The 69,391-nt window shown below is 40.3% G+C and overlaps 2 protein-coding genes across 2 annotated transcripts; one reads left to right on the top strand and one right to left on the bottom strand.

The window, feature by feature from the left end:
* Positions 1–10,464: 10,464 nt before the first annotated feature.
* NCEH1 (neutral cholesterol ester hydrolase 1) lies at positions 10,465–69,123 on the top strand. Its single transcript, XM_047786614.1, has 5 exons — positions 10,465–10,770; positions 51,976–52,204; positions 54,762–54,831; positions 66,295–66,466; positions 68,342–69,123. The coding sequence occupies exons 1-5, from the start codon at positions 10,633–10,635 to the stop codon at positions 68,957–68,959; spliced, it is 1,227 nt and encodes a 408-aa protein (XP_047642570.1). The 5' UTR covers positions 10,465–10,632; the 3' UTR covers positions 68,960–69,123.
* Positions 29,281–29,678, bottom strand: LOC125130813 (60S ribosomal protein L36a-like). The gene has a single exon (XM_047786628.1). The coding sequence runs from the start codon at positions 29,660–29,662 to the stop codon at positions 29,342–29,344; it is 321 nt and encodes a 106-aa protein (XP_047642584.1). The 5' UTR covers positions 29,663–29,678; the 3' UTR covers positions 29,281–29,341.
* Positions 69,124–69,391: the final 268 nt, after the last annotated feature.

Below are 69,391 nucleotides of genomic sequence, written 5' to 3'. Positions count from 1 at the left end.
CTCAGTGGGTCAAGAACCTGACATAGTGTCCATGAGGAGGCAGGTTCAGTCCTTGGCCTTACTTAGTAGGTTAAAGGCCTGGTGTTGCCACAAGCTGCGGTGTAGTTCACAGATGCAGCTTGGATCCAGTGTTGTTGTGGCTGTGGCATAGGCCTGCAGCTGCAGCTCCAATTTGACCCCTAGCCTGGGAACTTCCATGTGATGCAGATGCAGCCATTAAAAAAAAAAAAAAGACATTATAACTAATGAAGAAAATTGAAAATTTCAAAGTGATAAAAAGAGAATAGATTATTTAAAGTTCTATTACACAAACACAAATGCATTTGAGGTTTGTGTGTATTTCCATCCAGTTGTTGTATTTGCATTTATTTTAAACATAATTGTCATAATATATATTCATTCATTTATAACTAAGCAGTTGTGGTATCCTATTTTGAAACTTATTTGAAAATTTTAAGGGCAAAGTATTCTATTTACATTTAGATATAATCTTACTTATTTTAATATGTAGAAGAAACATTTATATGCATTTATTTTAAAATAAATGTTTTATACAAGAAACCACTTGCATAGTTTCCAAGGGTTTTTTGATTTGTTTTGTTTTGTTTTTGCTTTTTTAGGGCCTCACTCATGGCATATGGAAGTTGGTCGAATCTGTAGCTGCCAGCCACCGGCCTACATCACAGCCACAGCAACATGGGATCCAAGCTGGGTCTGCGACCCATGACATAGCTTGTGGGCAACTCCAGATCCTTAACCCACTGAGCAAGGCCAGGGATGGAAATTGCATCCTCATGGATGCTAGCCAGGTTCGTAACTGCTGAGCCAAAACAGGAACTGCTAGACAGCCCTCGTTTTTGTCTTCCCTCCCACCCCAACAACAAAAAAATCAGCATCCATTCATGGACAAAAGTGCTTTTGAGGGAGCTGTGGGTTCCAGCATCACCCAAATGGAGGGACTCCAAATGGACCCAAATGGAGTCTTGCCCACTCCTGTGTCAGGTTTTATAGCAGTCCATACTTGCAGAGGAAAAGTTCGCACACTCTGCTGGACCAAGAGGAAAAAAGTGTTTAGACCCACTGAGATGAGTGTTTAGTAAAGACTGGAGGAAGTGACTTGCTACTTCAAATGTGAAGACAGCAGCACAAAAACTCCAAGGAACATGAAAAATCAAGGACACGATGCAACAACAAAAAAAATCACAATAATCTTCAGGTAACTGAACACAAAAACATGGAGATCTTGACTTACTGATTAAAGAATTCAAAATAACTATTTTAAGGAAACTCAATGAACTACAAGAAAATACAGAAAATTCAGCAAAATCAGGAAAATAATACATGAACAAATTGGATTTAACAAAGGAATAGAAATCATAAGAAAGAACCAAACAAATTCTGGAGCTGAAGAATCCAATGAATGGAATTAAAAGTGCACTAGAGAACATAAGAGCAGACTTGATCAAACAGAAGAAAGAATCAATAAGACTGAAATAGGGATTTCGGGGAAAAAAAAAAAGAAAGAAAAAGGAGTTCTCATTGTGGTTCAGCAGTAACAAACCAGACTAGTATCCATGAGGACAATGATTTGATCCCTGGCCTCAATCAGTGTGTTAAGGATCCGGAGTTGCCGTGAGCTGTGGTGTAGGTCACAGATACAGCTAGGATCCCACACTGCTGTGGCTGTGATGTAGGCCTGCAGCTATAGCTCTGATTTGACTTCTAGCCTGGGAACTTCCATGTGCTGCAGGTGTGGCCCTAAAAATAAAAAATAAAAAAAAATAGGGACTTTGGAATTATCTGGTCAGAAGAGGACAAAGAAAAAAATAATGAAAAAGAGGGAAGAAAGTCTCTGTGAGTTGTGGGATATCATTAAAAGGATCAATTTGTGATTATTGCTGATACAGAGGGAGAAGAGAGGGAGAAGGGTGTAGAAAGTTTATTTAGATAAATAACAGCTAAGAACTTCCCAAATTTGGGAAGAGATTTGGATATCCAAATTTATAAAGCTCATAGGTCTCTAAACAAAATCAAATGAAATAATTTTTTTAAATTCTATGGCTGTACCTGCGGCATATGGAAGTTCCTAGGCCAGAGACTGAATCTGAGCCATAGCTGCAGCCACAGCCACAACCCACTGTATCAGCCGGGCATCGAACCCATGCCTCTGCAGCAATCCAAGACACTGTGGTTGGATTTTTAACCCACTATACCACAGCAGGAACTCTGGATTCAAATTTATAAAAATAGTAACTTTCTGGGAATACAGACCTAACAAAAGTAAATACCCAATAGAATTAACCAGTGCTTTATTTTTCCAATATGATGATTTTTTTTGGGGGGGGGGGGCCATGCCTGCATGTGGAAGTTCCTGGGCTAGGGGTCAAATCAGAGTTGCAGCAGCCAGCCTATGCCACAGCCACAGCGATGCCAGATCCTTTAACTGACTGAGGACAGGGATCAAACCCATTTCCTCATGGATATTAATAAAGTTCTTAACTCCCTGAGCCATAACAGGAACTCCTTCAAGATGATTATTTAAAAACCAAGAGACAGGAGTTGCCGTCGTGGCACAGTGGTTAACGAATCTGACTAGGAACCATGAGGTTGCGGGTTCGGTCCCTGCCCTTGCTCAGTGGGTTAACCATCTGGTGTTGCCATGAGCTGTGGTGTAGGTTGCAGACGCGGCTCGGATCCCATGTTGCTGTGGCTCTGGTGTAGGCCGGTGGCTACAGCTCTGATTGGACCCCTAGCCTGGGAACCTCCTTATGCCGCGGGAGCGGCCCAAGAAATAGCAAAAAGACAAAAACAAAAAACCAAGAGACAGAGAAACCTAACTGAATACATAATTCATTTGATTTATTTTTGACATATCTAGTTGCTAAAATTAAAATGTCATCTTGATTACTTGGCCCAAGAACTTAGCCAGTGGATGTGTTTAATGGCTAATTATTACAAAGCATATTTTATCAAAATAAATCATTTATTCCTGAGAAGGGTAGACCAATTATCCTATCATTGATTTCAATTAAGTCAATGAAATGAGTTCTGATTATAAATCACCAACTCTGGTACCACTAATAGTTGTTAAGAACAGACTTGGAGTTCCTGCTGTGGTGCAGTGGCTTAAGGATCCAGTGTTGCCACAGTTGTGGCACAGGTCACAGCTGTGGCTCAGATTCAATCCCTAGTCCGAGAACTTCCATATGCCAAGGGTGTGGCCAAAAAAAAAGGACAGACTTGTTTGTATCATTGATAAGATCAGTTTCTCATAAGTTTCTCCCTAAAGGTATTATGCTCTTACCTCCACACCTTGATTATGCTTGCATGTGCCTGTCTGCCTTGTCTGTATATTTCTACTCACCTTTGAAGACTCTTTCTGCATCTCTACTATAGCACTTAGAAATTTTTCTTCTATTTATGTACGTGTTAATTATTTATTTTCTTTCCTACTAGACTGAGAACTTCCATGCAGGGATATTGTTCCATCCCCAAGGACAATATACTGTCCAATACTTAGTAGGTATCAGTAAATGTCTGCAAATTTTAGAAAATAAATGCCATCTGTGTCCAAAGATAATAAGCCAATTGTAGCATACTTAGATTATTTATATAAAATTAAATATTATCAAGTATCAATTCCTTTCCACATAGTTTCAGGCATAGACCATGAAAAAATATCTTGCTTTTTTTTTTTTTTGGCCTTTTTATATTTTCTTAGGCCATACCTGTGGCATATGGAGGATCCCAGGTTAGGGGTTTAATTGGAGCTGTAGCCACCGGCCTACGCCAGAGCCACAGCAAAGCGAGATCCGAGCCGCATCTGTGACCTACACCACAGCTCACAGCAACACTGGATCCTTAACCCACTGAGCGAGGCCAGGGATCGAACCTGAAACCTCATGGTTCTCGTGGTCGGATTTGTTAACCACTCAGCCACAACGGGAACTCCATATCTTGTTTTTGAATGCACACGTAAAGTAGAAGGAGCCACTTCCTATCAAGAACTATGAAATCATTTTCTCAGGGATTATAGGAATATATATATGCCTTAAATATGTTATCCACAGTTGTTTGCATCAGTCTTAAAATATGAAAAAAGAGAAATGGATGAGATACTTAACCAGAACCCTACTAAAAGACTAGTTTTTAAGCAGGCAAAACTTGATAATCTTTCTGAAACAAGATTCTGAAATAAAATCATTTTAGTATTTTCAGAAATATTGAAAATTACTTTAAAACAGGTTTCTTCAGTATACAGATATCCAATAACATAACTTTCCATCTAACTCATCCCCATCTTTACCCAGGGGTAGGTCATTAAGATGCCTTTTTGAGGAAGATAATACTTGTAACTGCTAATTGACCAGGTAGCTGCTGCAGAAGGTGCTTCTATGATAAGCTTCAAGGCCTAAATGTCTTATATGCTGAACATTATAAAATACTGTCACTCTAAGGAAATGATATTTAAGCAGATACAAATAATAAGGATGGGCTGACTAGGATGAAAGTGGATGGCAGAGAGTGCTAGGTAGAGGAAAGAGCACAGAACATGTATAAAGACCCTGACGCTGAAAAACTGTAGTAGCCCTGACTACTGAAAGGAAGCCAGTGTGACTGCAGCATAGAGGACAGGTGAGGAGGGCACTAGGAGAGTCAGAGTGGGCAGAAGCAGACCAGCAATTGTTGGAAGGCTTGGAAAGAACTTTGAATTTCTTTGAAAATATTATTCAAATTCAGCATGCACCAGCCTCTGCACCAGTGATTGGCTGGAACCCTAAGTGCCAACTCTCCACTTTCCATGGACCAATAACTGTGTCCAGTCATTGTAGCCCTATACACAGAGGGGACTACCATGTGAAGACAAGAGGCAGAGAATGGAGGCATCTACAGTCCAAGGAACTCCAAAGATTACCAGCAACCACAAAAGTTAGCACGAGTGAGGCAAGGAAGTATCTCTTAGAGCCTTCAGAAAGAGCATGGCCCTCTGACACCTTGATTTCAGACACCTGGCCTCTACAAGTTTGTGAAGACAAATTTCTATTGTTTTAAGCCGTTCAGTTTGTGGTACTTTGTTACAACAGCAATAGGAAACTGATACAGTTACAGAGGGCAAGATCCAGGAAACTGGGAGATGAGGCATAGGCGAGGTCCCTAAATAGTGTGTTTATGAAGAGAAGAGATAGCAATATGATGCTTCCAGTCCTGGAGCTGCTGTAGGCTGGTGCATGCTGGATTGTTTTTAATGAAGTCATAGATCTTTGGATGATGCCATATTAGGATGATTACAAGAAGAAGAAAAAACAAAACAAAACACTTGTTCTTTGAGTACAAGCCAAGGATTTCTGTCTTAAGTGAGTATAATATTGTCACAATTGGCAAGATCAAGGATGAGCTTCAAACCATTATCAGTAGAGGGGTTATGAAAATTAGGCACATACATAATAAATACAGTAATTCACAAACTCATTTTCTTCAACTTGTTATGTAGTGCATTTGACCTTAATTGGAACACTGCATTTTGATATATTGCTAAGGATGTTTCTGAATGTAATTCTTAGTATATCGCAGGACTGAACTCATCATCTCACCGCAACCTGATTTGCATCCAATATTTGTTATGTCAGTTGATGACATTACCCAAACTAGAAACCTTGAAGTCTTTTTTTTTTTTTTTTTTGCTTTTTAGGGCCACACCCAAGACATATGGAGGTTCCCAGGCTAGGGGTCCAATTGGAGCTACAGCTGCCAGCCTATACCACAGCCACAGCAACATCATATCTAGCCGCGTCTGTGACCTACACCACAGCTCACAGCAATGCCAGATCCTTAACTCAATGAGCAAGGCCAGGGATTGAACCTGCAACCTCATGGTTCCTAGTAGGATTTGTTTCCACTGCTCCACAATGGGAGCTCCTCGAAATCATTATTAACTCTATTCTCTCATCTTTCAAGAATCCAGTTAGGAAATGCCTTGAATTTAGATTTTCTCTCACTTTCACTATCCATCATTACTCAGTTTCCAGATCAGACGGTTCTCTTTCTGGCCACTTCTTGGCTCTTTTGTCAACTTGACCTCTTCCTTCTCCTAATAAGTAAATGTCAAGACCCTCCTGCCTGCTTTTCTTCCTCCTACCTCCTGCTCTCTCAGCATCTCACTCTTGTACTCTCAGGGCTTCAGTTATAGGATGAAAACTCCCATACTTACATCTCCAGCTTGGACCTCTCCTATGAGGTCCTGATTTGTATGCCTAGTAGGAGTTAACACCTTTCTTGTGGATCTGCTTATTCCTCACTCTTGCAGAACAGAGCTAATTGTGACTTCCTCCTCCCTGTATCTCCGAACTTTGTATATATGGGATAATAAAAAGTTTATCTGACTTTCTCTCTGACTGGAGTAGACATCTTTTTGTGGGAAAGCAACCATTTTCATTATGACAGCACCTGCCACAGTGCCTTATAGAAAGCAGAACTCAGGGTTTGTTGAGCTAAAGTTCTGCTTGTTCTGGGATGAAGAAGCCCACTTCACATGGCTTAGTATATGGCATGGGGGTAAATTATTGCAAGTAAGAAAGGTAAAGATTTTGTTAAACAATGATATTGCTATATCTTTTTTTTTTTTTTTTTTTGGCTGTCTTGTGTTCACATGGAGTTCCTGGGCCAGGGATCGAATCTGAGCCAAAGTTGTGACCTGTGTACAGCTGTGGCAACACCAGATCCTTAACCACTGCACCAGGCCACTGCACCAGGCCGGGGATTGAACCTGCATGTCTGCCACTTCAAAGACATCATCAATCCCATTGCACCACAGCAGAACTCCTAGTTAGGAGATTTTAATAAAAACTAATTTAAGATAATTCTATATAAATAGAGATGTCAATTACTTGACTTGAATCACAGCTTATTTCCTTAGAAGCAGAACATTTTACTGACTCCTATCCTTTTTCACCCTTCGCAATCTATGAATATGTCTGATCTCCCCTATCTCTAAAATGTATTCTAAATTTGCTTCTTCTCTCTGTCCCATTATTACACTGCCCCTTCAGGGCCACAATCATCTCTAACCTGGATTACTGAAAGAGGCTCCTGTTCTCTACACTGTGGTGGTCCTACACTGTGCTTCTTTTCCAGTACAGATCAGATCCTTTTGTTCTCCTGCTGCAAAGCCTCCAATGTCTTCCCACGCACCAGGATGTTCAAACTCCTTATCACAGCCCACACAGTCCTAGACAATCCACCCTCCTACACCCGTGCTATCTTTGTGACTGTGCCTGCAACACCACTCCTTACACAGGACTCTTGCCTGACCAGCAAACGCTGCTCTGTGACCACGTGACACCTCAGGACCTCTGTAATTGCAAGTAAGAAAGGTAAAGATTTTGTTAAACAATGATTGTTTAACAATATCTTTAGATTCCTACCCTCTAGATTCCTGCATGGCTCTCTCCTTAGTCATTCAGTTCTCCTTTCCAATGGCAGCTCCTTAAGGAGGTCCCCTTCATCACCCAATTGAAAGCAGCAACCAGCCTCAGGGTGTAATACCACCTTGTTCTATTTTCTTCCCAGTCCTAACCACGTGGCAGTAGAGTTGAGTGTTAAAGCATATGAGCACAGAGGCCAGACTCAATAGGCTCAGGTCCAGCTACATCTCCCACTACCTGGGTGCATTTCACCTCTGTTTTCAGAATAATAGAAGTACCTACTTTGTTGGAATTTCTGTAAAGACTAACTGGGTTAATACATTCAGAGTGTTCACCACAGAACCTGGCTTGTAGTAAGTGTTCTATGCATGTTGGTTATCCTTCATTTATTGTTAGGTTTTCCTTTCTGAACCTTCCTTACTCTCACCCCACCACCACCATTACCACTAGTCAGGTCAAATCAAGAGGAGCTGAGACCTCGCTACCTTGCCCCCACTCCTTTGTTTCTTAGTGTGGACCAGGTATGTTTGTTGAATTAGTAAAGTATTAGAAACAAGTGATAAAGGTGTTTAAATTTATCTCAAATTGTTTTGTTTTGTCTTTTTTCTTTTTCTAGGGCCGCTCCTGCAGCATATGGAGGTTCCCAGGTTAGGGGTCCTATCAGAGCTGTAGCCACCGGCCTACGCCAGAGCCACAGCAAAGCGAGATCTGAGCCGTGTCTGCAACCTACACCACAGCTGACAGCAACGCCTGATCCTTTAACCCACTGAGCAAGGCCAGGGATCTAACCCAAAACCTCATGGTTCCCAGTCAGATTCATTAACCACTGCGCCATGATGGGAACCCAATCAAGCTGGTTTCATTTTTAAAAGACTTGTAGATCTCCAGAAGAAGCACTGAAAATTATAGTGGTTTCTTTGTGTTTTTTCCTTCTTAGTTTCTATGTCTTAGTACACTGCTTAAGGGAAGCTGCATGGCACTTACTGGCAGCGATAAATATTGGTTCCATCACTTACAAACTAGAAGACCATGGACAAGCTGCTCTGGGCCTCAAAGGGCTCATCTGTAAACTGAGCTTGTTATTACTGGCTAAAGATATAAGGATAGGTCAGGCGTTGGGTTTTTTTTTGTTGTTTGTTTTGCCATCAGCTTTAAGATCGATGATTTTATGAATACAATCAAAATTCAGGATAAAAATATTAAAGTCTACAAAGTAAAACCTTGAATTATTTTACAGATTACCTGAAAGCAAATTGTGTTAATCAATCCAGGTGTCAGCTTAGTTGATAGCTCTGAGATTGTCTATAGTCACCTGTAGAGGTTAGCTTCCAATTCTAACCACATACATTCACTCACAAACATATACGTCTCTTTCTCTTTAGAGTTATAGGCTTAGCTAGTTATAAAAAAAAAAGAGATATAAAATTATGATCTCAAATTGAATGCTTGAAACATCATTGAAGGATACCCTTCATGTAAATGTTTTCTTCCTGGGAGTTCCTATCGTGGCTCAGCGAAAACAAAACTGACTAGGATCCATGAGGATACAGATTCTATCCCTGGCCTTGAGGGTTAAGGAACCAGAGTTGCCGTGAGCTGTGATGTAGGTCACAGAGGCGGTGTTGCTGTGGCTATGGTGTAAGCCAGAGGGTACAGCTCCGATTTGACTCCTAATCTGGGAACTTCCATATGCTATGGTGTGGCCTCAAAAGACGAAATAAAATTAATGTTTTCTGGAGTTCCCATCGTGGCTCAGTGGTTAACAAATCTGACTGGGAACCATGAGGTTGTGGGGTTGATCCCTGCCCTTGCTCAGTGGGTTAGGGATCTGGCATTGCTGTGAGCTGTGGTGTAGGTTGCAGACGTGACTCAGATCGCGTGTTGCTATGGCTCTGGTGTAGGCCGGTGGCTACAGCTCCGATGAGACCCCTAGCCTGGGAACCTCCATATGCCGCAGGAGTGGCCCAAGAAATGGCAAAAAGACAAAAAGTTAAAAAAAAATAAATAAAATAAAATTAATGTTTTCTTCCAAACTTTGAATGGGAAACCAACTTTCTCCCAATAATTTCTTCAGTCCCAAATTATTTCACTGATTTGAATTTAAATTTAAATTACTATATCACAGTGCAAAATTATAGGTACCAAGTGTTTTAAGGCCTTGATCAGTAAGTTTGGAGTTATTCTCTAACCACCTCCTTAAAACTGTTCTCCAGTTTTTTCCTTCTGGATCCTTACTTGTAATTCTGCTCATGAAGTTCTCTCACATTCTATATCCACCCTTCTCCCCTATCTTTAATAGGAAATCTGGATTCAAATTCTTTTTTGCTGCCATGGACCCACTGAAAGAATTTTTTCACATGTTATTTCCCCATTTATTTATATTAGTATAGACTCCTGAATATTTATTGTATTCACTTATTTATAATCTATTATTATTTATTTTGATGATAAAAATTACCCCAGCTTTAGCCATTGGGAGATCCTTCAAGCTGCCACAAGTGTCCATTTGACTAGTTCCCATCATTTTTTAGCACCTTCTTCTCTTCCAGAACAACATATTCATCCTATACTTTCCCTGTCCCAGCCCTGTAATCAGCCTTTTCTCCCAGGAGCCATGGCCAAGAGTCGTGATTCCTTCTATTAGAGAATAAGATCTGGAAACCAGGATTTGGGTGCTAGTTGTACAAGTGGCTTATAGCTTGAGCTATACAAATTTGTTATATTATTTTCCCCCACAAATCAGCTAGAGTTTACATTCCCTTGAAAATCTGTTTGTAGAAGACAGTGAATTTTTATTATCTTTCTCATATCGGACTCCATTTTGAGTCAGAATGGCCTGTGTGCTTTGGACAGACATAAACTCATCACACCGAAACTATTCTGGGCATGTTTCCCTTTGGGAATCTTCAGGAAGAAATCCTTGGTCACAGGCGTGCAGTACCGGCCTATGTCCTCCAGAGTCCGCTGTGCTACACCCAGCACAGCCCCAGAGCTTTCTCAAACCTGGATCCTCTACAATACTTTGCAAGGACACCGTAGAGGGGGCGCGTCAGCTTTCTCACTTCCTCCCGACACCGCCTCTGATAGGCTTCTGGGCAAATAAGAAACCAGTGAATGAGCTGCAGGCCTTTAGAAAAACTTGCCTCAGGCCCTTGAGTCGTATTGCCCTTTTCTCCTTGTCAGCCGGGCGGGACAGCCAAGCCGGTAGAGGATGAAGTCGTCTTGTGTCCTGCTTACCGCCCTGGTGGCGCTGGCCGCCTATTACGTCTATATCCCCCTGCCTAGCTCCGTGTCCGATCCCTGGAAGCTGAGGCTGCTGGACGCCGCTTTCCGGAGCGCACAGCAAGTGGTGAGACGCAGCACAGCGCTGATTCTCTCTCCCTCCTCTTAAGCAGTATTTAAAGGGGGAAACAGAATTTCCAGATTTGTCCCACGAGAATTTGTATTTTTCTAACGCGATGAGGCAGTTGCTTTTTAAGGTGGTTCAGGCCGGCATTTTCAGGGTGTCGCATTCCCCTCCTTGCTAGCAGCGGGCTGGATCTGTGTCTCTTCGTCTGTGTTGGGAACGGACAAGGTGAAGTTCTGGAATAGAATTTGACTCCTGTTTAATACTTCGTCTTTTCTAAATATCTATTCTTTCTAGGTTTGCAGCGCCAAAAACCAGTTTTACAGCATTTTATAAACCACCCCTTCCCCATTTCTGTTCACCCGTAGGGGTGGCGGACAGTGAGTTAAGTGTTTTAGGAAGGTTCTGGGAAAAACAGTCACTGGTTACTGGGAATGCAGCCACCTTAAAAGCCGACTTGGGCAAGGGAGATCTCCCAGCGTACTGGCAATGGAGCCCTCCATTACCAGGGGCAGCAGGCAAGGCTCCTCCAAACACCTGGGGAACAACACAGATCTAGCATTTCATGCGTGGCACTCATAAGCCCAGCCCAGGAAAGGAGGCTAAGAGGCCTGGCTGGCTGGCTGGAGGACAGATTTGTGGAGGTGGTAGCAGCAGGTGTTTGCATAATGCATTTGTTTTCTGCCTACCCTGAAACGTTTAGTTTATGTCCTTGACTGTAGAGGAGATAACCTTTGCCTGAGCCAGGATACCTTGGCTTACCCTGGCATGATCACATTTCTCTCTACTGTATCATGGGTGTGTATTTCTTTAACTCCATAGACAGGAAAATGTAACTTTCTGGTTTATTCTATGTCAGAGACATTGTTAGTGTCAGAAATCCAAAATCTAAACTACAATCTGTAGTCAAGGCTTAGCCCTATAACTGAACAGTATTTCTGAGCAGTCTACTCTATCTAAACTTTTAACCCTCCTCCAAAACCAAGTCTCCTCCCTTCCCCCAACCTTGGGCTTTGTTCTTAGATTATTTTTGTAAACTCCTTTCAAGAATGACAACTAGAGGAGTTCTCTTTGTGGCTCAGTGGTTAATGAATCTGATTAGGAACCATGAGGTTGTGGGTTGATCCCTGGCCTTGCTCAGTGGATTAAGGATCTGGCGTTGCCATGAGCTGTGGTGTAGGTCGCAGATGCAGCTCAAATCCTGCTTTGCTGTGGCTGTGGTGTAGGCCGGCAGCTATAGCTCTGATTGGACCCCTATCCTGGGAACCTCCATATGCTGCGGGTGCGGCCCTAGAAAAGGCAAAAAGACAAAAAAAAAAAAAAGAAAAGGAAAAGAAAAGAATGACAACTAGAGAAAGAGAAAAAAAAAACCATGATTTTCTTAGAGGGTTGATTTTCTTTTTCCACAATTATTCTAATTGTAGGATTATATAGTCTCTGAGGCCTTGACCAATCAAAGAGCCCCTTAACTAGGATATCATAGCACATTCCTAGGAGGACTTTGCTTTTCTTGAATCCAGCCACATTTTCCACTTCCAAGTCCCCTCTTGTCTCTTAGGAAGGGTCTATGAGGCTCTAGAGCCTCTTCCTTTCCTCCTTCTTACTATGATGTTAACATGGTGGAGGAATGACCATCCTCTTCTCTGGCAGTGATTCCAAGGAAAGCGATCTTCATGCAGGAAGCCCTACAATTACTCTCTTCTTCCAGAAATTATGTAACTGGGCAGTAACATCCTTTAAAGATTCTGGGGTACAGTTATATCTATCTGGGAGTCTTTGGCCTTCTACAATAAAAAGAATAATGACTAATAAGAATAAGAAAAAAAAGAAAAAGAAAAAGAATCAAACTACCATGTGGCCACAAAGATTATTCTTACTTTTATGGTCACCAAAGAAATCCCTATCATAATTTGGGAAAAGCCAGGTTTGGAAAAAAAGGCTTTCTTCCCCAATGAAGCAGGTCTTTGGACTGGATGGCCCTCTGCAGAATGTGCCTTCAGCTGGCATTTGGAAATGATATTGTTTGTAATGCCAGGTCATAGAGATATAAGGTAACAGAGTGTCCTCACTTGACGCTGTGGCTGGGGGGGGTGTGGTTGGGGATTACACAGAAGTGGCTCTCATCAGTTGTCTTAAGAATTGTAAAATGTCAGAAAGATCATTCACACCACAAGGAAGCATATTCCACCCAGGAAAGCTATTTACCAATGTCACTTCAAATTGTCCTGGGGAAAAGGCAACGTGGCTTGACACTTGTTAGTAAATAAAGCATGACTGTTAAAGTTAGATTCATGCCTCCCTGAATCCCATCTCAGCCAGGCCACTTAGTGGCTGTAAGACCAGGCTATTTAATAAACTTCTCTGATCCTCAGTTTTCCTTGTAAAATTGGGCTAATAGCTACCTTGTAAGAGTGCTGGAACTGGTTGTAGTTCTTCTTCTAAGTGTTGTCCCAAAGGGCCACTACAGATTGTGGGGAAAACCTACAGTATTGCCCAACTTTGTTGAAACAATAAGACAAATGTAAACTAGAAATAGTTTATGTCATTGAAACTTGGGGTGGTACCACTAAATTGTATGGCATAAAGTTTGTTGTCCAAATCATTTTAATTTGAGTTGATTGGTTCAATTACAAAAGCTGCTTCAAAGGTAAGGCTTGGCCTACTTCCTAACACTGCAGGCACCTGCCTAGCATCAAGAAATGTGGGTGCTACTTTTATTCTCTTTGTTTAGCAAATGCTTCACCCCTCGCTGCCCCTGTATTATCTCCTTTATCTTGTTCAGATGAGTCAGATTATTAAGATTATGTTCCTTGTACTTTTCTTCCTTGGAGTTCTCCAATATTACTTAAGAAAAAGCTACCTGGGATCTTTCTTAAGTCATCTCAAACACAGATGCTATATTGGAGTCACCTAGGGAACTTTCAAAAATCCTAATGCCCAAGTCATACAACATACCAAATTTATTCAGAATCTCTGAGAGGTAAGTCCCAGCAGCAGTATTTTTATTTATTTATTATTATTATTTTTTAATTAATTTATTTTTTGTCTTTTTGCCTTTTCTTGGGCCGTTCCTGCGGCATATGGAGTTTCCCAGGCGAGGGGTCTAATTGGAGCTGAAGCCACCAGCCTACGCCAGAGCCACAGCAACGTAGGATCCAAGCCGTGTCTTCAATCTACACCACAGCTCACAGCAACGCCGGATCGTCAACCCACTGAGCAAGGGCAGGGACCGAACCCGCAACCTCATGGTTCCTAGTCGGATTCATTAACCACTGTGCCACGACGGGAACTCCAGCAGTATTTTTAAAAGTTCCCAAGGTGTGGAGTTCCCATCATGGTTCAGTGGAAACAAATCGGACTAGTTTCTGTGAGGACTCAGGTTTAATCCCTGGCCTTGCTCAGCCGGTTAAGGATCTGGCATTGCCATGAGCTGGGGTACAGCTCACAGACGTGGCTTGGATCCTACATTGCTGTGGCTGTAGTGTAGGCCAGCAGCGGTAGCTCCAATTCAACCTCTAGCCTGGGAAATTCCATATGCTGCAGGTGGGACTCTTAAAAAAAATAAAATAAATAAAATAAAGGCAAAAAATAAATATATAAACAAATTCATCCTGGATCCTTTGACAGCTATCACAGTGGCAGGCTTCGTGCTCAGTCACTTAGATGTAACACAGATTAAAAGCCTACTGTGTGAGTCTGACCTACAAGAGACTGTAGGTCAAATATGATGAAGCTATGCAAAGGTAGGAGCTGACAGGTATTATAGAAGCTCATAGGAGGGAGTGGTTATATTCACTTTAGAAGGGTGATAAAGATGGTAACTAAAGGTTATAGTGGTATCTGAAAGGAATCCAGAGCCAGAACATGGCTTGTCTTAGCTCAGTCGTTTCCTAACTTTCTAGTTCTTATATATGTATTTTTGATGACATAATGTAAAAAAGAGATTATTGAAACTGTTATTTCTGCTGAATGTTACCCCCATTTCCTTATAAATGATAGTGCTTTTAGACTAGTTGAACAAGGTTTTTATCCTGTAAAATGTCCCCAAACTTGTGGAATTCTAATGTGACCTCACCTCTGTGGGTGATATGCCTTTGGGCTGCATGGGTGTGGTTTAAATTACAGCTCAGCAGAACTCCAACTTGCTAACCTTTTTTATAACCATTCATAAATTGGAATGCTTACTACTGTCAAGTAAATTTAACTTTAAAATATTAGTAAATAGTAAGTTTTGCCTACTGCCTTCTAGGTTTGCCTTGATACATATTTCTTCATGTAAATTAGAGATTTCACTAAGTACCATGATTTTTACCTAATTTAATGGGATTATCTTTAAATCTCTGGCAGCAGAATGGCTGTAAGAATAGCTTCAGGGCGCAATATTTAATCAGTATTAGTTCTGACAGGTGAGAGCAATATGAATTGGTCTTTGTAGACAGTACCTGCTGGTAGATCCAGTCAAACGTCAAAGTCAGACTGAATCAGCTACAAGTGTGTAAGACAATGCCTAATTTATAGTTCTTCTTTTTATTTTTCCTAGAACTCTACAGATATAGCCCTGAGCACAGAAATGCCATCATTATTACTTTATTTTACTGGTACATCCTATTTCTAACATGTGGCTTGAGCTTGTTATAAAAACATTTTTGTGAGTTGTGAAAGTCTAATGATCATTCTATTAATGCACAATTACCTCTTTTAAATTAGTGAGCATGTATGTACTCTTACTGCCAAATGAAACTATACAGGAACTGTCTGCCACTTATTTCCTCCTTCATTTATGTTTATAAAGAATTAAGACATGGAGTTCCCATTGTGGTGCAGTGGAAATGAATCCTACTAGGAACCTTGAGGTTGCAGGTTTGATCCCTGGCCTTGCTCAGTGGGTTAAGGATACGGCATTGCTGTGAGCTGTGGTGTGGGTCGTGGGTCGAGGGTTGCAAACACGGCTTGGATCTGGCATTGCTCTGCCTGTGGTGCAGGCTGGCAGCTGTAGCTCCAATTCCATCCCTAGCCTAGGAATCTCCATATGCAGCAGGTGCAGCCCTAAAAAGCCAAGGAAAAAAAAAAAAAGAATTAAGACATGTAATTAAATTTCAAGTGGCAAACCTAACCATATTCCCTACCTAATCTATATCACATTAAGAAATTTGAACAATCCATCTTTTGGTGTTTACAAAATAAAATTAAAAGCCTACTGTAATCAAATTAAAGTTCAGAAATTTTTTTTTTTTTTTGGTCTTTTGTCCTTTTTTAGGGCCACACTCGCGGCATATGGAAGGTCCCAGGCTAAGGGTCAAATCAGAGCTATAGCTGCCGGCCTACGCCAGAGCCACCGGAATGCCAAATCTGAGCCTTGTCTGTGACCTACACCACAGCTCATGGCAATACCGGATCCTTAACCCACTGAGCGAGGCCAGGGATTGAACCCGCAACCTCATGGTTCCTAGTTGGATTCCATTCTGCTGCGCCTCGACAGGAACTCTGGGAATTCATTAATTTAATGAATATTAACTGAACACCAATGCTAGGAGTTGGTGAAACAGAATAAGACCCATACCTAATCTTGCAGAGTTTACGGTCCAGCAAAGGGAGATAAATCTGCTGGCAGTCACAGAGTATACACTTGAATTGTAGACGACGTTATCTCAGAGATGCTTGTGGGTTGCTATAGGAGCCTTAAAAATGAGATCTAATGTAGAACTGGGCATCAGGAACTGTTTCCCTTTCACACTGATATCTAGTCTTAATTATCAAGCTTGAACATTTACAGTTAAAAAAAAATCTATTAAGCACATACTGAGCATTTACTCTGCCAGATACTGTGCTATGTGCATTGCATATGATTCATGTACTCCACACTATAATTCTTTGAGGTGGGTGTTCTTCCTTATCTTACAAAGGAGAAAACCGAAATGTAAAGAAAGTAACTTGCTTATGATAACAGAGCTTATAGGAGATGAAGTCACAATACAACTCCAGCCTGACTGACTGTGAGCTCAATGGCTTAACCATTGTACTAGGTTGATTTTCGATAAGATCTAGCTGACTGAAAGAGATGGGGAAGAGGAGGGGGGGGGGGGAAAGGGTGCAAAAGGCCTTCCAGCCAAAGGGAATGTTCCATTGGGAGAGAATGGTACAACTGAGGCACAAAAAGTGCTTCAGAGTGGTTGGAGCATAAAACTCAGAAGTCAGAGAGATGAGGTAGAAAGGAAGCACAGGCCAGATAATGAAGGGCTCTATGGACTAGGAGAGGAGCCACTGAAAGATTTTTAGCAAGGAAATTGCATGGTCAGATCTGTGTGTGAGAAGAGTCTTTCTCAGTGGCAGGATAGAGACTGGGACCAAAGTTTAAGAAAGCAATGAGGGCAAAAGACCACTTGGGAAGCAATTATCCAGGCGAGAGGTGAGAGCCTGAACTAATAAAATGGGATTGGTTTGGAGTGAGGCTGACCATAGTTGCTGATGGAGGGGATAATACACAGTGAAGAAGAGAAAGGAGTCAAAGATGACTCCTGGGACACACTGTGGAGTAACTGGGTGAGTGGTGATGAAGACCCTGATTAGAAAAAGGAGCAGGGAGTTCCCATCGTGACGCAGTGGTTAACGAATCCGACTAGGAACCATGAGGTTGCAGGTTCGGTCCCTGCCCTTGCTCAGTGGGTCAAGGTTCTGGCTTGCCGTGAGCTGTGGTGTAGGTCGCAGACGCTGCTGGGATCCGATGTGGCTGTGGCTCTGGCCATAGGCTGGCAGCTACAGCTCCGATTCGACCCCTAGCCCGGGAACCTCCATATGCCGCAGAAGCGGCCCAAGAAATGGCAAAAAGACAAAAAAAAAAAGAAAAAAGAAAGAAAAAGGAGCAGATCTGAGGGTGAAGCTAACAGAGTTTGGGACCTTGCTTTGAAGTGTCTGTGGAACTAGTTGAAAGCTGTTCACAAATAGTTTGCATATACAAGCTAGCGCCCGGAAAATGCGGAGAGGCAGGGGGACTCAAGATACAGATTTGGGAGAGGTCTGTGAGCAGGTGGTGGTGGGAGTAGTGGGAATAATGTATGTGGAGTGAGAGAAGAATTGGTCACATGATTAGTTCGAGTGGGAAAACACGACTCGAATAAAAATTCCTCTTAATTTCACATTCTCCCTGCTGGGCCTGGGTGATCTGAAAACAAGATCCTCCATGATGGATTTGCCCATTTTGGTCCCTTTTGTCTCTCTTTCTGATAGACCCCTCATAACTGCAGTCATGCATGTGGGACTGCTTATAATAACTTTATCATAAGTACACTGTATCCTGACCGTTTTGAGATCCCACCATTAAATTTATCCTCACTGGCATTTCCCAGTCTTTTTTCATGTCAGAGACTTGATAACATTTTTTAAGTATGCCAGTGGAAAGTTGTGGAAATACCAGGGGAATCTGTAAGTGCTCGAATGACAATTCACAACATTTATAAAAAGAATTATACAAATGATTCTCAACGGGAATGCCAATTCTAATAAATCTTGAATAGCTGTAAAAAATGATTTTAAGTTTTTACCTCTATAAAATACCTAAGCATCAGTATCTTATAGCCCATCCGTAACGCATTAGCGGCCTGCCTGTTGGGAAGCTCTCCTCTCTATGGTTGATAACTATTTAAATATGTATTTATTACTATTGCTATTAAATATAGATAGTCCCCAAGTTACATATACCTAGATAGCCACATAATTTATTGTCCAAACCATGACTTTTTTTTTTTTTTTCTTGTAGCTGTACCCATGGCATATGAAAGTTCTTGAGCCAGGGATTGAATCTGAGCTGCAGCTGGAACCAATGCTGGATCCTTAACCCACTGAACTGTAGCAGGAACTTCAAAACCATGACATTTTTAAGAGTAATAAAGGATGCTATTAATAATCATGCCAGGACAACCATTTTAAACCAGAACTATTCCTGGACAAATTGAGACATATGCTCAGCCCGTGTTTATTGAACTTGCATTGATCCGCATAATCAACCCAAAGTTATGGAATGATCCCTTTGCTCCCTGTTCTGCTCAAATTTGACTGTTAACCCTGCAGTGACCCACCCCTGGCCCATAACCCCCAGGCAGAATTCCTGTTCCTTAGGATAGTGGCAGAATTAAGGTATTAAGTTCCCTGATCCTGTTACCACTTTGCTGAATCTAGCCTCACAGTGTTCCCACCACAATCATGAAATATTTCTTCCTGTGGTCACCTCTGCCTCCCACCCTCTTACTTTAGCCAACATCCCAAATGTCTTTCAACACCTATTCAAAAGTCACTTCTTGTGAAAACTTCCTTTTTTTTCCCCAGTCAACCTGAAGTTTTATCTCCTTTACACTCTGCTAGCATTTTTTCTTTTATGTCCTTGTATGTTTCTTTCCTTATGTTGATATTTCTTTATGTATAAGCTCCCCACCAAATCATTAAGCTTTCTGATTTATCATAGAGATAGTTTCCCTTTTACTACTTCAGGTTTTTTGTTTTTGACGGTTTTCTGGGTAGGGGGGGACTTGAAGATCATTCATGATAAAGGAAATAGGCATTCATGGTTCTGCTTTTTTCAGTCCTCTTGGTTATCCATTTGCCACAAAGGGCAGGCCAGTGCTTTCATGTGCTTCTGACCCTGACCTTAGCCCAAAATGGCTTTTTGTTGTCCCTTGCAACTTTTTTTTTTTGCAAGCCTTGCTGTTTTCTGGGTTTCTAACTTCCTCATAATATTTTTGCAGATTTATGCTTGATATTGAATTTGTAATGAATCATGTGCCTGTGTCTAGCTGAATGTTTGTTATAACTACAGGCCATCTCCTTAAAAATCACTGGCAAATTCCCACATTCTTTTGATATCATCCTCTTTTCGTCCTGAATGGGTAATTGATGAATGCCCCTGAGAAATTAACTTGGCTGACCATCTTCTGTGTTGCCTGTCCCATAATATTGTCCCTGTCCTAGGACTCAAATTACCTTTTATTTTGTTGTTCGGAAGTCTTCTTTTCTAAAATGCAAGATATTTATTTCACTATTCCTAGTTTATGCATCAATTCTAAGATAGGGTCATTCTGTCTTAAGGGTTCAGTAACTTCCATTTCATGACATTGTCCTTTCTTCCCTGTTAGATAGAAGCAAATCCAGAGCAGCAATTACCCCTGCTTCCTTGACTTTCTTAGCAAGAGGGATCAATTCTGCTTTGAAAAGATGATCTGCTTTCAGTAGAATAAGATTACTGACAGGTATCTGCATAATAGTCGATCCTTTTGCTGAATAATGAACAAAACCACCTGTGAAATGGCAGTAATATCCTCATTTAAAGAGAAGGAAAATAGAAGCTCAGCAAGCTTCAGTGACTGGTGCACAGACATATGACTGCCTGGGAGGCTGGCTGTGAATAGGTCTGCTGTACTCTGCTGCCCTTTCAAATATATTCCATAGCTTCTTACTATGATTGTTCAGTCTCCCCTTCTCCCCTTCTCACTCCACCCCCTCCATTCTGGAATCTTCTGTGCAATCAGGTGATCCACATTAAGAAAGCATCATGCAGGCAAGAAGTGTTTTGGGTAGTATTTACAAATTTTAGTTCTTGGAGGATTTTAGTATGTGTTACACACTGAAAAGGTGTCTGTGGTTAAATAAGACTGGGAAATGCTGAGTTAGAGTTAATCAGGATTTCTTTTTAAATTGTGCAACATTTCAGAATTCCTACCAGACTAACATGCGATGCCGGATCCTTAACCCACTGAACAAGGCCAGGGATCGAACTCAGGTCCTCATGGATACTAGAGAGATTCATTAGCCACTGAGCCATGACAGGAATGCCTATATTTTGAATCTCAAAGAGAGAATATTTAGTGAGTCCCATGTTTAATTGACTATAGATCCTTATTTTGAACTTCATGATACTGATAGTATGTTTACTAAATTTGGGGGGCCATTTTCATGGTGTTTAAGAGCATGGATTTGGGGATCAGGGATACCTGTGCTCAAATCCAGGCTTGAGCTATCCTGTGTGACCTTGAAGAGTGTATTTAACCTAAGAATTTGTTTCCTGATCTATTGAGTGGTCACGATATACTTAGCCTATAAATGTATCATGAGGACTGCATGTGACTATGTGCCAAAAGCTTTATTGTTTGTCGTTATTATTGCACAATAGTTAATATGTAAAATACTTGGAATAATACCTGTCACGTAAGAAATATATTTGGTCCAAATCTGACTTTTGGCCATTGTCTACACCATTATTCTTGTTGATCTACTATTGCTCTCTGGTGTGTGGATTTCCAGGTGTAGACCTTCTTTGTCTGTACTGTCATTGGGTTTAAATTGTGGCTTTAACACTTACTATTCATGAGACTAATTAGGCAAGTTACTTACAACTTTAGTTTCCTTATCTATAAAAGTAGGATAATGATAGTGCCTCCCTCATGGTTTGTTATGTGGATTAAATGTGATTGCGCATATGAAATTCTTATCGCAGTGATTGGTACATTGCAGGAACTAAAAACCACTTCTTGTTGAAATTTTTGCAGTCCATGGGTTTAGTTTGCTGATGTTCTAACCGGATATATGAATCATCGTCATTGGTCGTCATTGTAGCTAACGCATACTGTCTAACTATTTTACATATATATATATATATATATATATATTTTTTTTTTTTGCTTTTTAGGGCCTCACCCCTGGCATATGAAGGTTCCCAGTCTAGGGGTCCATTTGGAGTTACAGCTGCTGGCCTACACCACAGCCACAGCAACTCGGGACCCTTAATCCGCTGAGCAGAGGCCAGGGATCGAACCCATAACCTCATGGTTCCTAGTCAGATTCGTTTCCTCTGTGCCACGATGGGAACTCATACAAATATATTAACTTAGTCTTCGTAACAACTCTGTGAGGTAAGTGCTATTGTTCCTATATTATAAATGAAGAAATTGAGGCACAGAGGAGTTAAATAACTTTACCAGATCCCACTCTCAGAACCAGAGTGGTAATTCAAGCAGTCTGGCTTTGAAGTTAGTGCTCTATAAAAGCTGGAGAAATTACATGTCTTTTAGACCATCAGTGCCTTATGTTGAAGATCTTTATCAGACTCTGCCGAGTATCAGTTTATTTTAGAATAATATGTGTCACCTGAAAGGAGTTTCTTAGACTTTAGGTACCTAAGGTATAGTCAGTGACATGATATTTTGTTTTGTAAATTGAAGTGCTTTATTTGAATTCTGCCCTGACAGTGAGCTGTCTGCCATATATGAAGGTAGTAAAGAAGCATAGTTGATACTTTCCTAAACAAAAGCTTTGGATTTGCTCAAATGATTGACATTTGAAATGGCAAATGTTGGGCCCAGAAATCTGGCCTATAACTATGGAAAAGAGGACTTTGACCTCTAAAATTATTAAAGGCAGCTGTCTTCAGCTGACCACATAATAGAGCAAATTTACCATGGCCTCTATCATCTGTTTAACTGAGAATCATTGAGTGCCAGGCACTGGGGTTATAGCAATTCACAAAACAAACGGTTCTCAGCCTTCCTGGAGCTACAACCCTGTGCCAAAAATATGTGGCAAATAATTACATAAAGGAAAATATGGGAAATACGGAGAAATTTTTTTGGCAGGCCAGTGGCAGTTGAAATCCCCTAAAGACATTAAATCCCCCAAGGAAACAGTATTGAATTAGAGAGTAGTTTTAGAGTTGGGGAGAAGTGGAGTCAGCAAAGGAGACAAAGTAGTAAGGGAACAAAGGAAATCTGGAGAAACAGAGTGTCAGAAAAATCAAACACCAATGAAAATCTCCACCAGGAGGGGGTGGTCAAATGTGTTGAATTTTTCTGAGAAATGAGAAACTTAAGGATGAAATTGAGCCCATCAGCTCTGCATCCTGGAGCACCTCTCAACAGATCAGTCACAAAACATATTTCCAGATAACAGTGGCTTTTACATTTCAGCATTTCAACCTGTATTTTGTCTTCACTGGAATGATTTCAAGGATGTCTGCTAAAACTAATGTTTTGACTTTGGCAATGTTGATATTTAGGTATCACTTATGACAGGAAATAGCCAAAATCTCTGTTATAACTTGTGATTAAAAAACCTGAGTGGCGGTTACTTATGGATATTATTGAGGTACTAAATAGGTTTATATATAAATATATATGATAATTATCAAAATATAACTACCCAATATATTAAATAAGTAAATAAATATTTTAAAATAAAAATATATTTAAAAAAAATATATATGTACTTTTTTTTTTAAAAGGGGGGAGTTCCCGTTGTGGCGCATTGGAAACGAATCCGAGTAGTACCCATTTTTGAGTATGATTTCTGGCCATGCTCAATGGGTTGAGGATTTGGTGTTTCCATGAGCTGTGGTGTAGGTCGAAGATGTGGCTCGGATCCCGCGTTGCTGTGGCTGTGGTGTAGGCTGCCTCTGTAGCTCTGATTTGACTCCTAGCCTGGGAACTTCCATATGCCATGAGTACAGCCCTAAAACAGCAAAATAAAATAAAACTAAGGGGAATAAAAAGATAAAGAAACTCCCCTTCCCCTGATAACTTTAAATTTGTGTTGGTTGGTTCATCTGTGTGGAAACATATTTTAAAATCTGGATACTTACAGATTAAGTAGCTTTTTCTGTCTGATTCCCAATGAGGCTCACATCAAATGAATATTAATCTTGCTGACTTACAAATTGATGCCTAATAATTTTATGACTATTAGTGTACCATTTAAATGCATATGCTATGCTTTCTTCAAGACAGTGGGCCAGTATTTTACCAGACACACGGAGTGCCAGATTTGAGGCTTAATTGCCGCAAAAGCCCTTACTGACCCAAACCAATAATTTCTCAGTCTTATTTCCTTACATAGCCTATCTAGATGGCACCATTCTGAAACTTAAGTGGAGATATATCTTAGATGAAAAGAACATTGTTTTTGGTTATGTCTACAGAATAAACCTGTTTGGAAGTGGTTTACAATTACTCTAAAAACAGTAACGTGATTTCCCAACTCCATAAAAGCATATTTTAGGGCAAATCATAGAATTGAAACTGTTTACAAAGTTGGACTTTCATTTGGGTGTTGTCATTGGTTAAATTGCCTTCTGCCCTTCTCTCCCTTTTTTTTGTGTTTTGCTTAGGTTTTTTTTTTTTTTTTTTCCATTTTCAGATGTCAGAGAGTGGCAAGCAACCATGGGTAGCATTTTAATATTCTGTACACCTGTGATCCTTAAAGTTTCTGCACTAAAGATTGGTTCCTGAGCTTTTAGTGCATTTGAGAGAGCCAAGTTTACTTAGGATTGTTCTGTAACCATTGAAATTATGCTTAATGTATAGTGTTATGCTCTGTTACACCCCTTCCTCTTTCTGTTCATGGAGGAAAATAATTCATTGTCTGTTCTCTAAAGTGCCGATATACTTTGAGCAATTTATTGATCACCCAGAAGGTGTCAGACACTGCTGAGACCTTAAGGTGCTCACATTCTAGTTTAGAAAAAGCAAGGAGACAATTCCAACAAAACCTGCTAAGTTCATGGTATGTGTGGGTGCTATGGGAACCCAGCAGAGGAAGCCTCTGTATGTCTGGGGAGCTTAGGCAGAGGATCCCAGCAGAAGTGCTGGCTAAGCTGAGTCTGAAAGAATGAGAAGAAACTCATCACACAGATGTGGAAGGAAGGGCATTCCAGGAAGAAAAGATAGCAGGTGCAAATCCCTGAGGTGGGACAGCATGACATATACAGGGAGTTATTTCTAAAGTTATATAACTTTATTATTTATTTATTTGTTTGTTTATTTTTTTAGAGCTGCTCTTGTGGCATATGGAAGTTCCCAGGCTAGAGGTCGAATCAGAGCTGCAGCTGACAGCCTACGCCACAGCCACACCAACATAGGATCTGAGCTGCGACCTATATAACACAGCTCACAGCAAGCCTGGATCCTTAACCCACTGAGCAAGGCCAAGGCCAGGGATCAAACCTGTGTCTTCATGGATACTAGTCAGGTTCCTTACCACTGAGCCACTCCAGGAACACCTGTAATTGATATTTTTAAGATTGTTAATTTAAACAGCTTAAATGGATACCTTGGTTAATTGTAATTTCTTTGAAATTAGTTGACATTAGAATTTGTGTTCATTCCTTTAATGTCTGTTTATTCCCTACATACTTTGTATCAGCTCTATTCTGGGAAAAGAGTAGTAAACAAGTGTAATTCCTGCTCTTACACTGTATATTCTTACAGTTAAAATTTCATTTAATGGAGTTCCCCTTGTGGCTAGCCGTTAATGAACCCGTCTAGCATCCATGAGGACGTGGGTTTGATCCCTGGCCTTGTTCAGTGGGTTAAGGATCCGGCTTTGCTGTGAGCCATGGTGTAGATTGCATATGTGGTTAAGATCCTGTGTTGCTGTGCCTCTGGCGTAGGCTGGTGGCTACAGCTTGGATTGGACCCCTAGCCTGGGAACTTCCATTTGCCTCAGGTGTGGCCCTAAAAATACCAAAAAAAAAAATTTTTTTCATTAAAAAAATACTTGAGAGGTAAGATATTTTTGCAAAACTCATACAGCTAGTAAGCAGCAAAGAAGGAATTTCCACCTGGTCTCCTATTTCGATCCCTTGGTCTTTCCAATCTGCTATACTGCCCTGCAAAAGAAAATATAGGGACTTGTTAGCAAGTGCCTAATCCTCCAGTACCTCCTGCTAAACTTTAATCTAATTTTGATGCCATTGCTATTACTCAGAACTTGTCTAAAACATTTCTAAAGAAATTTCATTGCAAGCCATTTCATGAGGTGTGCGTGAACATTGGTCTCTAGTCTCATCTTGTTTATGAACAAAATGTGATCCTCAGCTTCATCACATACCTTGTTATTTAGAGGAACTTTGGCTTTTCCAGAAATCAAATCCAACTTCAGTGAAAGAGGATTTGCCTCCACTAAGAGTATGAAAAAGAGTGAACCAAATCTCTGAAAGCAATTATTAAAAAAAATAGTTTGTTATTTTCAGTCAGTTGGATCACACATGTGACTCCCTACTTCTCTGCAAGGACCAAGACATTTACATGGTATGGAAGCTGCTTTGTTTTTCAATTTGAGTGAGGGCTGTCAGCTTCCACTCCTGCCAAAGTTATAGGGCCTCATGTGCCCAGAGCACCTGTGGGTTATCACCAAGTATTTAACACATTTGTCAGCTTCAAGGAGAAGGGCCAGTGACCCTTAGCACAGACCTGGGCACCCATCATTATAACACCCAGTTATAAATAGCCCACTTCCTAATATACTTGGGTTTGGGGTGGTGGTGAGGAAGAAGGGAGCATTTAGGCAGCTTGGACCATCTTTCAAACACGTATCAAATATCATATCATATATTATAGTCTCTTTAACATATTTTCCTTTACCTTCTCTCTCTAAACCAGTTAATTATCTCAGACAAATTAGTCCTTATTCCCCATTTCTTTTGTGAATGACCATAATTACCTCAAGAATGACCATAATTACCTCTAACAAGACTGTAGTCAAATCAAGAAAAGCAAACCTCTGTGTTTTTAAAGGAAAATATATTTATATTTTTTCTTCTTAGGGTTGCACCTGCGGCATATGGAGGTTCCCAGGCTAGGGGTCCAATTGGAGCTACAGCTGCCAGCCTACACCACAGCCACAGCAACATGGGATCCAAGCTGCATCTGTGACCTACACCACAGCTCACAGCAATGTCATATCCTTAACCCACTGAGTGAGGCCAGGAATTGAACCCACAACCTCATGGTTCCTAGTTGGATCTGTTTCCACTGTGCCACGATGGGAACTCCAGGAAAATAAAATTTTAAATTGAAGTATAGTGGAGTTCCCATTGTGGCTCAGTGGGTTAAGAACCGACTAGTATCCATAAGGATGCTGGTTCAATCACTAGCCCCACTAGCCCCAATCCGGCATTGGGCAAGCTGTGGTATAGGTTGCAGAGGTGGCTTGGATCTGGCATTGCTGTGGCTGTGGCATAGGCTGGTAGCTGCAGTTCTGATTCAACCTCTAGCCTTGGAACTTCCATGTGCCACAGGTACAGCCCTAAAAAGAAAAAAAAAAAAGGTTAAATTGAAGTATAGTTGATTTATAACATTGTGTTAGTTTCAGGTGTACAGCAAAGTGATTCAGTTGTATATATGTATTTTTGAGATTATTTTCCATTATAGGTTATTACAAGAAATTGCATATAGTTCCTCTGTTACACAGTAAATCCTTGTTGCTTACCTATTTTATGTATAGTAGTTTGTATCTGTTAAGCCCATACTCTTAATTTATCCCTTCCCCCCTTCCCTTTCCCCTTTGGTAACCATAAGTTTGTTTGCTGTGTATTTTTGGTAACATAAGTTTGCTGAGTCTGTTTCTGTTTTGTATATACATTCATTTGTATTACTTTTTAGATTCCATATGTAAGTAGTACCCTCTATTTATTTGTCTTTCTGTGTCTCACTCACTTCATTTAGTATGATATTCTCTGGGTCCATCCATGTTGCTGCAAATGACAATCTTTCATTCTTTGTATGGCTTAATAATCGTCCATCACACACACACACACAAACACACACATATCACATCTTCTTAAACCAATCATCTGTAGATGGGCATTTAGGTTGTTTCTATAGCTTGGCTATTATATATAGTGCTGCCATGAAGTGCATGTATCTTTTCAAATTTGAGTTTTCCTCTTTTCTGGATATATACCCAGGAGTGGGATTGCTGGAACATATGGTAGCTCTATTTTTAGTTTTTTTAAGGAACCTCCATACTCTTTTCCATAGCAGTTGCACCAATTTACGTTCCTACCAACAATGTAAGAGGGTTCCCTTTTCTCCACACCCTCTCCAGCATTTATTATTTGTAGGCTTTTTGATGATGGCCATTCTGACTGGTGTAAGGTGATAACATTGTGGTTTGATTTGCATTTCTCTCATAATTAATGATGTTGAGCATCGTTTCATGTGCCTGTTTTGGCCATCTGCATGTCTTCTCTGGAGAAATATCTATTTAAATCTTCTGCCCATTTTTTTGGATTGAGTTGTTTGTTTTTGATATTGAGTTATATGAGCTATTTGTGAATTTTAGATATTAACCCTTTGTCAGTTGTACTATTTGCAAACATTTTCTCTTATTCTGTAGGTTTTCTTTTCATTTTTTTGATGATTTCCTTTGCTGTGCAAAAGCTTATACATTTGCTTAGGTCCCATTTGTTTGTTTTTTGTTTTGTCAGCCTTGGGAGACTGACATAAGAAAATATTGCTGTGATTTATGTCTAAGAAAGTTTTGCTTACATTCTCTTCTAGGAGTTTTATGGTGTCATATCTTATATTCTTGCCTCCTTTGTTTTAGATTAATTGACTCTAGGTGTGTGGGTTTATTTTTGGGCTTTTCTGTTCCATTGAGTTTTAAGTCTGCTTTTGTGCTAATACCACATTGTTTTGATTATTGTAGCTTTGTAACATTATCTGAAATCTGGGAGGTTCTGCCTTTAGCTTTGTTCTTTTTCCTCAGGATTGCTTTGGCAATTCTGGATCATTTGTGGTTCCATATCAACTTTAGGATTATTCATTCCAGCTCTGTGAAAAATATTATGAGTATTTTTATAGGGATTTCATTTCATTCAGTCTACAGATTGCTTTGGATAGTATGATCATTTTAACGATTTTATTTCTTCCAATCCAAGAGCATGGGATATCTTTAAGGGAAAATCATTTTTAAAAAGAAACAGATGCACACCTTGTGTAGTCCTTGCATAATACCTGGTCAGATTCTCCATGTCCATTGTCATCATTTTCTTTAAAAAAATTTTGTTTTGTTTTGTTTTTTTTTGTCTTTTCTAGGGCTGCTTGCTTCCCACGGCATGTGGAGGTTCTCAGGCTAGGGGTCTAATCAGAACTGTAGTCACCGGCCTACACCAGAGCCACAGCAACACGGTATCCTAGCCGAGTCTGCAACCTACACCACAGCTCACAGCAACGCCAGGTCCTTAACCCACTGAGCAAGGCCAGGGATCAAACCCATGACCTCATGGTTCCTAGTCAGATTCCTTAACCACTGCGCCACAACAAGAACTCCTAAAAATTTTTTTTTTAAGGTTGATTTACAATGTTCTGTCCATTTCTGCTATACATAGTGACCCAGTCATACATACGTACATTTTTTTCTCATATTATTTTCTATCATATTCTGTCACAAGTGATTGGATATAGTTCCCTGCACAGGACCTCACTGCTTATACATCTGAAATGTAATAGTTTGCGTCTTGTCATCACTTTCTAATTAACTGCTTCTGTGTATCACCATAACTTAAAATGTAAAATGAAACCAAAAAGGTCAAATATTTCTAATTTTATGCCTTGTTTTGTTTATTATTTTCCAGGTTTGGGGATAGAATATGGTCAATTATGTGTAATGTCTGTATGAAAAAAAGTGATCTGACTTTCAGTGTGCTTAAGAGCTAGAGACTGACATACATATGTTATTTTTGGCCCATACTGCTTCTTTTTTTTTTTTTTTTAAACAATCTCAAAATTTTATTGTCTTCATAATAAAAGTATGAAGCTCAGAACTGGATCACTTGGCCCTTTCTCTTTTTATCTCCTCCCAGCTCAAAATGCTTGCATCGCTTAATAGCCAGCATTCTCTTAGATCTGCAGTTGGGCTCAACGCATTCCAGCCTCAGCACAATCTTCTTTGTAGTTTTAGCCTTTTTCTGGAAAATTGGTTTAGTCTGCCCACCATAGCCACTCTGCTTCCTGTCATAATGCCGCTTTCCCTGGGCATACAGTGAATCCTTGCCCTTCTTGTACTGTGTCACTTTGTGGGTTTGGTGCTTGCCACACTTCTTACAGAAAGTCCGGTAGGTTTTAGGAACGTTCACCATGTTTGTGAGAGCACTATCGGCATGGAAAAGCCCATACTGCTTCTTAAACATTAACATCTTCATTAGAAATGTCTCAGATTCGAAATATGTCACACGGTAATCTGGATTTCCTTCTTTTCTTGAACAATCAGATAATTTGACAACACTGGACCAGACTTTCCATGTCACACCATCACCTGGGAAGCCCCACAGCTTCTTCCTTATTCAGGGCATTGTTTTTCCAGTTTGTCACAAGCCTCCCCACACCCTGATGTATTACAACTGTTTAATTTGATTGCATGAGCTGCCCTGGCCCCTGAAGACAAGCGTTTATGACCTACGTTCTATAGTTAACACTCATTTAATATTTTGTGTAATTAACAAAATATTTTTCATTTTGTAGAAGTGTTCCAAATGTTTCATATGCTTGAATGGTTCAGAATATATTTGGGGAAACAAGACATAATTGCATGGCCAGTAAAGTAATATAGAAACATAAACCTAGTGATGTCAGGAAGCAGTAAGTACCTGGGTAATTTTCAAATGGGCAGTGGAGTTAACAGGGGCTCTAAGCTTGCGAGGGTTAAGATCAAAGCTGTACCTCTAAAAAAGGGTCAAAATAGCATTGCTGGGAGGCTAGGGGAAGGAGTTGGGGGGAAGAAAAGAGTATAATATGAACAAAATCAAGTTAAGGATGAGCATTTTGGGGAACTATAAGTAGGCCTGTGAGGTTGGTTGGATAAAAACGATCTGTGTAGCAGAGTATATATAGGCTGCCCCTCATCAGTGATATTGTCTGACATTTGTCCTTTAATTCTTCCCATCGTTGTCTCTTTGCTTCACAGAGCATGGGATATCTTTAAGGGAAAATCATTTGTTCACAATGATTCACAGTTTTTCTGGAAAGGCCCACTCCAAAGGGAGCAAGCCATTTGTGCAAACACTTGGCCCACCTTTCTTTATGCAAAGCGTTTTTTCCACTTTCTTAAAACTCCCATGTGTTGTTGCGTTATTGCTGCCTAGCTCTCCCTCCCTCAAGAAAAAAATGGAGAGGAGACCTTGATGCTTAGCCTAGTGAGTTCTCTAGAATCTAGTAGGAAAAATTGGAGAAAATGAAAAGGAAGCACACAGAGTTTGTGCATATACCCGCAAATTTGGGCAATGGGCCAGGTTCACCTAACTCTTTCACCTAGAGACTCAGGCCCTCCATCTGGAGAGTCTCACGCTGAAATCACTTCCAGGACATTTTGCTCTGGACTTGTTCCTTTAATTCCCTGGAACCCCTAAGAAAGATCCTTAGGATGGCTTTGCATGCCTGTGTCCCAGTGTTTGGTGTTGCATAGAATGTATAACTGATCAAGCTGAAATAATAAGATCAAGCACCCACCCATCTCACCTCCCCCACTCCAGGCATACACTGTGTGAATGTTGTAGTCCATCCTGGGACAAAGGATTGGATACAGTGTGCTGAAAACCAGAAAGGATTGGATCCTTCAGGTGGAAAATAATGCTTAAAGAGTAGGCCCTGGCCTGGGACTCAGAGCTGGATTGGAGCCCTGGCTCTGGCCCCAAAATAGAGCAGGACCATTCAAATGCAGATTCAGTTTCAATTGTAAAACACAGGGGCTGGACTAGGCAAGGCATTCCCAAATCAATTTTAAGGAAATTTAGTAGGTATGAAAAGATGAACTACTAAATAGAGTTTAATACATTTCTCTTTTACTACTGGGACTTAACACTGTCTTTCAAAAGCTGATATGCATTGTGAATCTCTGAGAGAAAAATTGATATGGAGCATATTTTAAGCGTCATTGATTATAGGATCACAAAACCCTTTACTCTTTGTCCTCTATATGAAATTGTCTCCGCAGACTTGTTCCATAGAATTTCGTTTGGGAAATCTGCTCTGTAGTTTTCCTTTCAGATCTAACATGCTCATATTCTAAGGGTGTAAAGAGGCAACAAAAGCCTAGAAAGCCAGACATGTCAAAGAGAGCTCAGGGGTTGGGTCATCAGACAATTCAGAAAAGATTGCACATGGTGAGGATTTAGAACGATGCTACTGAAATATGCGTACTCTAGCGATAGCACTAGGAGGCAGATGGAACAGTAAAGTGGGAAGAGAATTAAAACAACAAGAAAGGAGTTCCCTGGTGGTATAGCAGGTAAGGATCCGACATCATTGCTGTGGCTTGGGTTACTGCTGTGGTGAGTGTTCAATCCCTGTCCTGGGAACTTCTGCGTGCTATGTGTGAGGCCAAAAAGAAAAAATAAAAATAAAACAACACAAATAAGTGCAGAGTTAAGCAATTTTGCTATGAAGGGGAAGAGCAAGAAAGGTTAGGGTCACAGAAACTTTCTGAGATAAACTGAAACTTTTTTCTCTAGAGATGTAGTGAATGAACCTGAGACTATACTCCAAACATGTCAGTAACTGGATGATTTAGACCCCAGCTGTCTGGGTATCAATATCCTCAGTTTTCAAAGAAGCCATGTGGCCTTCTTTGAAGGACCGGTATGCATAGGCCCTTAAGGTTTTAAAATTATACAGCTTCATTGGCTTCTAGTTTAAGTTAGTAAAAATTGAGCTGTTAAGAAAGGGGTTCGATGAGGGAAAAATGTATGAGGAAACAAGGGCTAAGGTCTAGATGAGAGAGAATTAGATCAAGAGAGATCTTGTACAAGCTCCACAGGGATGGGTCTTTAATGGTACTGTGTGAAACTGTGAGTACCAACTACCGGGATTTCCCTACAGATGTGCACATAAACTAGGTGGTATATATTCAATTGACTTTTATTATGTTAATGTGGCTTAATTTCTCAGCTACACCAGCAAGACAGTTGAACTAGATTGAATTATGATTAACTCTCTGGAGGACCTGATTTACTTGATGAAATTGCACCCTGATTTGTGACTTTTTTTTACTAGAGTGTCTAGATAATTCCATGTTAGCCCTTTCCAATTTTCATTTATCTGTAATCTTGTGACATTTTCTAGATTTTATTTTCTTGGGTATTTGCTGAGGCAAAATTAGTTTTAGTAATTTCATCATTATGAGACATGATAATGCATGCCTTGGTAAATAGTTTCAGATACATGGGAACCACCAGTGTATTGCTTTTTCAAGCATACTTCTAAGTGTGTGTTGTACTCATACTGAATGGCAGGCAGTGTGCTAAGTGCTGGAAATGAAACAGTACACAAATGCATTTTTATTATCCTTATGACCTGTGTTGATGGATATCTAGCTTCAAATAAAAAACTCTTGCCTATGCAAACATTCACTCTCTCATTCATATTAATTTGATGATTATATATATTTTACATTATAAAAGAATGATAAAGTAGCAACTTTCAGCAAGGCATTACCAGAAAGAAAATATGCATAGTCATCTTATTTGTCCGTTATAAGGTGAAAGAGGAGGAAAATACTTGATAATACAGTTTTATTAATAACCTTATCTTTATGTTTTTATAAATTGCTGAGTCACATAATTCAAAACCTACAAGGAAGCTGAGTCTTTTTTTTTTAATTTTGACTTCATTTTATCTTTTTTTTTTTTTTTTTTTTTAGGGCCACACCTGCAGCATATAGAAGTTCCCAGGCTAGGGGTCAACTCGGAGCTACAGCTGCTGGCCACAGCCACAGCCACACCAGATCCGAGCTGTATCTGCTACCTATATCATGGCTTATGGCAATGCTGGATCTTTTACCCACCGAGCGAGGCCAGGGATCAAACCCGCATCCTCACAGACATGTCGGGTTTTTAATCCGCTGAGCCACAAAGAGAACTTGGAAGCTGAGTCTTTAAGTTAAATGCATTTTTCCTAAAAATCCTTAGCTGCTGTGTCTATCCTTAATAGTAAAATTTGATTTCCACGAGTCTATATTTACACAAAAAAATAGTGAAGGCACAGATAACGTAAGCAGATTTAAATCAGTTCTGCTTCTGAGCTAGGGGCATGGGCACACTTAGGTTGGTGGCTTTTCTGGCCTTATGAGCAGCAATGTCATCTCCATCAAACACAAACTTCTGCGACTCCTTCACTTGTGCAGAGCTGGTCATCTCCAGGTTACAAAAGATAACATTTTTCTTGGGTTCTGCTGTTTCTGCACTAGGAAATTTCAGAGCTGAAGGAGTTTAAGAATTAAGCATTGAAAACATGTTCAGTGTTGGCTTGATGTTCCATGTGTAGCAAGGTATTATGATGAATGGTTTTCAAAATGAAAATCTTTACTTTGTACCTACTTGACAACCTTCATAAGCCTCAATTTCCAGTCCTCCCAGAAGAGATTATGAAAGATAATCTCAAGTGTAACTCTCCCACACCTTTGGATATATTTATTGTGTTCAAATCAAAGTCAAATTTAAGGGGCTGGCCAGAATCTTACTGCTTCCATTTCATGTATTTTAGGAATATCAGGACAGGTTCACATTGTATTTTAATGAAAAACTTGGGCTTTTTTCCCTTTTTTCTTTGGCTGTTCCCAGTGAACTGTGGAAGTCCTGGGGCCAGGGATTGAATGGGTTCAATCATTGACAGTGGTGACAATGCTGATCCTTAACCACTAATGCCAAGACCAGCTCAGCGGGATGGAGCTGAAAGGGTGCTGTGAAACTCAAGAAAAAAGTTAACATAAAACAAGACAAGGAGACATTTATCTCAAGTAAAGGTGGGAACCAGGGGACTCAAGGTCTCAGGGACCAAGAGCGCAGCCTCAAGAAACCACACTGCTTTTATTGTGCTCTTGAGGATTACTTCCAGTGAGGAGGGGGTTGTAGATGCAGGATATAGGTTTTTTTTAAGTTATTTTAAAAGTCACATAGCCAGTTGTTGATTAAGCTTTTATTCTGACCTTTAAGCTTTTAACAATCATTAGCATTTGAGGAAGCTTGGCTTCAGCTATCTATGCATAGCATCTAGAGAATCACCATTATGCTTCTGCAGAGGGCATGCATGCCTATCTGCAGCAACCTGACGCCTAGGTTTGCACCTCGGTTCTTCTTGCTAATGCGTATCCTGCTTATGACCCCTCAAAAACCCCTTGGGGCAATGAGGCTCCTCTTTCTTTATTCTTAAGAGGACGTATCATACTGTCCAAAGGGCGTGCCAACCTGCATAGGTCCAGCATGCCTAGACCAATGAATTAGGTCCTCATTCAGCTGACCCTATGAATAACTTATGCCTTTAGGTCTTTGTTCTTAAGCTTAAGTCATTTACCAGCACTGCAACTGTTTGCCAAGCAGGAAGATGGGGTAAAGTAAAGGAGGACAAGTTGGAGTTTTCAACAAAGAGGCTAAGAAAATATTGTAGAAACATGTCTCATGACACACTAAGCCACCAGGAAACTCCAACTTGGGCCTTTTAAAGACCACCTGTGTTTTTAAATGCTTAACTTTTATTTTTCCTTACTTTTCTTTCTCGTCTTCAGCCTCTGCCCCTTATTATTTCTCTGGGTCATCAGACATTTCAGAATGGGAATACTGACTGTTAGATACACCTCATTGTCCTCCTCTTCCTCCCACCTGTTTGTCCCCCTCGAGTCCTCAGCCACTAAAGTCCATGCCTATCCCTACATTTCACAGTGTGCTCATGGATCTTGTCAAGTAAGGCCTTATCTATGTCATTATACATGTTTTCCAGAGACTGAAATTCCTTCAGAGTTGGCTTATGTTTTATCTCGTTGCTTCTACAATGAGGGCAAGGACTTGGCTCTTACAGAGCGAGTCAGGCTCTCACTAAAGCCATTTTTAGGCTTTTGTACATTCTATTCTGGGGCCTGGGACTCCTCTGCCAAGTGACTAGTGCACCTGTAGTCTACACTGTGTGCTGGGCGTTCTGCCACTACCTCCTCCTGGCTACCCGGCTCAGCTCCGAGGGTGCCTTGTTGCCTGAGTCTGTGGCATTAGAAAACTGGCAAAGTGGAGGGGTAGCTCTTACAGAGACCCCACTACAGGGAAAGAAAGTGGGCCACGGCAGGAAGGGGCTGGAGAAGGTGGGAGAGGACAGGCCTGTGATGAGCTCTGCCACAAAGGAGACCAACATGTAGAAACCTCCCCTGTCCTGGCTGCTTTGAGGCAGACCTGATTCTGTTTCCACATCCATTCATCTCTGTGCACCAGCTGCCAGGTTTCGTAGATGTCTTCAAATGAGCTCCTACCCTCAAAGAGTGAACAGGGGAGCAGCACATAAACCAAACCTCACACTGAAAAAGGAGAGGTGCAGAAATGGAGATATGTTCAAGCTGCATCTTGACACACAGAGTGTGACACATGGAGCATAATGAGATTAGTTCTGTGCGGAGGAGGGGACAGTCAAGGGTGTCTTTACAGAGGAGGTGTCTTAAGGTATAAGGAAGGGTTCAGGAAAGGGATGCTTCAAGCTTGGGGGAGGTCAGCAGTGGTCATTCACACATTCCACTGTGGCTTGTCATTGCAAGCCCTGCCCTTAGCAGCATTGTCCCAGGACTTTCACACACTACCATTGCAAAGAAAGTCAGTCATAACACAACTTGCCTAATGAGAGACTGGTTCACACTTTGAATTGACGAGACCAGTATTCCTCAACTCTAATGTGCAGAAGAACCCCCTAGGTCCCCCTCCTGGAGATTCTAACCAGCAGGCAGAGTGTGGGCACAAGAATTTGTACTCAGATGCTGCCAGTCTGTGGAACACCCTTTGAGTAAGTCTTGGTCTGGGCAACTTGCCTAATTGTGTGATGGTGATAATGTAGGTAAGAGATAAAAGAACTAGTTACCAGTCACCTTCTCATAAAAAGAGGAGTATTTTTTCTTATTTTTTACTTTTTTTAAATGAACTTTTACATTTATAGTTGTACAACAATCACCAAAAAGAGGAGTATTTTTAAACCAAATAATTTACTAACTTATTGGTGTGCCAAATTCCTTTTGTCTCTTCACTTGAGATCTGTGTCTTTTAGTGGAACCAAACTTTTTCCTCCCTAGGTTTTGTCCCCAGGATTGAAAGGGAGTGGGAGATGGAGAGGAGGAATAGATGTTCTTGAAAGTTCTGGATCAAAGTCATATCATGTATATATCCTTGTGAATATCTAACCTATAAATTCACCTTAGGATGGCAACACAGTTGGCCCTCGGATTGATTTTCTACGCTGAGGCCCTGGATGTGGGGGTGCCTACTGGACTTTGCCACTTTTTATAAGGGGCTTGAGCATCCAGGTTTTGGTATAGGCTGGGAGCAGGGAAGCTGGAACTAGTCCCCTGTGGGTATCAAGGGAATATTGTATAGCTGTTTCACCTGTTACGTAGATATTTTGATGTACATTTAATTTGTTTTGCATTAAACACATTAGATTGTTGTCATTCTGGATCAAATTAAACATTTGTAAGGAATAAATTTTCGATTTTCTGGATTTGTTAAATTAAGAAGCTTTTTCTGGGGTAAAGGTAAAACCTCCATCATTATGGACTCCAGATTCTATCACAACACCCCTGCTTCTGATTTCCTTCTTAAGCCTTGTGGTCCAGCCTGTCTCCTAATATCTTAGGCCAAGGAGTGACTGAGCTATATTAACTAGAAACTGCTGGCAGAAGAAATTCTAATTGCTTTTGAATTAGGCTTTTGCACTGATGTCAATTTTCTCAGGCTCTGTTTAAATAGGCAAACTGGCCCTGCTCCCCAGTCCAGCAAATCTACTGGCAGAGAGAATATTCAGCAGTAGGGTAGAGTTTGGGGTACATTTCATGACCTTCTGACCCTCCCTACCCTGACTGTAAAGCTTTATTACTCAAAACTCATGTGATGGGAGAAGCTCAGCTTTAAATGATGGTTTGGTTATTGATTTTTTTTCTGAGTAAGAACATTCAGAGTGATGGGGCAGTCAGTTGGGCTTTTGGATTCTAGTGCTGGCTTTGTCACTTGGAACTTTAGGATCCTTGGCAAGACATTTAACTTCTCTAAGTCTCAAATGAGCAAAAAGTGAGTGTAATTCCTGCTTTTCCTATTTCAACAATCCTTGTGAAATTCAAACCAGTGAAAGTTCAAACGGTCATAAACTGTAAAGCATTGTACAAAATAATAATTACTATAAATATCATAATTTATTATGAATTTCATGTAGTATGTATTGACTTATTATAATTACATTCTTAATTTGTTTATTAGAATCACCATCTGAATCTAGGTCTTCAGACATCTCTAGGTATCTATAAAAATCACTTGCCTTTTCTCTTTTGGGTTTATATGCCATTTAATAAACAGTTTTTCAAAGGTCATGTCTGTTTTGCTGCTTTCTGCACTTTACATAAAACAGAAGATTAACTCAACTTCTGGAGTCTCCTGTGTAACACACTTGTGTAGTCGGGCAGCGGATGTGAGTGGGCAAGCTCTGAACTGCCATACAGCAGAAGGGAGTTTAGGAGTGTAATTCCTTTGTGCTGCCTTTAGTCAGCTGCTATTTGGAACACTCAGATGAAAATAAATGCTGCTTGTCCTGGAAATGAGGGAGGCTTTTTGCATCTTGATTAGCCTCATGAAGGACATTTATTTAGACCAGCTGTACATGGAACACTGGGAAAAAACCTTGATCTTCAAGCCTCAGACCTTGTCCCAAGGAGCTCACAGTCTAGATATTGCTGTGTAAGGTAATGGAGGCGTGAGACCTCTAATTTTTAAAAATCTCATTTCAGCTGTATGAGTGTATGTATGGAAGGCAAAGGAGAGTGAGGTAGGAACGGGACTGAGAGAGGTGGTACCAGAGAAGACGTGAGAGAGAAATGTGCTGGTGAAGAAGAGCTGGAGGAAAGGGGCAGATGGGGATGCCTCCCCAGCCCAGAGTGGTCAAAGCTAGAGCTGCTGATCCTGGGAGAGTCATGAATCCATTCCGGGCCTCAGTTTCCCTTTGTGAAATACAAGAGGCTACAGGGTCATTCCAGATGTAAAAGTCTTCCAGTTTTATGAAGTAGGTTTGAGAATCACCTGGCTAGTAAGTGGCAGGAGAGGATGATGGTTGAGGGTTCTGAAGCCAAAGTGGGTTCAGATCTAGCCCACCACTTCCTACCTGTGTGACCATGAGCAAGTCACTGGACCACACTTGGTCTGAGATTCCATAGTAAGGACAGTGACTGGCAGAGAGCAAATGTCTGTATGTGTGTGCCATTATCCCACTTGAATATAGGAGGCTTTTGGAGCAAAGCAAGTATATTGGCAATATAGAAACTGTCTCCTGTGTGATAAAAAAAACATAAAGTTTAGGAATGGAAAGAGGCTTCTCTTTTTTTGTGCTCCTTCATGTTGAATGGCAATGAGAGAACAAACTGAAGGCTATAGGATGAAGGGGTTAGGGTGTCAGATTATTCTGTGAGCTCATCCCTTTCTCTCTTCTAAGTAAATACTGTATTTGTGAGTGGAGGTGAGGCTCTCCTCAGGTTTGCTTTGTAGCTTGTAATGAAATCATATAGAACTAAACAAATATGAAATTGCAATAGAGCAATGTCATCAGAGAACCCTACTATTGTATCCTTATGCTGCATAGGTTGGCTTAATTATTTTCTGCAGTGCTATGCTATATGGAGAAAGTGTCCTACACAGAACTCTTTCTGTCCATGCCTGTTCTCAGAGTGTGGAACAAAGGGTTTATTTTATCAAAGTAATGCAGACTAAAGGAAGTAAGGGAGAAAGGACAACCATAAGAAGTGTTCTTAAAAGTTCCTGTCATGGCTCAGCAGTTAATGAACCCAACCAGCATCCATGAGGACATAGGTTCAATCCCTGGCCTCACTCAGTGGGTTAAGAATCCGCCGTTGCTGTGGCTGTGATGTAGGCCAGTGGCTACAGTTCCTATTGGGCCCCTAGCCTGGGAACCTTCATATGCTGTGGGTGCAGCCCTAATTAGACAAAAAAAAAAAAAAAAAAAAGAAAGAAAGAAAAGAGGAGTTCCTGTCATGGCTCAGTGGTTAACGAATCCGACTAGGAACCATGAGGTTGCGGATTCGATCCCTGGCCTCGCTCAGTGGGTTAAGGATCATGTGTTGCTGTGAGCTGTGATGTAGGTCACAGATATTGCTCGGATCTGGCATTGCTGTGGCTGTGGTATAGGCCGGCAGCTGTAGCTCCGCTTAGACCACTGCCTGGGAACCTCCATATGCTGCAGGTGGGGCCCTGAAAAGACAAAAAAGAAAGAAAGAAAGAAAACAAACAAAAAAAAAAGAAGTGTCCTCAACCAGGTATGTATCTCCCAAAGGCCTGAGCAAGAATTCCACCAATTCTGGGCCTCTGGAGAGAGGGGACAATACATAAGTTGGATTTTCTCTTTGTGGGCCTTCTTTTTTACTCCTTCATCTAGGAAACTTTGTCCCAGACAACTTGGGAAGCTTGCTCATGTCTTGTAGCTAATAAATGATAGAGCCAGGAGTTGGCCTTGGTCTCTGTCCAAGGTCTGTGCTCTTATCTCTTTATCATATTTCCTTAAGCCTTTCTGCTGTTGCTTAATGAATCTCAAGAAGGCAGGATAATGAAAAGTCATTCTTCACAATCTTTCCTCCTGGGGAACCCTTGAAGATGGGGTTTATGTCACATAACAGGTTCTGCCACCCTGAGGTCCTTATATAGTTCTCAGTTTAGGAGCATGCAGCTAGTGATTCAACCTAACTCCAAGCTAGTGTAAGATTTACTTTGTGAGTTACCAGAGATAAGCCAAGGTGACAAGACTTTATTATATGGCAGACTAAAAGGCTATGAAGACCTGACATAAGCAAATAAAAAGAGGTAATGATATGAGCATTTATGTACTAAGTTCTGTCCTAAGTATCCTTTAAAAAGCACTATAAAGTAGGCATTGTGATCACCCCAATTTTATAGCAGAAGAAACTGTGGCAAAGAGAAGTTTGACTTGCCCAGAACCACCCATGTAGCAAATATCAGAGCCAGGATTGAACCTTGGCTGACTAACTTCATAATCCACACCCTAAAATACCACACTATGATGTGGATAAGTAGAGGATGAGGAATGGTGAGGTAGAGGCAGTGGAGTGCTCTCTGGGAGTTGGGCGATGGTGATGAGGAAACCCTGATTTGAAGCTGTTGCTGATTTTTGTGTTGTAAATACCCCCTACCATGGCCACTTTCAAGCTACTGACCTGATGTCAACTGACTTATACAATTAACAGTTGGTTTTGCCATGGTGACATGGCGAGAGATGGTTCCAGGACAAAACTGAAGGGTATCACCAAAGAGAATAGCAGGTACAGAAAATAAAGTCGTTATGAAAGTTATGCTTGGGTACACTTGACTCTAGAGAACTGGAGAGCAAAAGGGGTGCAGTGGTAAGAAATGGGGTTGGAATATAGAGTGGGACCAGACTGAAATGTCATGTTCAGAGTTTTTTTTTTTTTTTTCCTGTGGGAAACTGCCAGTCAGTGGAAGTTTCTAAGCAGCTAACAATTATAACTAGCCTTTTAGGATAAGAACTCTGACTGCCATATGAAACAGGTTATAGAGAAGAAAGAATTCAATTTACTAGGCAAACACAGGAATAATGGTCATTTAATCAAGGCAGCAGTGGGAGTTGAGGTATAGGCTGGAAATAGAACTAGATTCAGAAAATGTTGGCATGTAGATTAATGTGAATTGATTGATAGGATATCAGGTGAGAGAAGGAAGAAGCTAAAGACAATATTAAGGTTTTTAGCCTGGAATCTAGATTTAATGAGCATTTAATGAAGTGAGTTGCTGAGTCAGGAGTAGAGAAGGGATTGTAGAACATGTTAATTTTAAAGAGTTTATAGGGTGTCATCCTGGAGATGTTTGGAAATGTGGACCTGGGGCTTAAGAAAGCCCATGGACTAGAGATAGAAATGTAGAAGTAATCAGCATATGAATAGAGAGTCATTTAATTTATTAGACTGCTGGTTAGCACTTCCTATTTGCCAGGTATTATGGCATGGTAGTACATTGGCCTGCTCAGGGAAAGCAGGAATTATGTAACTGCATAAAATAAAAAATGAATCTGTGGGGAACACTGTCATTTAAAAGGCCAGTGGACAGGAAAGGAAGAAACAATCAACAAAAAACCAAAAGAGAAAATAAAGGAATTATTTGCATGGCAAGAGTAACAAGAGACTGGAGAAATTAAGGAGAAAGAGAGCTTCAAGAAAGGACTGGTTGTTAAATGCCTGCAGAGAGGCCAAGTAGGTCATTGGTGTTGGTAATGGGGTCATGGTATCATGAGTGAACTTAATGAGTCCAGTTTCATCAGAGATAGGGGACTAAAAGCCAGACGTAATGTGTTGCCTTAGGAGTTCCCGTTGTGGCTCAGTGGTTAACGAATCTGACTAGGAACCATGAGGTTGCGGGTTCAATCCCTGGCCTTCCTCAGTGGGTTAAGGATCCGGCGTTGCCGTGAGCTGTGGTGTAGGTTGCCGTGAGCTGTGGTGTAGGTTGCAGACGTGGCTCGGATCCCTCATTGCTGTGGCTCTGGTGTAACCCGGTAGCTACAGCTCCGATTAGACCCCTAGCCTGGGAACCTCCATATGCCACAAGAGCGGTCCAAGAAATGGCGAAAAGACAAAAAAAAAAGGGGGGGGGGGCAGTCTTTGAGAAGTCACTGTCTTCTTTAGGGTAAAGGGAGAACTGACTCAACAGAAATTAAATCCTATTTAGAAGAAAATTTCTACATTCTCCCTTATATACATGCATACATGATCTTACATCTTTCCCCAGGGCTAACCCTTCCTTCTGTTTTCCAGATTCTGTCTCTCTTTCTTCCTCCAGAGTCTCAATTCATGTCATTAAAAGATCTTTACTCTTTCCCTCAGGCTATTGTCCTACTGCCTTCCTTATCTCTGCAGTGAAAATGCTATCTTAGATTCATTGTATCTGTTTCTTCACTCCTATGCACTTGGCAACCCATTGCAATCTGGCTTCCAGCCCCTCCTCTCTGACTAAACTGTACTTCTTGGGTTCACCAAGATCCCATGACCCCACTGCCAACATCAGTGACGTACTTTTCCTCTCTCTTGGCATTTAACAGCTTGCTCTTTCTTGAAACTCTCTGCCCCCTGAACTTCTCCCGTCTCTTGTTCTCTTGCAATACTCATAATTATTTTCTTCTCTTTTGGGAGTTGGGGAGGGATCTTTTAATGATTGATTCGTCTCTCCTGCCTGCTGTCCCTTTGAAGGGTGGTGTTCACCAAGGTTTCATTTTTATTTCAATTCAATTTTACAATTTCTGCTTTCCCTGAGCAAATTGACTTTCCCTCTCTGGTGGAATTTACTTCATGGCCTAAAGCCTCCCAGCAGAGCCCCATCCTTTTATGAGAGTTGGGTTGGATTAGAAATCCAACCTCCAGCAAATACAGGAATGTTTTTATCTTCACGATCTGGGGATAGGAAAGAGAACTTTGATGCCTTCTTATCCTTACTGGAGGAGGATGACACTGAACACTTGTAAGGCAAAGTGGTGGGCAGAAGACTGAAGTATGGAACACATGCCCCACAACCACAAACATCTGTATGCTTTTCTCCACACCCTTTCTCCTTATCCAGCCTGCTGATCATTCATCAAACTCAGTTCAATCAGCTGCTATGTCTCCAGGCAGCCAGATGGGACAAGGCTCTGTCTCTTCTCTCTCAGACTGGTTATATATACCTTTGTACTTAAGATACACATCTCTATTTTTGAAGTTTCTACATAATATCACAATCAATCTATTGTGTCTAGGATGTTCCAGCATTTATGTGTTCCTTGAAAATAGGCCCTTTTGTTCATTCTTTTTTCCCCATTTTTTAAAACTTCATTTTTTCCCATTGTATAATTGATTCACAATGTGGTGCCAGTTGCTGCTGTACAGTACATTGACTCAGTCATATACATATATATGTAAACGTGTATATATATATTAATTTTCTTTTATAATCCTCCATTGTGGCCTTTCCCAGGAGGTTGGATATAGTTTCCTGTGCTATATAGTGGGATCTCATTGCTTCATTTTAAATGTAATAGTTTGTATCCATGAACCCTAAACTTCCAGTTCATTCCACTCCCTCCTTCCTCCCTGCTTGGCAACCACAATCTGTTTTCCAAGTCTGTGAGTCTGTTTCTGTTCTATAGATAGATTCACATGTGTAATAATTTAGATTCCACATATAAGTCATATCATATGGTATTTGTCTTTCTCTGACTGACTTTACATAGTATGATAATCTCTAATTCCATCTATGCTTTTGTTCATTCTTATACCCCCAATGCATAGAACAGTCAACCAAACAGGTGCTTAATAAATGTTGGTTGAATGAGTTAGGTGATTTACTTAGTGATTCTCAGTCTTGCCATGTATGGAAAGAATTTTCCTAGGAATTCACCTAGAGAACTGGAAAAAAATACCCATGCCTTTGATCATATTCCCAGAGATGATTATTTAATAGGTGTGGAAGGAGACTCAGGCTTTTTAAAAGCTTTAAGAGGATTTTAATATTCTGCCAGCTTTGAGGACCACTGGGTTAAAGGAATAAAATAAGATATACTAGGGCCTGCTGTATTTCAGATATTTTAATTAAAATCTCACAGTAACCCAATGAAAGTAGATGAGATTTGATTTTGTTAACACCAGGGAGAAAAACAGAGGCTCAGAATGACAGAACTTTGCATAAATCCCAAAGTTGGTAAGAGGCAGTCCTAGGACCTGACTGATACCTTGTGTTACCTTTTCAGCTTCCCAGATAGCTTCCCTCCAGTGGTGAGGAATCCATTCGATCTCTTACTCATTCTCTCAGAGGTGGAGCATTGCCCAAATGAATTGTGTAACATTTGAAGAAATACGTGATTAGCTCTGTTTTACCGCCAAGAATGAGGCTGAATTGGAATCAGCCCATGCAAGAAGAACACGTCTGTGTCACAACTACCGTCTTTCACATTTATAGGACAGTTATGCCTTTTTTTTTTTTTTCTCCCGGGCTGGCCACTCAATCTTCATCTAGGTCTCTTTCTCTGAAGGATGACCATCTGAGAACTTCTTGGTCAGCCCTTTACACACATCCTTCCATCTCTGAAATGAGCCTGCAAATCTAATTTTTCTTACCGGGTCATCTGCAGTTTCTTTAAAGTTCTGATGCCAACAGTGTTTCTCCTTCTTTACGTTCTATGTGATGTATATTTATTACAAAGAGAACTAAGAAATCACTTAGAGTTTTTGGAAAACTTTATAACATTTCAAATTCACTAGAAGATATGCTGGGATCTTTCAAGTTAACCATACATTACAAGTTAAGGTAAAAATTACTGATGGCCAAAACCAAGTCAAGTTGTACTAAACATTTAATTTGTAAATTTTAATAAACTAAACATTCTCTAAATGCTCTAGTCTTAATTAACAGTGAGTTAGATATAAATGTTGTCAAACTTGTCCTGTGGAATAAAAACCAAGTAACACTTTTCTTTTACAATGTTAATTGTGAGTTGCTGATCATCATAATAAATAGTTATATAGTGTTTAATATGTTTCAGGCACTGTTCTAAGTGCTTTCTCCATGTTAACTGATTTAATCTTTGGAAAAACCCTGTGAGTTAGGTCCTGTTATTCCCATTTTATAGATGAGGAAATTAAGACATAGGAACATTAACTAAGATGTACAACCAGTAAGTGTTAGAAATGAGATTAAAACCTAGGCAGTCAGGTTTCCTAGTCTCTGTTCCTAACCAGTTTTCTAGATTTGCCTGAATACATAGCTTGAAAATGAGACCAGTTTTGCACATGGATAGAGGAGGACTGATATGATGCTGTAATTCTTGAGGATCACTTAGCCTGGACTGACACTTTTTGCACTTTACCGGAGCAACCATGAACATGAGAATTCTCTGCAGCTTGGAATGGAAGGCATGAGGTGATCTTGACATAGCCAAAGGGTTGACACAGCCATTACATCTCTTAAGGGAGCAGTGGTCAGAGTGCAGAGCTGGCTTTTTTGTACATAATAAAGTCAGTGATGATGAGGAGATTGTAAATGATTGGATTATGCCTCCATAGTGTGCCTCAAACTTCTCCCATCTAGTAGCAATGACTTTCCTGTTTACTGTTTATGACCATTTTTTAAGTCCTTAGATTCCTCAAATTGCCAAATTAGCAGGTTTTAAAAAATTCTCTCAAATTTGACTTTTGCACTATGATTCACTCTTTGTTTTCCTCTTGCCACTCTCTCAATTTCTCCCTCTATATTCTTCTCATCAGCCTGTCAAAGAATATTGTCATCCATGCTTTATTTGTCTTTGTCACTGTGTTTTGTCTCTTTGCTAGATCTCCTCAGTCTTACTACTGTTTGAGTTGTTAACGGTTACCTCTGAGCTCTTCCTCCAGACCTGACCTCTTTGAATCTCTGACCCTGCCTTTACTATCTGCTTTTTGGACCTGACTATCTAGATGTTTCATTGCCTTTAAGTGGCATAACTCTATAATGGAACTTACCTTCCTGGACTGTTGTTCTGCCTGTGTTCTCTGTTTCTCATACAGAGTGAACTGAAGATCTTCCAATATCTTTGAATCCTTTTCTGTGTTCTACCAGCTTATCTACCTGATCTCATATCCTACTCTGTGGACAGCTAACAAGGCCAATCAACTCTGCCTCAGTGATCACTCTTTTTTTTTTTTCTTTTTGTCTTTTTGCCATTTCTAGGGCCACTCCCACGGTATATGGAGGTTCCCAGGCTAGGGTTCGAATCAGAGATGTAGCCACCGGCCTACGCCAGAGCCACAGCAACACGGGATCCGAGCCGTGTCTGCGACCCACACCACAGCCCATGGCAATGCCGGATACCTAACCCACTGAGCAAGGCCAGGGATCGAACCCGCAACCCCATGGTTCCCATCGGATTCACTAACCACTGCGCCACGACGGGAACTCTTGTGATCACTCTTGAATATGTTCCTTCTCCTATATTTTCCTAGGACAAACCTTCATTTTTTCTCTTGTGACAGTTGTCAACGTTTTTCACCTGTTTCCCTTTGTGTACACCTCAGCTGCATGATTCTTCCCAAAGTATAGTCTGGTTTAAAAAAAGTGACCGAAATCTTTGTTATTTTACTGTTAACAACTGAGAATGTTTCATCTGCCACCATCTTTCTAGCTGCACCTTCAGTCAGCCTGGATCATCTGCTACATCAGAATTTGCAGCTGATGGCCCTTAGTCCAGATTTGGCTTGATGGCAAGTTCTCTTTAGTCTGCAACTTTTTGTCTTTTTAGGGCTGCACCCACGGCATATGGAGGTTCCCAGGCTAGGGGTCTAATTGGAGCTGTAGCCACCAGCCTATGCCAGAGCCACAGCAATGCCAGATTTGAGCTGTGACTGTGACCTACACCACAGCTCATGGCAACGCCAGATCCTTGACCTGCTGAGCAAGGCTGGGAATCGAACCCACAACCTCATGGTTCCTAATCGGATTCATTTCTGCTGTGCCACAATGGGAAGTCTTGATCTGCAACTTTAAAAAAAAATCTGAATGAATGCGTTAAAATCAAAGGACTTCCCTTAAAAGTGAACATTTTAGAGAAAGTTCAGACAATTGTGAAAGTTTAAAGAGAGATGGAAATTTGGAGAAAAGGAAGGAATCAGTCAAGATTTAAATTCCTAATTACTAAAGTTCTCAGTTCATCTTTTACCCACCTGTGTATTCTTTTAACATGTAGCAGAGTCTTTACGTATAGTAGATGCTTCTTTAATGCTTGTTGCATTACAGTTATCTGACCCTTGGTAGTTTCTTACCACACACATTGAGGTTTTTTGTAGAACAAAAATTCCGTGTTAGTGAATCACAGATGATCTATCTATACAGTGGTCTTAAGTGCAAATCATATAATTTATGTGCCAATAAAAAAATTAAATCTGCATTTTAAAGTACACTCAAACTTTACATCTAAAAACACAACTTAAATTTGCATGCAGATAAGTGTTCTATGAAATAGTTTTCCTAAAATAAGCAGGAGTAGGAGTTCCCTTTGTGGCTTAGTAGTAACGATCCCTGCTAGTATCCATGAGGATGTGGTTCAATCCCTGGCCTTTCTCAGTGGGCTAAGGATCTGGTGTTGCTGTGAGCTGTGGTGTAGGTCATAGATGCAGCTCAGATCTGGCATTTCTGTGGCTGTGGCATGGGCTGGCAGGGGCCAATTCTACACCTAGCCTGGGAACTTCCATATGCCATGGGTACGGCCCTAAAAATAAAATAAAATAAAAAGAAACAAGCAGGAGAAGAGGAGAATTGGGAGAGCAGAATTAAAAAGCTGTTTGACAGGATGAAATGACCATCACTGGAAAGGTAAGGGGAGCATTGATGTAGAATACAAACCTTTGAATATAAGAAATGAATCAGATAGTCAGTTGTAATAGATGCTCCTAAATATTTAATGTAGTTGGTTCATGTTGGACCACGTGCTAAGTTAGTGATATTTATGGAGTATCAGTGTACAATGGCTTTCCTGAATCTCTCTCTCCCATTTTGACATAAGCGTACAAATGAACTTTTAGAGATAATTTTTTACATCTTTCTAACCTGTAATGATTTCAGAACATGGTAATCAATGTGGTCCTAATAATAAATGTACATAATGGGAAAAAAACAAATGATAGTCTGAACTTCCCTGGGAAATCAGGCTATCTGTTCCAAGACTCATTTCCTGGGCTCACATTTCTTTATGCAATGATACTCCGGATCTTAGTAATAATAATAAGCAACTTGTATAAAGCTTCATATATGTCAGGCACTATTTTAAATGTTTTACTTTTTAAAGCTTCACAGCAGTTTTTGAATGAGTTAATATTATTATTTCTGTTTTATAGATGAGAAATTGAGGCACAGTGAAGTTGAGTAGCTTGCCTAGGTTCCCACTTCTGGTAGGTAGAGAAGCTGGGCTTTTGATCCAGGCACTCAGTCTGGAGTCTATGCTCTTAACTTTGCTTTGTTTTTTTGGCCATGTCCATGGCATGTGTAAGTTCCAGGGCCAAGAATCAAACTTGTGCCACAGCAGTGATCCGAGCCATAGCAGTGACAATGCCAGATCCTTAACCCACTGAGCCACCAGGGAACTCCCTATGTGGCTCTTAAATTGAGCCTTTTATTGCCATGTTCTCCCTGTCTCTTCTTCCTTTTATTTACTTTATCTTCTGATAAACATTTGAATTTTAACACTTGTCCAACACTTTTACATTTTGGTTTCCCATCATTTTCCTTGCTACTCACACTTGATCCTCCATTAAGGCACAGTTCAGAATAGATGCCTTATTGGATTTCACCCCAGAAAGAACAGACAGAAGTAACTCCTTCCTTCTCAGAGCTTGTGCAACCCTTTATCTAGGCTTCTCTTACTAAGCTTGTAACACTTAACTAACATAAGCTATTCATTTACAAGTCTTGGTTCTCTTCTGTTTTCCTAAGCTCCAGAAGTTTGTCTTTTTCTTTTCTCTTATGTTTCCCAGCTCATAGAATATGTTTTCTAATTTGTACACTGCATAAATTAATAGAGAACAACCACATTTATAAACATAACAACCATCATATATTAATAAGCAGACTGTTGTTTCTGCTTGACTTTCTTTGATTGTTGCTTGTCCTCTGACCTTTGATCATCAGAATAGTGTAGTGAACCAAAGGCCCCCCTATTCTGCTGTATCTGGTTCTTCTGAGGTATAACGAGTACGCACCCTTTCTCCCTTCCATCTCCTCAGGCAGAATTTCCTTCTAGATGCTGGAATGGTTATGAGGGCAAGTGTTACAAGTGCTAGTTTACTCTAGCACTGCTGTAGAGTACTGCAACTAGCCATGACTGGGTCAGTTCATAACCTGTGAAGCTCTTAACACTTGGCTTGCTTCATTGCACTATTGGAGTTTTCCAGTTGCTTCAAAGAGGTTTCAGGAAACTTTGTTAACTTAAGAATATTTCTTAGGTGGATTTGAATCTCATTTTATAAACCCAAGGGTGCAAGAAATATAGCTTGATCTATGTTTTGAAACTTCCTTTTTTAGGTAGAACTTAATTTCTGTGAATTTAGGTATCCCCCATCACTGTTTGCTTTTAGGTTTTGGAGAGTCTCCTACAGTGTTGACCATAATAAGTGGGGGAGGCCATCCAAGTCCTTATCCTTAGCCCACATCCATGTTTCATCTGTCCTTGGTATTTGATTCCTACAAGTTGCCCTGAGGTATCCTTTGTTCTTATTTATAAGAGCCCTCACGTCCATTAGTGCTCTCTTCTGTTCCTGTTGGACCCTTGAGAACAATTTGAATTTGTTTCAAAATCTGAAAATAGGCTCATCCGGATGAGATGACATTCACATGTCTATATGACATCATGTGGCATGATAAAACTGCGAATAGTATCTAACTTTTTTCCCTAATATCTACTGTTTCCCTTAGCTCTTCTCACTACTCCTTTCTCATCCCTACTGTCCAGCAATAAAATCAGTAGCCAAGCCTTTCTATAGTTGTTATTTCAGGGGAAGGATGTGACAACCAATAGTACACACATACACACACACATTTGTTTGTTTTGTATCAAGAAATTTTAACAGTTGTTGTAGCTTTTTTAATTGGTTGGTCAATTGATATGTATAGAAATTGAATTATTTTATTAATATTCATTTACTTTGCTGTTGTTTGTATTGCTAGCAAATGAATATTAATTTATTCATTACTAGGATAGCTGTTCATGGTTAGATAAAATTGCCTCTTGTTTTTCATGAACACTGGCTAATGGTTTTATAATGTAGTCTTTTCACTCTTTTCACAGCAGGGCATATGTGTACAATAATAATATTTTATATGGGACTCTGGGGTAAACAGCTCAGGAACTTGACTGCTCAGGGGCTGAGGGGATCAGTGTCACAGCACATCTGTATCCTCTTCAAGGCATACCAGTGTGCCCCAAACATGTGCTGGGAAGCTGTATTATGGTGTGTTGCAGACTTCATACAATTTTCATTTCCACTAATAACATTGTTTTCTTGCTCTTTTGATTGCATTAAATTTATTTCCCTAATCATCAGTGTCCTGTTTCATACTCTACAGAAGGGCACTGCTAGGTGTTCCCTTTCAAGGTTTGAGAGCCTGTAGGAGATACAATATCTGAGTTCATGCATCTGTGCCAGGAAGGTTTCTAATCACTCTGACACTTCTGGGCCTCTCTAGCTTGACTAGCCACTGGTTCCCAGATGGCGTCCAATTCTCTGACTTTGAACCCTGGCCATTAGATATTGTGGGAAGGTCAGTGTTATAAATGTACTCAATAGGAAGAGCTTGTAGAAGTGGAAAGAGGGAATACACTCCACAGGGTCGTTGGTGGGTGGATGACCAGGGTATCCTCTCTGTGCTCCTTCTCTTACCAAATGTTTTCCTGTGAACACTTAATGCAGAGCTCGATGCCCTCAGGGTTCAAAGGGGAAGAGACAATAGACAGCATGTTTTTTGTGCATTTCTACAAAGCTCCTCATCATGTCTGAGCCGGTCTGCTTCTAAATGCCAAGACCACAGCTGACTCTGCTCTGTCTCACGCACTCATTCCTTTCTTCTGCTCAAAACAACCAGACGCACTTAAATACATAAGCTTAAAAACACTTTAAAAATACTTACAGTAAATAAATATAAAACCTTCCTCTCTTTTATTCGTATTTAAATAAGGTATTCTTCCACTTCTCATCTGTTATTGGAACTATGATGTGCTGGTTTAGGGCAGATGGGGGTCATGGAGGGAGGGACTGAATCCTGGAATTTATGGTTCCTAGCTTTGAGTCACAGAACTCCCATTTATCTGGCTAAATGGGCAAGTTCAGCTAATCTCTAAGCCTTCTTGATAAAAGGAGACTGATGACACATTTTCCCCTCAGGACTTATCTGGAGATCAATGCAGATCTCAGGTATGAAAATACTCTGGAAGTTCTGAAAATGAAAGGTAGATATAGTTTGTTATTTTATTAAAAGTGGACAGGAGTTCCCTTTGTGGCTTAGTGGTTAACGAACCCAACTAGGATCCATGAGGACTTGGGTTTGATCCCTGGCCTTGCTCAGTGGGTTAAAGATCCAGTGTTGCCGTGAGCTGTGGTGTAGCTTACAGACGTGGCTCAGATCCCCTGTTACTGTGGCTCTGGCATAGGCTGGTGGCTACAGCTCTGATTAGACCCCTTGCCTGGGAACCTCCATATACTGTGGGAGCGGCCCTAGAAAAGGCAAAAAGACAAAAAAAAAAATGGCCAATGAGTCTTCAAGGGCAGCAGCAGTTACTTGTAAAAATTCAAATACTGAAGGAGGGTTGGTGAGTGTGGCTCTGTGATAATAAAGCTGACACATGCTCTCCCTTATTATATCCCCCATTCCTGCAGAGTAACCTGATACACTACCTGGGCCTCAGCCACCATCTACTCGTGCTGAACTTCATCATTGATTCTTTGGGCAAGAAGAGTGCATGGTCATCTGCTCAGGTGAAGGTGACCGACACTGACTTTGATGGTGTGGAAGTCAGAGTGTTTGAAGGCTCTCCAAAGCCAGAAGAGCCACTGAAACGCAGTGTTGTTTATATCCACGGAGGAGGCTGGGCCTTGGCAAGTGCAAGTATGTCCTGGTCACCTTCGGGTTGTTTGGGGTTGTGGCTGGCCAGCGCAGGAATATGTGACTGAATTGACTTTCTTATGGGTAAGGAGAAGAGGTCATTTGACTTGGTTCTCCTGGGCAGTCCGAGTTAGCCCCGCTGTCCCAGCAGCATTGTTCCTAGGGCCTCCCCTTTCCATTCCTGAAAGGGTCCTGGCTTGGATGATTAATTATATAGCTACCCTACCTAAAAGATTTTTCCTATTTGTTTCTTAATTCAAGCAGACTGTTTTGAAAATATTTTCTGTAATGTAAATCACAGACTAACTTATTTGAAGTACCGAAGTTGCTTTCTGCACCAAAACTAAGTGAAATTTTACTGGGACAGAGTCTCTGCCTTGGAAAAGATCGCATTGGTAGCATTGGACACTTGCCATGCGAGATATTACATCAGAGGCCAGGCAGTGTAAGTACCCGGAAAGGTATGGATTATAAGTAGACCTGGCCTTTCACACATAAATTTTTTTTTTTTTTTTTTAGGCAATTATCTGTAGCCTTGTGCCAACTTGTGTTTTTGAAGACATCTTGCTATGATATAAAATAGGTATTTCTATACAGGTTAACTCATCAATACTTCATTCTGCTTATGAAACCAAAGATGAAAATATAAAATGTATGCCACAGTTAAAAGGAAATGATCTTGCAGAGTTCAAGAATATCCTCTTTAGAATTGGATAACTTTCATGAGCAGAACACATTAAAAATGGCAGGTAGCCAAGTCGAGCAGCCCAGTGAAAAGTATACTAAAGAGGATATAAGGACCTTCTCTCTGCTCATAATTATTATGGAGCTACTCTCTCATCTGCAGCCCAGAGTTTTTGGCATCCCCTAATTTTAAAGGCAATGGCAACTTGTTCAATCTTGCCTTTTTTTTTTTTAATAATTTTTTTTAATGTAGCAAAGGCTAAAAAGTATAACTTTTTCTAGTAATCTCATTTCATTTAACTCCATATTCAGCCTTTATTCTTTTATTCAATTCATTAATTTGTTCACATTTCCAACAGATGTTTACTGAACATCTGTTTGCTGAGGACTGAGAGGTTTCCCAGGATGCAGGACATACAGTACAAAATCTCAAACAGTTGTGTGCAAACCTGGACCTTTGGTCACCCCAATGTGTGTTAGGTGATGGGGGTACAAAAATGAGAATGACAGAGTCTCTGCCTTAGAAAAGGTTGCATCGGTAGCATTGGACATTTGCCAATGCTACATCAGAGGCCAGGCAGTGTAAGTACCAGAAAGGTATGGATTATGAGTCAACCTGGCCTTTCACACAAAATTTTTTTTTTTTAGGGCTGCACCGAGGCATATAGAGAGTCCCAGGCTGGGGGTCGAATCAGAGCTGTAACCACTGGTCTACACCACAGCCACAGCAATGTGGGATCCAGGCTTCGTCTGAGACCTGCACCACAGCTCACGGCAATGCCAGATCCTTAACCCACTGAGTGAGGCCAGAGATTGAACCTGCATCCTAATGGATGCTACTCAGATTCCTTTCTGCTGAGCCATGACGGGAACTCCTTCACACATAATTTTGACTGATCACTCCTGCCAGAGGATGAGCTCAGGCTGGAGGAGGTATGCGGGTATTTATGTAGTTATTGAACTTCGGCTTCTAAGACTGCCTTGGGAAGCCTATAAACAAGGTAACTTGTGGCTTTCTGTTGACATAGTCTTAATTTATAGAAAGAATTGCCAAGGGATTAAATTTTTACACATTAAAATTGCTTCTGTCACTTTGGACTTTTTTTCTAAGAAATGCTAAGACTTCCTAAAATTCCAGTTTGTTAAATATTGTTTTAAATAGAATACCATGTTCTTCAAATTGGCGACTTTTCCAAATTGCAGCAAATGAAGGAGTTAAAAGAGAAAAAAATTTGGTTCTAAGAAGGAAACTGCTTATTGGATATGATTTTTGGAAAAGCATGCATTAGAAGAACTACAAAATCAGAATTTGATGCATGATATATTCCATTATTAAATAAATATTTAGTTAAAATCATATTCGAAGGTAAGACAGTATAGATTTCCTATTATTTTATAGTTATTGCCTTTTATCTGAAACCAGACATTTTTTACATTTGTATGTATGACTGTGTTGGTGAGATGTATGTTCATATTTACTTTTATTATTTTTATTATTAATAACTTGAGTCCAAGTCTAAAAACCATCCATAATTAGCAGAATTTAAGAATAGATAGTTTTGGGAATTCCCATTGTGGTGCAGTGGAAATGAATCTGACTAGAATCCATGAGAAAGCGGGTTTAATCCTTGGCCTTGCTCAGGGAGTTAAGGATCCATCATTGCTGTGAGCTGTGGCGTAGGTCATAGACATGGCTCAGATCTGGCCTTGCTCTGCCTGTGGCATAGGCCGGCAGCTGTAGCTCCTCTTCCACCCCTAGCCTGAGAACTTAAATGTACTGAGGGTGGAGCCCTAAAAAAGCAAAAAAAAAAAAAAAAAGAATGGATAGTATTAAAAACTGCTTCATGGTGAGTGATTGTTCCTTTTTCTTTTTTAGAAACCAAGAATTATGATGAACTGTGTACAACATTGGCTGAGGAACTGAATGCTGTCATTGTCTCCATTGAGTAAGTAATGAATAGTAGTCCTAGAAAAAAATGTAAGAAGGGATCCTAGGTAACCATCTAGTTACTTTATTTTCTATATAAGTGGTAAAGTGTAAAATAAAAGTCCAGAGTGACATTCCCAAAGTCACAGAAAATGATTTCCAATTTAACCTAGAATTTTCTGAGCTAGCTTTGTAACACTTCACATTATCTTTTTATTTTAGTTCTGGAAACATCTAGAAAAGGAATGAACAGAAATTGAGAGAAATATACAATTAGTTATCTACAGTATATAGTTTGATTACTTGAGATTACTATAATTTTTAAATCTAACAATCAGCATTTTAGGAGAATCTCACCTATAACCAGGAGTTGGAAAAGTTATTCTCCTGGAGTCAGGTTCTGTAACTCAGACCTTGTGAATAGTAATGTTTTCAACCAGTGTTAGTTGATGTAGCTCTTATTATCATTATTACTATGAGTATTAATATCAGTGTTTGGAGTTGTTTCTGCCCATTCTATAGTAGCTATTTTTCTGGGAAATTAGGAAGAATGTAAATAATGACTATAACAATTGCAGTGATGGTAATATATAAAAATCATGGTACCTACTCCATGGCAGGCATTGTGCAGGTGCTATTATGAACATTGTCTCTCCTCCTTCAGATCTTTGCTCAAATATCATTCTCTCAACAGCACTTCCTTGACACCCATACTTAAAACTGCAGTCCATTTTTCTTCTGCTTCATTTTCTCCAGAATTGTCATCAACATCCAGCAGGCCATTATATTTAACTTATTATATTGTATTGGGTAGAAATAGACAATGTAAGTTACATGAAGGTAGAGTTTTAGGGATTTTTGTCGGTTCTGTTCATAGCTGTCATCAGTGTTTGACAATGTCCCTAGCTGATAGTGGACATTTGTGATATTATGATCTGTAAGAAATATATATTTGGTCATTCAGATGACAAACTCTATTTTTTGCATATACTTAGTCTTTGTCCAAAGTCCTTGGCTCACAGCTCCCCCAAATCCTTGGAATTTCCTAAGTCTCCAGAGTGTTAAAAGTGCTTTTTGTTATGTAAATGAGGTGACTTTTAGAAGTGCCTAAGGATGGGGGGCTGATTGCCAGGAGAACCAACCCTGTGATTAGAAGGTTGGAACTTCTCTGCCTCCTGACCTCCAGGGAGGGAAGAGGGCTTGGAGGTTGAATCAGCCGCTAATGGCTAGTGATGAAGCCATCATGACTCTGTAATGAAGCCTGCACGAAACCCCGAAGGACAGGGTATGGAGAGCTTCCACTTGGTGAACATGTGTAGATTTGGGGAGAGTAGTGCACTGGAGCAGGCATTGACCGTCCGTGCCCCTTCCCACATACCTTGCCCTCCACATCCCTTCCATCTGACTGTTCCTGAATTGTATCCTTTTATAATAGATCAGTAATCTAGTAAGTAAAATGTTTCCCTGAGTTCTGTGAGCTGCTCTAGCAAATTAATTGAACCTGAGGAGGATGTTGTGGGAAGCTCTGATTTCTAGCCAGGTGGTCAAAAGTACAGGTAACAACCTGGATTTGGGATTGGCACCCTGAGTTGGAGGGGATTGTTGGAAACTTAGCAATCTGTAGCCAGTTAATGAGAAGCAAGTGATAACCTGACCTTCGGACTGATATCTGAAGTTGAGGGGTCCTATAGTTTTGTAGGACTGAACCCTTAATCTGTGGAACCTGATGCTATTTCTAGGTAGAGATTGTCAGAAATGAGTTGAAATGTACGACACCCAGCTGGTATCTGGATCATTGCTTGCTGGAGGTTGGAATTTAGTCTCAGAACACCAAAAGAGCATTTAATTAGTATTTACAGAATGAGTAAATGAATGGAGAATCTTGTTTAATTCTCATATAAAATAGCCAATATAAATATTTTGATAATGGAGTTCCCGTAGTGGCTCAGTGGTTAGCAAATCTGACTAGGACCCATGAGGTTGCAGGTTCGATCCCTGGCCTCGCTCAGTGGGTTATGGATCTGGTGTTGTCGTGAGCTGTGGTGTAGGTCACAGATGTGGCTCGGATCCCACATTGCTGTGGCTGTGGAGTAGGCCAGCAGCTGTGGCTCTGATTGGACCCCTAGCCTGGGAACCTCCATATGCCATGGGTGCGGCCCTAAAAAAAAAAAAAAAGACAAAAAAAATTTTGATATTTTCCTCATAAATGAGGAAATTGAGACCCCAAAGGTTAAGTGAGCTGCCTGAGGTCACATGGCTAGTTAGTCGTATAGATAGAGTAGGGAATTGAGCCAGGTGGAATTGCTCCACAGTTCCCTATGCCTCTTTGCCTCAGTGTCAAACTAATATTGAGGGAAGCTAAGGATGCTGAGTGACAGGGTTATGGCAATATCACCCACTTTCCGTGCCCCAAGCTTATCCAGCTGTCCCCTTCCCTCTGTGCTCCCATTCATAGCTCATCTTGTCCTTGCCCCTACTCCATATCTGAGACCTAAGAGAATTCTTGCTTCTCTTGGAAAGGCTGGCTCCTCTGACTCTGTGAACAGGACCTTTGGAATCAGAGTGGTGCTGGGGCTGCCTCCTCAGCAGATTTGGTTCTGGGAAGCTCTGGACAGCTCCCAGGCTGCCCTGAATCCTCAGCTGGGCCTCCCTGATCACTCAAGGGCCCTTGGTGCAATTTTGTAATGCAGGGACCTTCAAGTAAATGATTGTATCATCTGGCCAGGCAGTTGGCCAGAGGAAGGCAGGGGTTGTTTAAGTAACTGAACCCCATTATGGAGCAAGGCTCTGTAGCTGGGTGCTGGTGAACCAGCCTCATGGCCTCTTCAGTGGTTTCCTGTGTAGCTCCAGCTCTTCCCAGGCCCAAGAAAAGGAGGCAGGGTAGACTTGCTTTATTGGCACCATGAGGATTCTCCACACAAACCTTATCCTCCAGGGCTAATCTAAGCAACTGACAACATGCCTAAGCTCTTCTTGCATGCCCTTCTCCACCTGTCAGCACCTGTCTCCAGTTAAAAAGGTGTTACTTTAAGTCTAGGCTTATCATAAAACAGGATTTCTTTTTTAAACAAAGTGTTTAATTAATTAATTAATTAATTTAGCCCTACTTGAGGCATGCAGAAGTTGTGGGGCCAGGGATCAAACCCTTGCCACAGCAGTGACAACACCAGATCCTTAACCTTCTGAGCCACCAGGAAACTCTAAAACAGGGTGTTTTTAAGGATATTTTTTTAAAGGGGGCCTGCTTTTATCTTCACTCCCCACTGTGCAAATCTATTCACCATAGCATCCAGTATATCAGCAGATTAGCATCATAGCAGTGGGCATGTACCATTACTCAAGGCTGTATAATCTCAGATAAGTCATTTAACCCCATGTGCAAAGGAAGGGTTAGGAATCCCTCCCTACTGGGAACAGAAATCATATCTTCTTTCCTTTGGGTCCCCAGCACCTGGGTATAAGGCTTGAACATGTGTGTTAAATAAGTATATTTTGAGTTGGGTTAATGACTTCAGAGAGTTGTTATGAGAATCATTTTGAACATTTGAGATAAAAGTGCTTCAGGTACTCTAAAGCACTAGACAAGTCTGGAGGATTAGTGCTCTAGACTATAGAATAGAAGAAAGGTCCAACTTACAAATTTGTTTATCATCTGTGTATTTGGAACTCACAGTACTTTTTTTTTTGCAGAAATAATGATAAGGTGATTAGGATCCATCTGGGCCAGCCAGCCCACAAAAAGCTACATCACTCATGCTTTAGTTGAGGTACAGCCAATGTCATATAGTCATATAGTTTCTGCTTTCATGAAGTTTACAGTCCAGATGAGACAGCAAACCTTGAACAAACAATGCTGAGTGTGACAGGGGATGTGAAGTAGAAAGGGTAGTAATAACAGAGGCATCTAATAGGTAAGAACTTACCTAGTTTGAAGGCTCAGAATTGAGGTTTGAACTGAACTCCTAAGAAAGAGCACAACCAAGTTAGACAGAGTGAGTTGGTCATGGATGTCCAAAAGGGTGTGATGAGAGGGCTTGGGAGGAAGGGAGGAGGCAGAGAGCACTAAGCTCCGCTCTCCCTTCTGAATGACTGGTAGTCAAAACTATCTCAAGGGCCAGTTTTGAGAGTAGAAACAGAAGGGAATCCCCTTCCAGGCTTTATGCACAGATCTCATTGGACAAATGTAAAGGGAAACAAACATCCATTCACGACAATTCCACTTTTATGCAATTTTACTGTGTGTTCTTTTTTTTTTGTCTTTTTGTCTTTTTTTTTTGTCTTTTTGTCTTTTTTCTAGGGCTCCACCCATGGCATATGGAGGTTCCCAGGCTAGGGGTCTAATCAGAGCTGTGGCCACTGGCCTACGCCAGAGCCACAGCAACACAGGATCCGAGCCGCGTCTGTGACCTATGCCACAGCTCACAGCAATGCCGGATCCTTAAACCACTGAGCAAGTCCAGGGATCGAACCCGCAACCTCATGGTTCCTAGTCAGATTCATTAACCACTGAACCATGACGGGAACTCCTACTGTATGTTCTTTTAATGGAAAGGAAGCTTCTACCTGCTAGAGGAATGAATAGGTTCTTCCTCTGGGGTTGTCTCCCTCAAATAGCACAATACGAATGTAATTGTTGATTTGTTTCAGATTACCCCTACTGAACCTGTGAGTTCTTTAAGACTGAGGAGAATATTAACCTTAAAAATGTTCATTAGGTGAATCTCCTGAGCTCTTCTTGGGAGATGGTAAAAAAGAAAAAAAAAAAAAGGCCGGAAAAGAAATGTTGATTTTTTTCTCACTCCTGAATCAAATAGAAGTGTAATGTCATTTCAGAATATCACATATATCTTTCACCTAACTTCTGGCAATAATGAAGGAAAGTAAGAAATAAGGATAGATGATCCTGAGAGCCTTCAGGGAGGTTTGTGGATCCTTGGTTCTCCTGGAATTACCTCTCCTACAGCTGCTCCTCAGGCTTATCCTCAAGGTCAACAGGAGTGGGTAGTGGTCATGGCTTTGCGACATGTGGGGTGTAATATATATTATGTAATGTAATAATAGATTCTACATAACCACAGAGTCATATATAATCTGAGGAAGCTGGGTGGGCAAAGGTTGGGCCAGTCCTGGTAATAGAGTCACTTCATGTGAAACAACATCAGGAGCTGTAACTCCTGAGTTCATGTCACTGGTGTTGACTCAAGATTTTGGGACAGATCCATTACCAATATCCAATAAGTAGACAAAGATGCAAAGTATAAAAATAGGCCGTAATTTCTCTTCAGCAGCTTCTGCAACATGATGAGACACTTAAATATTAATTGCACAATACATATTTGTTAAATATATGAAAGAATTCATTTTACAATACCCAAGATACATGGATATATCCTCATTTACATAATCTGGGAAGGTTGTTTATATTCATAAGCTTGTTTTCATAAACTTCAGTGCAGTTTAGCTCTTTTTTACCTGTAGTTTATACAATATACTAGAACCATAAGACTTCAGGGAAAAGGAAGAGTTAATTTGTTTTTTTGAAAGATAAAATGCCAATGTACAGCATGGGAAATATAGTCAAAAATATTGTATTAATTATGTATGGTGACAATGGTAACTAAACTTATTGTGGTGATCATTTCATAATGTATACAAATGTTGAATCACTAGGTTGTGCACCTGAAACTAATATAATATTATATGGCAATTATACTTAAATTACAAAAAAATAAAATGCAAGGTAATTACAAAGGAAGCATGTTGGATATTATAAAATTCTACAAGGCACTTACATTACTTTTTTGTTTGAGAAAAATGGTTTTGAGTTGTGTTTTGCTTTTAATCAAGTCTTTACTGTACCCATAAACTCTCCATTTTGTGTAGATGGAGACTTGTTCCCATCCACCAAATGTCAGGTGACACTCTACACAGAGAACTTAAAACAGGACAGAGCTGTAAAGAAGATCATTGTTCACGTAGATAGAATAGAAGCCAGAGCACACATTTCAGACTACTGCTAACAGAGTTATAAGCCTTGGGACTTCTATACCTCTGTCTCGTTCATCCATAAAATTAGATGAGTACAAGTTGACAAAATCACAGAGCTTCTAAGAGGCACAATACAACAAACATCTTAATATAATAAACAGTTGTTCAAACAAGATACTCTGAAAAACCCAGAGCAACAGTGACCTAGCTATGACTTCCTCTGAGTCCTGAGTGCAGAAAGCCTCACATATTACCTGCCCTGGGAAGGGGGTAGACTGAATCCCTAAGGGTTCCCCTTCAAGAAAGGAAAGATTTATCTAAAACTTTCCTTTTACTCAGACAAGGTCACCTTGTTAGCAAACCTAAAGGCCAGTATCACAAATAATTTAATGCCATAGAAAGATAATATGTTTTAGTTTGTTCATGATCATTAAATAATGAATCTCCCCTTTGTAGACATATTAAGCTAATATTTTCTTAGCTTTTTTTTTTTTTTCTATTAACATACAAAATCCTCTGGTTTCTCTTTTGTGGTTTAGGTCTTTTAGAATTTCATTGTGGGGGGATTGGAGGTGGCCAGAAATCCTGTGCTGCAATCCACAGTGAGGTAGGGAAACCTAGTTCCACCCACACCTGAGCCCAGAGCTCTGTTGAGCTTCTGAACTCACACAGAAAAGTCAGAGGGACTAGGTACTGAGTCTGCTTGGGCTTCTGCAGCCACCTGAGGGAATGCTTGGCTCTCTATTCCACCTAGAGGATTAAGGCGAGGTTTGCCTCTCGAGTGAGGGGTGGGACTTGGGTTGGGGAGGAGCCATGAGGAGCTCCCTGCCCTGTATATGGAGACATCTCAGGAAGTCTCAACTTGTAAAAGAAGCATCAGAGAATCACACTGTTTAAATGGATCGCGATTCAAGGCTCAATCTCTCCTCGAATGTTGGTGACACATCTTGACATCTTTCAGTTCTTTTGAATGTACTTATCCAATCAGCCAAGCCTTGCTAAGTTTGGCTCTCCCTTCCTGAATGACTGGTAGTCAAAGTTATTTGCAGGGCCAGTTTTGAGAGTAGAAACAGAAAGGAAGACCCTTCCTCAGCCTTTATGCACAGATCTCATTGGGCAAATGTAAAGGGAAACAATTATCTGTTCATAACAATTCCACTTCTATGCAATTTTACTGTATGTTCTGGTTAGAGGAATGAATAGATTCTTCCTCTGGAGTTGTCTCCTTCAAATAGCACAGTATGAATGTAATTGTTGATTTGTTTCAGGTTACCCATACTGGATTTGTGGGTTCTTTAAGACTGAGGAGAATATTAACCTTAAAAATGTTCTTTAGATGAATCTCCCGAGCTCTTCTTGGGAGATGGTGAAAAAGAAAAAAAAGGGGGGGGGGGGTCAGAAAAGGAATGTTGATTTTATCTCACTCCTGAATCAAATTTCATTTCAGAATATCACATGTACCTTTCACCTAAATGGCACTACATGAAAACTCAGTGTTCCTTCCCACTCAGAAGGCTATCCCAGTGTTTCCAGCCTATGTTATTTGAGGGAGAATGCACTTTACAGCGCTCTTAGAACACTGGTGTCATTCAGGGCTTCCACTTCCATAGTCCTGGAGTAACTCTTCTGCTTAGCTCTGGACTTGTATATCTGCCTTTGACTCAAGGAGCAACCTGTCAGTCATTCTGACAGCATTGCTCCATCTCCCTGGTCATTAATAAAAGATGTAATAAAGTAATAGGTCATAGAAATGGTGCTGCTTATTTCAGGTGGATATATCTTGAATTCTTTAGTACATAATTATGACTTTCCATCTACTTCTAGAGGAAGTTGATGTGTCTGTTAGGACCTATTGCAAGAGAGATTTTGAGGGCTCCAAGAAAAGAGTTGCTTTTAGCTGGACTCTTAGAAAACTTCATGGAAGAAGTGGCATTCAAGATGAGACTTAAAGAATGGCAACATTTGATGAGGAATTGTTGGGGGAAGGGCATAGGTGATAGAGAGAGGGACCAATGCATTTGGAACAGAAACAGGGAGATGTATTCAGAGGAGAGTAACAGTGTGGCTGGATTCAGTGATATTTCTGAATGCTGGGTGCACATTAGAATTACTTGGGGAAATTTTTCTTCAAATGTAGTTATGCTGAGCCGCACCTCAGATCAAGTAAGTTGGAAGTAAGTTAGAGGGGCTCAAAAGCTCCCAGGATTACCCTAAGGTGCATTCAGAGTTGACAGGCTCTGAGCTACGAAGAGAATACAGGCTGTTCTTGCAGATGTGTCCAAAGAGTAGGTGGGTTAAGAACAATTCATTTTTTTAAAAAAAATGTTTTAACATTGTTACTTTTCCTACTATAATAGTGCTATATTATATGTATCATGTGTAAAGTGTATAAAGTCAACCTTTAGAATTTTGTTTGGAATGAAGAAAATACCTTATTAAAGATGTCCCATGTGCCAGATGGTTTGTTTTGAGAATATAGCAAAAACATTGAAATCATGAGAGAAATTTGGATGTCAGAAATCTACCGTCTTGAGAATTTACTGCTTTGGTGAAGTAATAGGAAAGCACATTTAGAAGCTGTAGGTTTTTAAGAATGAGACTGTTTTAAAAGGAGGAGGCACATAGATTTTGAAGTCAGTTGTGAACTCAGAATTCAGCACAGCTTTGCCACTTATCAGCTGTTGCAGACTAGTTATGCATCCCCCTCGAGCTTCATGTTCTCATCCTTAAAACCACAGGTTTGCTCTGGGATTTGAATGAAACATCTGTAGAAGCACCTGGTGATATGTCTCACTTGGCAGGAAAAAGATAATTTTTATAGAGAGTGCATATTTATTAAATAGATTAAACCTCATTCCAGAGTTTATACCGAATTTTTGTTCTTCTGGTAGAAGGCACATGCGTAATAAGTAGGCAGAGGCTGACACTGCAGAGTTCTCTATCCTGCAGTGAGTTGGGCAAATTGAGACTGCATTTGCCACAAAATCATCAGGTGCTTTAACTCAAGATCTATGGGATTTTTTTTCCCCTTGTTTGTTTGTTTGTTTTTAAAGGCAGAATCCTCTATCAGTACTTTTCAGGGACAGAGCTTTGAAAAAAAATGGCTGATAAATGTATTTAGGTGTGCTTTTTTTTGGCTATTCCACTCATAAATTTCCTTTTGACTCTCTGTTTTCTGTATCTATAAAGATATTGTGAAACGTTTGTTACACTTCTCAGGTCAATTTCAAGCTATTTTGAAGGTTCATTTTACACTAGGTGACCTTAGAAACATCTAATTTCACTATATTCTCCAATACATGAAAATAGTATCCTTTCTTATTGAATAAAACTAGAGGATGTTTCCAGAATAAACAAAGATGGGGGAGGGATGTTTAGGAGATAGCTCTTTAAGGGTGCCAAGAAGACTCCTGCATCATAACCTGTTGGTTTTCAAGGATGTTTGCCCTGTTATCTGAGCCAGTTATTAATCAACTCATAAGATTTGAGCCAGTAGCATGTTTTTTTTCTTGTTTGTTTTAGATTACTAATTCCTCTTGATTCAAAGTCATTAAGACCTTTTGTAAAACAACATCTGAAAATTCGATCCACGTATGTGTTCTAGCAAAATATGTTATGATGACCTCCTGGGCCACTGGGAAAACAGTCTATCATGCTGTCTAGAATCTTTCTGAGACAAAATAGCCTTATTTTCACACCTTGAGTCATGAAGTGTATTTGTTCTTATTTCATTGAAAGAATTGAGAATTCAGCTTGGTAATACTGAAATTTAAAAACTGAGACCTCATCCTAGAACTGAGGTTCAATACAATCATATGAGATGGCTCCATCTAGTGTGCAAAGTGATGTACTCCTCCTCCTTTCACCCATTATTACCTATTATTAATAAAATGGAATGACATTATTAATAAAATGGAATGACATTTAAGACAGTGAAAATCCACTAGAGAAAAAATATTTTAAATGCTTACTTAATCATCACAGATGGAAAAATAAAAAAGAAGTTAGAAAACTTACTTCATCCGTTGTAGAGCGGAATTTCTTATTGCATTTAGTGTTTTAAAAAATGTAATAATTTCTGAATGACCAAATGTACGTTCACTGCTTATCAAAAAATTTGTCAATTTGATTGTGTCTGCATGGACTGTCAAGATATTTAATTAAAAATCTGGAATTTAGATGGGGAAAATGAATGGTGTTATAAAGAGTAGTATAGAAAAAACTAGTTTCTGAGAATAAATATGCTAATTACAAATTGGAAATCAAAAGACTTGAGTATTTGCTGACTATTACTATATTTTAATCAAGTAATTAGTTTCTATCCTACCTTGTGTTGATCAGTGTTTGATTTATTTTACAAATCATGTAACTTTTCTATGCCCTGGTTTCTTCAATGGCAAAGTGAAGGTACATTAATATTCAAAAAAGGCTTACTAAGTGTATGATTATGTGCCGAGCACATTGATAGATACACACTGGAAATACGAAGCCCCTGATGTCGAGAACACACTCTTTAGAGGAAATAAAGAAATCATGTTAATATGAGGAACTATAAAGAGCAATATATCCCAGCATATGATGTATCAAGGAAAGGTAGCCACCTCAGTTCCAGAAGCAAGTGGAGTAATAGTCAAGGAAGGCTGTGTGGAGGAGACAGAGCCTCAAATAAAGCTTGAAGGATGAATGAGAAGTAAGCAAGGAAGGAGGATGGAGACAGAGGGCACTCCAAGCTGAAACTACCAATATGGATTCATAAGATGATGTTATCGGTGGGGCATTTGACAAAAGCGAGGTTCTTGGGGGCTCTTGAGGGAATAAGAATCCTACTAAGTGTACAGAGTACACTTAGGGACTCTGATCTTGAAAAGTGGGATGGTGGGAGAAGCCCCAGAAGTGTCCCTGAGGGTCTGCCTAGGGCCGTCTGCAGACCTGGCTTCCCTTTTGCTGGTTGACAACTGACCTTTTAGTTCCAAGCTAATACATTGCTTGGTTTTAATGTCAGGCTGGCATGACCTCTTCAGTGGAATACAATTTAACTGCATGTATTAAGTAAATCATGAAGATTGCCATATGGACTTATTAACTATGGGACCAATGAAGAGTTGGTGCTGCCGAGTGCATTCTTACCCAGAGGTGTTGTGAATAGAACACTGACTTCCAGAAATAAAATTCCAGAATCTCTTGTGGTTCTATCTATATTTTAATAATCACCTGCCTTTTACTTCAAAGTTTTTGCATTGGTAGTGGTTGTAGGTGTTTTTGTTATTTGATTTATTTGGTTTTGTGGCTGATAGTAAAAATTACTGTTACAAAATCATTACATTTTTAAACTAAGTACTTAAATTGCAAGAAAATGAATGGTTTGTTTTTCAATTCATTATAATTCCTTACCTGTTTGTTTCTGACTTCAAAAGAACCAGTTTTCCCTTAAACTTTAAATGGCATGTAAAGACTTACTGAAGTCCTTTAATGAATAAAACTTTTGTCTTTACAGATACAGGCTAGTTCCAAAGGTTTATTTTCCTGAGCAAATTCACGATGTTGTACGTGCCACAAAATACTTCCTGCAGCCCGAAGTCTTGCACAAGTATTCAGTTGACCCAGGCAGAATTGGCATTTCTGGTGACAGCGCTGGTGGGAATTTGGCTGCTGCCCTGAGCCAACAGGTAACAGACTGCCCTGAGGTGCTGGTGGAAGGAGGGCATGTAATGTTCAGGAAACGAACAGTGTCCACTGGTCATGGCAAAGGCCTTGCTGGGTGAGCTGGTCACTCAGGGGCCAAGCTATTCAGATGACTTCAGTTGAAAGTTTTCTGAGAACTTTTTGAAGTAGAAGATGGGTCATTGAAAGAAAAGTCCTCCCTGAGTGCTTGGAAAGGCTCTGATTACAATTAATATGAGAGGAAGGCTAACAGTTTAAAGGGCTCTCTTCTTGTTCCTTAGGGTTATGCATGAAAATTAAGTATCCTCTGTTTCTTTTCCATGTCGAACTTGCAAAACAGGGTATTTTTGCTTAAATTCCAATTGCCAAGATCATTTCTTTAAACTTTGAGTCAAATTAATAAACACGTTTCCCAAATGTTTTTTAAATATAAAAGAAAAAGTAAATGGTTTGGCCACTTTAACTGTTATAATACAAGTTAATCTGAGCTTTACCTCATTAAATCCTTTGAAAACTCAGTCTAGCTCTAGTAGCCCCAAATTTTGGGCAGCTGTGTAAACTGAAACATAAATACATTTTCTTCCTTTCATGGATTAAATAATTTAAGAATAGCATCTTTTTCTACTTACCTCCAAATTTCTTTTGGTGTTTTCAGATAATGTCTGCCTTTTCATTTGTAGCATGTCTTGATTTCTTTTCTTTTGCTATAATTAAAGAACTTGGTTCTCCACTTGGCATTTGTGGGTTTGCTATCCACCATGTGCAATGTGGTAAGAAGAAAATCCTGGTGCAGTGGGGAGAACTTCAAATCCAGGTCCCACTTTGAGAGCTGTGGGGCTTTGGGCAAGTCCCCTAACCTCCCAGGAAAATGAGGATCATGCCATCACACTGTTGGGCTGTTGCCAGGACTTAGTGAGATGATATATATACAGTTCTTGGCACACAATAATAGTTCTATTAACTGATCATTTTCTGTTGCTTTTATAGAATAGTTCCAGCTTCCCTGGAAATGGGATTCTAAAATCCTGTGTGAAACAAAATTGTATGGCCAGAGTTACCTTGAAGATTTCTAAGTTGCCTGAGAAACACAGTGACCTAGCTAGCTGCCTTTTAGATGTTAGGTGAAAAACATATCATTTTAGACACCAGAGTTAACAAATGAGGCAATATATTTGCATTTAAGGGAGGCCTGGGGGATTGGAGACACGCTGAGGTGGGGGAATTCATCCACATTCCCATCTCAACTTCACTCTCAGGCACATGCTCATCAAGTAGGATGGAGGGCCATCTGCCAGCATGATTTAAATTCCCACTCTCTCACCAGCCATGAGGACTAAAGGTTCATCAGAGGAGATACCGAGGTCCTATTAAAATACTTTGGAGTCCTGCCATCTGTTCACTTAGCTTTTCCTACTCTTTTCCTCTGGAAGAGTCAGAATCAGTTTTTTCTCTCTAGTATGTCATTGCCTTTTGTATCCTTTCAGGGAATACAAAATTAAATATGGTTCCCACATTGTCCATTCATAATGCCCAGCCAAGGTGTGTATTACACTAAAGGGTAGATAGTAAAGCGTTGATGTGGGTTTAGAGACCTAAGAGATCACATACTTTTGAAACATTCACTCAAAACTATGAGTGGCAAACATCACACCTTTCCTAGTAAAATCCAGTAGCTGGAAGGGTGGTAGTGGTGGTGGCAGCAGCCATGGCGATGGGAAATTATTTATCTTCTAAATTATGTTACTTAATATCATGCATGGTAGAAATGTAACACTTACACCCTTTTCATTGATTCAAAGTAAAGCCTTAGGATACTTTGTAGGGTTTCTGTAAAAAAGAGCCATTCAAAATAAAATCATATGTTTGCTTTTTTTCCCCAGCTTAATCAAGATACCAACCTAAAAAACAAGGTCAAAGTGCAAGCTTTAATTTATCCAGTTCTTCAGGCTTTAGATTTTAACACACCCTCTTATCAGCAAAATGCGAACACGCCCATTCTGCCCCGTTATGTCATGGTGAAATACTGGGTGGACTACTTCAAAGGCAACTATGACTTTGTCCAAGAAATGATAGTTAACAATCACACTTCGCTTGATGTGGAAGAGGCTGCTGCCCTCAGAGCCCATCTCAACTGGACATCACTCTTGCCTGCATCCATCAAAAAGAACTACAAGCCTGTGGTGCAGACCACTGGCAATGCCAGGATCATCCAGAAGATCCCTCAGCTGCTGGATGTCCGCTCAGCCCCACTCATCGCAGACCAGGAAGTCCTGCGGGGCCTCCCAAAGACCTACATTCTGACCTGTGAGCACGATGTCGTAAGAGATGATGGAATCATGTACGCAAAGCGTTTGGAGAAGGCAGGTGTGGAGGTGACCCTCGATCACTTTGAGAGTTGCTTCCATGGATGCATGATTTTTGCCAGCTGGCCTACCTACTTCTCAGTGGGAATCCAGACTCAGAATAGTTACATCAAGTGGCTGAATCAAAACCTGTAAAGGAGTAAAATTTCTAAAAGTGTTGAGCCCCTCTTGACCTGCACCTGCTTTGGAAAGGCATTCGCTTTTCAGCCAACTAATTTCCCCTTGTTACTTGTGAGTTATGGAATCTCTGTTCCCTGTAGACTTTATGTTAATTTAATTAAAAAAATGCTTTTTAGTAACATAAGTGCAAAAACATCTGAATTTCATTCTGTAAGTGGGCCAGTCTCTCTGTCCTTGTTGTTTTGGCCAAACTACTCCTAATACCCACAGCTGCGGAAAGCAGGCTAGGGAACTGGAAATAGCTCTGGGTCTTGCCTCTGTCAAGAAGTTCTTTTTTAGAAGAATTTTTTCCAGCTGTGGAAGATGTAGAGCCCTTTAGTGGCTAAAGTAAATGTGGGCTCTTCAACTTGCTGAAATTTACTTTGAGTTCAGAACAGTTTAAATGTG

The sequence above is a fragment of the Phacochoerus africanus genome, chromosome 1 (assembly GCF_016906955.1).
Source record: "Phacochoerus africanus isolate WHEZ1 chromosome 1, ROS_Pafr_v1, whole genome shotgun sequence".
In the NCBI taxonomy this organism is placed as follows: Eukaryota; Metazoa; Chordata; class Mammalia; order Artiodactyla; family Suidae; genus Phacochoerus; species Phacochoerus africanus.
Note: the sequence above shows the minus strand (reverse complement) of the source record. Positions and strands in the feature narration are given on the sequence as shown.

Excerpts from the sequence above, each read along its gene's own strand:
- NCEH1 (XM_047786614.1), top strand. The coding sequence starts at position 10,633 with ATGAAGTCGTCTTGTGTCCTGCTTACCGCCCTGGTGGCGCTGGCCGCC. Across the intron at positions 10,771-51,975 it reads TCCGGAGCGCACAGCAAGTG|AGTAACCTGATACACTACCT; the intron begins GTGAGACGCAGC and ends CCATTCCTGCAG. Across the intron at positions 66,467-68,341 it reads CTGCTGCCCTGAGCCAACAG|CTTAATCAAGATACCAACCT; the intron begins GTAACAGACTGC and ends TTTTTTCCCCAG.
- LOC125130813 (XM_047786628.1), bottom strand. The coding sequence starts at position 29,662 with ATGGTGAACGTTCCTAAAACCTACCGGACTTTCTGTAAGAAGTGTGGC.